The following is a 72089-nucleotide window of genomic DNA, read 5'->3' as shown; positions in this document are numbered from 1 at the left end:
AGGGGATTTAAGATAAAAGAGTGGCCAGCAGAATACACCGAAATGGGCCAGATGCAAAGGATGCTTACCTTCAGTCTCTCTCGTAGCTTCTATTTGGGAAGGAGTTTCTCTCAGGATCTGGGTCAATAGGTTGGTAGGTGTGATGAAATGAATGTATTTAATTAAGGAAAGACTGTAGGAATGGTAGAAAGGGTTTTCTTTCCAAAGTGTACTTAACCAATTATGTATTTGGCAGGTTTTCTTAATTTCCATAATTTCAAAGAAAGTAGATCAAAGATCAGGTATGATTACTGGGTAAAAGTAAAAACCATTCCCTTCCTCTGAGGGTGTCAAAATGAAGCCCCTTACAAATTCTTCACACAGGTTACAGACTTCAGCACATTGCTTAGGCATATAATTAAACTACAGCAACAAATTAGGTGCAATTAAATATTTTCAACTCTCCCACATACCTGAAACCAAAGCTGTGAAAAAAGGATGTATCTCAGGTAATTAATTGCCAAGAACTATTTAATAACCTCTCCTCTGCTACATTTAACATGAGGCATGAGTGCTTCGTTTCAACTTAATCGTAAAGTTCCCCGGAGCCATGGGCATGTCACTGCGGCACTCAAAAGGAAAAGCCCCAAAAGAAGAGCTTGTTTAATTTGCAACTCTTGCCACACCACTTCACACCTGAATTCTTTATCCTTTGGGCACACATAATATAACCACAATGCACTGTAGTAACATCCACTTTGTAGGCAGAACTTTCATCTACCCACAGTTTCTTCTGTTTTGTAAAACTGTTTGGCTGACTGTCTCAAAATGACAGCAACCAAGCTTCTCTCTTTGTAGCCTGACAGGTCAAGGACCCTGCTGAATTCAAGAAAGAGGTGCTTTTATGCTTCATTTTGCTCTAATAACAGAGTGGAAACTCCTTTAATGTTAAGACTCTCTAAAGAAGGACGTTGTATTAAAAGTATTGACTCTTGAGAAGCGTAGGTGCTTGCAACTTTCCAAGTGTGTAATGAAGTTGTGCCAGCTCTCCTCTCAGGCCCATTCCAGCTTTTGAGCATATTTAGAACAGGAGGCATTGAGAGAAAGTCTATCTTAAAAAAAAAATAGGGGCTCCAAATATGTAACAGACGGGATGGTGGATAAATGTCAACTACTGTTTGCAAAAATCTGCAAAGGCAGATCTCATTGGCTTTGGACTTAGCATGCTAGATGACAGTGGAAATGGGTGTGTTATTTACATTTAAGGAAGTATTTGCTGAACCAGTTGGGTTAGTTCTTAAGGTTCTGCTGGTGAGGAGTTTCCATGTCCAATTTCTGACAGAAAGGAGGTTAACACCAGCTTCAAAGGTGGGAAATCTTTTAAAAAATTGAACTTTTCCAAACCTAAACTAAAAAAATTGCCTTAAAACTGAAAAAAAAGAGATGAATTTTATTTTGTGCCTTAAGATAAATTGGATTTCCCCATCTCAATGCATTTGTGTATAACTCTGAGAGCTATTTGTTATCTATTTGACTTGAAAAACATAACAAATAAGAGTCAGATTATAAATACTTGACCCCAGCACAGCTAGCCAGAAAGTGAAAAATTCATGTACTTTGTGGGTGTTTTGTTTCATAATCCATTTATCAGTTTTTCTGGCTTTTCATTTTGCGCCCCCTGCTATTGCCCTATCCTATATGCACTGCCCCAGAGTCCCTCCACTCTGTTACAACACATATTCACGACAGATACAGAGATTTATCCTTCGGTTTGGTTTTACACGATTGCCCTCAGGGCCACCCTGGTTTGTTCTGGTCTTGGCCAGGGACTGATTTTTGTGTTTGGAAATACTCCAGCCATGAAAAATCTTCTGAGTTCTCTAGAGAAAAGATCTTCTCTCTCTCATTCCTCCAGAAGCATATCTGGGTAAGTTCAGGGGAAATGATCATTACTCTTGGAGCGGACTGTTTCAGAAGATTGAATTTGTGATCAGTGTCCATTTCCCAGTGCAGGAGGGGGTTTCTCCCCTGTGCCTTATGTCATGTGAGGGAAGGTGAATTATGTCAGTCAGCCTTTAAAAGCTCAGCAAGTTGTACATGAAAAGAGAGATGGAGAAGACCCATTTTTAAGATGCCAGGCCTGCTCTTTGTCGTTAAGACTTGAAATCTTCTTGTATTCCTGGCTTCTCCAGAGGAACTCAATAACGCGAGGGCAGAAGGACAAGCTCCCTGGAGATTTTGAGGATTCCCAATTGATACAGTTTTAGAATTTGCAGTTTTGAGTTGCAAAGACCACCAAGCATTCACACTGAGTTACTTCTTGCTTGAGCTGGCTCTTCTGGGGTTATTGATTCCAAAATCCTGACTGGCGTAAGAATTACCTGGGGATTTCTTTAAAAGCATAGTTTCCTTGCCCCACTCCCAGAAATTTTGATTTGTTTGGTCTGGAATAAGGCCTTAAATTCATAATACAAACAAAAGTTTAAAAAAATCTCTAGGTGACTAATGCTTGGTACAGTCAGGTTGGGCAGGCCATGGCTATTGTCACGCTAGCCAGCTTGTTTTGGAGCTGAACCCTGACCTCAGCCTCATTAGCACCACAAGCTGGATACCGCGGCTAACCGGTTCCGTTAGGGAATATCTAACCTTGTCTCTGATCTTGCTAGAGGGCATCGATGTGAGAAAATATCCCTTACCACTACTTGCTAGCACAGCTCAATGTGTGATTTCAACACTGCCTTTTAGTTCCCCACTATATGATTTCAAAAACTGTTTTAATCTTCAAGGGAATATCTACATTTGAGTGGAGAAAAAAAGGAAAGCTGGATTTTAGAAAAATGCTTTTATCAGTAATAATGGTTTTATACATTTTAATGACCCTCTCAAAAAATCTGAATTGAAGTCTTTGTTTTCCAAGCAAGAATTACATACCTTTTAATGATTTACTACAACTGTAAGAAAGAAATGGCCTTATTAGCTTTTTAAGTTTTTCCCCTAGGTTACTATGAGGGATAATAGGTCCTGGACAAAGGCTGTGTACAATGTGTGTGTGTGTGTGTGTGTGTGTGTGTGTGTGTGTGTAAATAAAGTCATCAAACACTGATTGCTCATTTTTTCTTTGAAGACAGGCAGACCTGATCCAACTGCGAGGTCATCTCATTGTTTGTGATAATGCCTATTTCTATATACCGGCTTGTTTTTGCACCCCTTATGACCATTATTAATGGAGAAAGTCGAACAATAAAGGAGTCCCTTTGTACCAAGATGAGACTTAAGAGAAAGGATAACAGCTCAAGAAAAAACCCTCAAGACTCTATCCTTTAAAGAGGACAAACGATTTTAATGGGCCAGTTGATTTATTTAAGTCTACCTGGAACACATGAATCAAAATGGTTTACTGAGTAATGTCTATCAGGCAGGAACACAGTAGAAATTGTGAAAAGAATTAGGGAGCTCAGGAAAGCCCTGTGCTCAGTGAAGCTGAGAAAACCCCAAGCTCCAGATGGAAGCAATGCACACTGATTAGCATCAGTGCCAAAAGAGATAAGGAAACGTTCCTAGGTGCCCTGCTGCTGTGCTCTGGGTCACCGATTCTCAAACTTCAGTGTGCATAAGAATCCTCTGGGAAGCTTGTTAAAATGCAGATTTTTTGGGACCGGCCAGGTGGCACAGCGGTTAAGTTTGTGCGCTCCACTTTGGCAGCCCAGGTTTGTTGGTTTGGATCCCCCGTGGACCTACACACCACTTATCAAGCCATGCTGTGGCAGGCGTCCCACATATAAAATAGAGGAAGATGGGTATGAATGTTAGCTCAGGGCCAATCTTCCTCAAAACAAATGCAGATTCCTGGGCACCATCTGCTGAGATCCTGATTCTTTAGTCCTGGAACCAAACAAATAATAATTTTCATTAGCTAGCCCTGTGATTTAGACCACATTTTGAGGTATACTGCTCTAGATAATGTATTTGGTGAAAATAAAATCAGATTTAAAATTAAATATTTCCCTTATGTATAAAAAGAAAGACATGATTGTTGTAGAAAATATGGAAACTTCAGAAAAATAGAAAGAAGAAAAGAACTCATTTCTTCAAATGCCCCTGATTTGAGCACTCCATGATGTCTTCTAAGATCTCTCCTCGTTTTTTGCAAACTCCAGTGGACTTCCCTCCTTGGGCTTTCCTAGTTACCACCTCTGGGCGTAAGTTCCTGTCCATTTTAATATGTCCAAATGCTGGTTCCTCCCTTGAGTCATATATCTCCAACTTTCCTTTGACTAAAGTCATGTGTCGCTTAATGACCGGGATACATTCTGAGAAATGCATCGTTAGACGATTTTGTCGTCATAGAGTATAGTGAAGGGGAACAAAATTTCCCACAGCAAAATGTGTCTCTTTAACATGAGAATTATTTTAGGCTGATTGTTTTTAAGAAATGAAAGACTCAGAAAGTTTTTCTTGTTACCTCTCCCTTAACTGCCTAAAAGAAATCAGATAAAACACCTGTCTCAGGAAGCAAGCTATCACCTTAGCATACCGTGAACTAAGTGGTAGACAGAGAGGAATCTAGAAAAGCCTGTTTGTTGGACTCCCCTCTGTTTTCTTCTGTGTCTGCCTGGGACACCAGATGCCTGTTTTCCAAAGGTTTGCTACTTTTGCCTGCCTGTGAATTGCTTTCCTTTCCTTTGAAGTCCCTGTCTCTCCCCACCCCCAACATCTTCTTTTGTCTTTAGCTGAGGGTGGTTTTGAAGGTGAAGGCTTTGGCCATGTTGGCAAGTTACTCAGTTTTCCTGGGTTTCTCCTATGTACAGTTATGTGCCACATAAGGATATTTCAGTCAATGATGGAATGCGTGTATGATGATGGTCCCACAAGTTTAGCACCATATAGCCTAGGTATGTAGTAGGCAATCCCATCTAGGTTTGTGTAAGTACACTCAATGATGTTCACATAACAATGAATCACTAAATGACACATGTCTAGGAACGTATCCCCATTGTGAAGCAATGCATGACCTTATACATATAACTAAACTTTTGTTTGTTTTTCTTCTGTTAATATGTCTCATTGCAATTTAATTCCTAGATCAGCCAGAAGAACCTAGAAGAGTAGAGGAAAATTTCCTCCTCCCCTAGAGTACTTACACAAACCCAGATGGTGTAACCTATTACACACCTAGGCTATCTGGTACTAATCCTGTGGGACCACCATTGTACAGGCAGACCTCGGAGATACTGCACGTTCAGTTCCAGACCACAACAATAAAGTGAATATTGCAATAAAGCAAGTCACATGAATTTTTTAGTTTCCTAGTGCATGTAAAAGTTCTGTTTACACTATACTGTAGTATAGTAAGAGTGCAATTATGTCTAAAAAACAATGTAAATGTCTTAATTAAAAAAGACTTTATTGCTTAAAAAATGTTAACCATCATCCGAGCCTCCAGTCAGTCATAATCCTTTTGCTGGTGGAGGGTCTTGCCTCAATATTGATGGCTGCTGACTGATTAGGGTGGTGGTTACTGAAGTTTGGGGTGGCTATGACAATTTCTTAAATAAGACAACAATGAAATTTGCCACCTCGATTGACTCTTCCTTTTACAAATGATTTCTCTATAGCATATGATGCTGTTTGATAACACTTTACTCTCAGTAGAACCTCTTTCAAAATTGAAGCCAATAGTCTCAAACCCTGCCACTGCTTTACCAAATAAGTTTATGTAATATTCTAAATCCTTTGCCCTCATTTCAATAATCTTCCCAGCATCTTTACCAGGAACAGTTTCCACCTCAAGAAACTACTTTCTTTGATCATCTCTAAGAAGCAACTCCTCATCCATTAAAGTTTTGTCATGAGACTGCAGAACTTCAGTCACATTTTCAGGCTCCACTTCTAATTCTTGTTCTCTTGCTGTTGCCACCACATCTGCTGTTACTTCCTCCACTGAAGTCTTGAACCCCTCAAAGTCATCCATGAGGGTTGGAATCAACCTCTTCGAAACTCCTGTTAATGTTGATATTTAGACCTCTTCCCATGAACCATGAGCGTTCTTGATGGCATCTACAATGGAGAATCCTTTCCAGTAGGTTTTCAATTTACTTTGCCCAGATGGCAGATGAGTCGCTATCTATGGGAGCCATAGCCTTACAAAATATATTTCTTAAATAATAGGACTTGAAAGTCAAGATTACTCCTTGGTTCATGTGATGAAGAATGGATGTTGTGATGGCAGGCATGAAAACAACATTAATGTCATTGTACACAAGTCTCCATCAGAGCTCTTGGGTGACCAGGTGCATTGCCAAAGAGCAGTAATATTTTGAAAGACATCTTTTTTCCTGAGCAGTAGGTCTCAACAGTGGGTTTAAAAGATTCGGTAAACCATGTTGTAAATAGATGTGCAGTCATCCAGGCCTTGTTCTTCTATTTATAGAGGCAGAGTAGATAAAATGTATTCTTAAGGGCTCTAGGACTTTTAGAATGATAAGTTAGCATTGGCTTCAACTTAGTCACTAGTTGCATTGGCCCCTAACAAGAGAGTCAGCCTGTCCTTTGAAGCTTTGAAGCCAGGTCTTGTCTTCTCCCCTCTAGCAATGAAAGTCCTAGATGGCCTCCTCTTCCAAGGTAGAGCTATTTCATCTATATTGAAAATCTGTTGTTTAGTGTGGTCACCATCATTAATTATCTTAGCTAGATCTTCTGGATGACTTCTACATTAGCACTTGCTGTTTCACCTTGCACTTTTGTGTTATGGAGATGGCTTCTTTCCTTAAACCTCATAAACCAACTTCTGCTAGCTTTAAACTTTCTTTTGCAGCTTCCTCACCTCTGTTAGCCTCCATAAAGTTGAAGAGAGTAAGGGCCTGCTCTGGATTTGGCTTAAGGGAATGCTGTGGCTGGTTTGATTTTGTATCCAGACCACTAAAACTTTCTGCATATCAGCAATAAGGCTGTTTTGCTTTCTTATCATTCATCTGTTCACCAAGTGGCATTTTTAATTACTTTCAAGAACTTCTCCTTCATATTTACAACTTGGTTAATTGGTGCAAGAGGCCTAGCTTTTGGCCTATCTAGGATTTTGACATGCCTTCACTAACTAAGCTTAATCATTTCTAGCTTTTGACTTAAAGTGAGAGATGTACAACTGTTCCTTTCACTTGAACACTTAGAGGCCATTGTAGGGTTATTAACTGACCTAATTTCAATATTGCTGTGTTTCAGGGAATAGGGAGGTCTGAGGAGAGGAAGAGAGATGGGAATGCCTGGTTGGTGGAGCAGTCAGAACACACTGAACATTTATCGATTAAGTTTGCAGTCTTATATGGGTGCAGTTTGTGGTGACCCAAAACAATTACAATTGTAGCATCAAAAATCACTGATCACAGATCACCATGGCAAATAATAATGATGAGGAAATTTGAAATATTGGAAGAATTACCAAAATGTGACACAGAGACATGAAGTGAGTAAATGCTGTTGGAAAAATTACGCTAATAGACTTGCTCGATGCAGGGTTGTCACAAACCTTCAATTTGTAAAAAACCAATATCTGCAAAGTGCGATGAAGGTGAAGTGCAATAAAACAAAGTATGCCTGTATATGTGATCTGTCATTGACTGAAACATCATTGACCTAAACATCGTTGCGCGATGCGTGGCTATAGTCCCACTTAGTTGTCCTACTATCATCTCAAAGTTATGTCTAAAACCAATCCCATTTTTTACCATCAATACTGGTTCCATTACTCATTTTGTTAAGAGGAACAAAATTGCCCCCAAAACATGCTAGAAGCTTCCTTAAAACTTCTGTTTTCACTTCATCATTTTCTAACCAGTTGCTAAGTCCTCATTCTTCCCAAATACTTTTTGCAATCACCCCTTCTATCCAAGAAAGACATCAAGTGATGTGCATTTGTATGCCTGTACTGACTTTGAAGTGTTGAACATTTTCCTCTATCTGCGTCCTGAGCCCCCTAAGGACTCACTACCACCTTACCACCCTGTCATTCTCCTGGACATCCCCAACAAATTTGCAGCATTCATACTTGACCGTGCTTCAAGGGCCCTCCAGAATCCCTGCTCAGCTCGCTTCTCTTCTGGCTGGTCAGCGTCCGTGCTGCACAGGTTGTTGAATATGTTGGTTATTACTCTTGCTTTAGTTCATTCATGTAGCCCACCCTAAAAGAATCCTTTGTATCTAAACTACTACAGCTGTGAATCATCTACACATCCTAAATCCAGCCTCTCTGAATTTGAGTTATTTCATGCATCACTACCACATCCACTTCCTGAAAATCTGCTTTCATCATCAGTCTCCTCTGCTTTGAGCCTTATTGGAGAGCTTATCTAATTCAATTCCATCAACTCTCAAGAGCTTACTACGGGATAAACACGGATCATTTTGGGCACTGGGAAGTTACAAAGATCACATTACATGGTCACTGTATAGAAAATTTAGGAGGTTTAATATAAACACCAGCAAGGATTGGAGAAGGCAGAATGTGATAAGAAAAGAGTCGAAGGACACTATATAATTCAGGTGGAAAACTTTGTTCCAATTATCATCTGATATCACTTGCCTTACACTATAGCTTGAAAGCTTCTTTCCTATCTGTTTTTTCAATGGCTTCATGACTCCTTGTGTCCCAGTAACACCCCAACTTTCCTTGCTAACTCTTTAATTTGACCCTTCTTTCCCCAATGGAAACGATCATGATTTCAATGAGCAATCAAATTTCTTAGAGAATGGGGAGATTAACTTTTTTTTTTTATCTTCAAACCTTCTCATCAGTTGCTGTGGATATGCTGCTGTGGTGTTTTGGGCTTCTTATGCATTTAAAAAGGTTGAAAGTATTATTTTTACTTTGCTTTCTCTATTATGCAAATAAATAATTTAAAATCCCTTTTGTCTTACCAACAAAAGAAAAATACTATTTGCATTTTAATTCATTTATTTGTTTATTTCTGTGGGTATTTCTATAAGTATGAGATCATGAAAACGTATTTTATATCTTGTTAAAATTAACATTATAAGGATTTTTCTGCTACTAAACTTGATTTGTAAATATAATTATTACCATCATAACATTCGCTCATACTTCAAATCACTTAGTCATTCCTCACTTTTGTATATTTAGATTGTTTCAGTATTTACTACTATTGTAAACAATGCTGTATCATCTATAATAGACCTTATTGTACATAAAGCTATGTCTCATATTATTATCAGAACATATATTACAATAAGTGGGTTTATGAGGCATTTAAATAGCTTAAGGTTCTTACAAAATACAGCTAAATTACTTTCCAAAGAATATTTTTAAGTCAATTTTTATTACTACAATAAAAAAAGAGAATACTCATTTTACCACATCCCCTCCACAACAGTATTATTTTAATGCTAATTTAATAAAGAGAAACTGTATCATTTTTTTCTTTGATTACTGTTCAAATTAAATATTATTTTTCTTGTTTGGTAACCAGTTTTCCTTTTTAGAATCATTATAACATCAGCGCAAGTGGTAGTGATTCTGTCTTGAATCAAGGTTGAAAATGAATGCCCAGTACAGTTGGAAGAGTTTGTGGCTGGGAGTCAGGAACAAAAAATTTTTTCTTTAGTGCCATTAGCTGTTGACCACAGACCAGTGACTTAACCTGTCTTTGCTTTGGTATAACATGGGAATATAATATGGGAATTATTATTATAATAGATGTTGTGAGAGTAAAATGAGAGAATTGATGTGGAAGTATGTGAAAGAAAAGTTAGAAATGACATAAAAATATAAGTTGAGATTATTTTTGCCTCTTCAGTTGATTGACTACAACAAGTATTATTGGTCATTTTGGATAAAATTTGACAGGCACATTAATTTTGTTTTCACCTCTTTTTGTTGGTACCGACTACACACCAGTGACACAGTAGTTATTGAAGTTAAGAAAAAAAAATGAGAGTCAGGGCCTAGAACTTGAGAACTGAGAATCTAGGAAGAGAGAAAGATAATAGAAGTTAGAAGCCAAGTTGGTACATAAACACACACACTTATGCATATAGATGTGTATATGAATATGATTTAACAAATGTCATCATAAGAATATGTAAAAATATTGTGAAAGAGAAGGAAAGAGCAAAAATTTGGGGAAGGCTTCCATAGAATGGACATTTATGCTTAAGGTAAGTAGGAATTCACTAGGTAAAGAAAGGAGGGGAGTGACACTACAGGAATTGAGGGGCACTGAGGTGTGAAAGACCAAAGAATGCTGAGATTGGCATTATTGGAATATAAGGAGTCTAGAATGTAGGGACCAAGAAAGCAGGAATCTGATTATAAAGGTCCTGATTGCCCTTTTACAGAGTTTGTACCCAGCCATATTCTAATTTAGTCTTAATAATTAACTGTTTCAGTTCCTATTTCAAAATGGTGAATGTTGGCCAAGACATAGGTATGCCTTTTAAATCATAATTAGTATGACTTCTTTTCAGGTGGGAGTATCAAGATGAATGCTTTATTAGTGATGGTCTCTGCTCAAGCTCAGGAAGCATTGATTCAATTATTCATTCAACAAATATATATTAAGTGCCTATTAAGTACAAGGTACTGGAGCTACAGTGAGATCATTATACCTTTATGAAGATTACATTCTAGTGGAGAACATACTCCAGGTGAAAAAGTAAGCAAGAAAGGAACTGTAATAAATTCCGTGAAGAAAGCAAATGGGGTTCTTTGTTCATTCAAATAGATTTTGGATGCCTAAGCATGGTCCTAGGTTCTGGTAATTTAGTGACACAAAAATAGGGAAGGTCCATATACTCATGGAGATTACATTCTTTCCAGTGAGTGATGAATTGTGAGAGTTAAGGAGGAAGAAAATTTAGACACAGTGGTAAAGGAAGATCCCTCTAAAGAGAGGCTATTTAAGCTAAGAACTAAAAAATTCAAAGAGCTAAGCAAAAAGCATTCTAAGCAGGGGGAAGGGCAAATACAAATGTTTTGAGGCAGGAAATGGCTTAGCCTACAGAGGAACAGAAAGGAGGACAGCAATGGCTCTAGTATAGTTAAGGAGATAGAAAGTTTAATGAGATGAGGTAAGAGATGCTAAAAAGATCACTCCAACTGCTGAGTAGAAAATGGAATTAGAGCAGGAAAAACTGAAGCAAGAAGACAATCTAATTTAGTAGACTGTGGCTATTGTCTAAGTGAGAAACTAGAGTCGCTTAGACAGAGATGGATAATTTGACTGTACTTTGGGGATACAAACTGTGTGATCTGCTGATGAATTAGATATGGTAATTGAAGGAAAGACAGGCAACAAGGCCGTTTTCTACATTTTTTGATTGAACAATTGGCTGATGCCACTTAATTAGATGTTAAAGAGTAAGGAAAATAATTAGTTTTTGGGGAAAAATCAAGAGCATAGTTTTGAATTTATATAATATCCATATGGAAATTTCAAATAAGTGGTTAGAAGCCTGTATTTATTACTCAGAGGAGAGATTGCTTTTGGAGATGTAACTTTGAGGAGTTATCAGTTTCATGAGTAAACTTAAACTGTGGCTCTAAAGGAATTTTAGTCAAAAGCTAGGAAGAGAGGATGAATAGAGAAGAAAAGACGACCCATAACAAATCTCAGAGTTGGACACTCTGAGGAGGTAAAGCCAACAAAGAAGATTGAGAAAGAATGGGCAGGAACATAAGAAGAAAAATCAGAGATAGAGAGGGTTGTTACAGAAACCATAAAATATATGTTTTTTTTTAGGTTGAATTTTTTTCCCTGCAAATCAATTCATGCGGTTCAGGTGGGGCTGATTCTCTTCCAACACACATGACCCTCCTCAACAATTCTAGAGTAGAGGTGGCACCAGCCTTGCTCAATTGAAACTTCCCTATGGTTTCTGCTAATATCTACAGGAAAGAGGCATTTTTTCCCCCTTACTAGGACCAATAAAGAGAAGGATGATTGATACAAGTCTAGAACTGCCAATAACCTTCTTTGTTGCCACATGACATAAACCTGCCTAACAAGATAATAGCGGAAATTTATACACGGAGGGATAGAGAAAAAGAACTAGATTTCTAAGAATATTCTTCGAACCTCTAGATCCAATGGTGTCTTAAGCTAGCATCATTCCTTGAACTTCCTGGATAAAAGAACCAATAAATTCCTTTCGTATTTAAACAAGTTGGTTTGAGTTGTGTTCCTATTATTGCAACCAGAAGAAACATGACTATTATAGAAGCCTATAAGATGAGGTGTTTCAAGAGGGTGGCATGGTCAACTGTGTGAAAAGTCATTGAGAGTTGAAAAAGATAAGAAGTAGTCATTCATTTGGCAATATGGAGTAACTGATGACCTTGATGAGAGGTCTTAGTGCAGTGGTGAGACTAGAAGTCTATCTGGAGAGTGAAAAAGACTCAATTGGAAGTAGTTTAGGTGGAGACAGTGAAGGTGGCAACTTACTTAAGAAGACCTTCCGTAAAGAGAGGCAAAGAAATAGAGTGCTTGCTGGAGGGATTATGGTACCAAAGGAGAAGCAAGGAATATCTGATATTTATCTCCAATTATTCATTCATCAAATCTTTATCAAGGATGACTATCTGTTAAGCTATCTCAGCCCTTGAAAGATTTTTAAAAATTCACCGTTATCATTTCTTGCTTCCCAACTAGGAATGGTGATAGTAGATTTTTAAATGACAATAAAAATGATATAAAGAATGTCCATGCAAGTGGCAAAAATGTGAAGATAAGGTTATTGTTATCTATCTGACCTATAGCATTTTGTATTTCTACAAAAATTGTCCCCCAAATTGCTCAAAAACATTTGGTACACGTTGAGGCCAACGTGTTCCTTCCAAGGAAAGAGGTGAATTTTGCTCATTCTGGGATGAAATATTTAATGAAGAACTATTTCAAGTCAGATTATCTTTTATTGCCAGGATTTTTTTTCGTAAGAAATGGTAACAAACAGCTATGAAATCTCAATTTAAGAAAAACAAAAAATATTTAGTACTTATAATGTGTCAGATACTATGCAAGGTAGTGAGAATAAAGAAATGAAAACATTGTCTTTGATATTCAAGAAATCAGTATCCAGTGTGGAGACAAATATAAGTGATTCAAAATTTGTTACGAATCAGGATAGAAATAAACACAAGACTCCATAGAAAATCTTCGAAGTGTTATCCACACCAGAGTAGAGTCAGAATCTTTCCAAAAGGAAGTAGACTTCGAGTCTGGAGTGGTTAGCAGGACTTGGAATGACAGTTGACCTCCCTTACTTAGCAATTTATTTGCTTCTCATAGTATGATCCAGCCTGTTTGCATGCAAAGCTTTTCACACAATAACACATAATAAGTGTTTGATAGGCTGATTTAGCTATTATTATCAGTAGACTCCTATCTCTGTATAGATATACACAGTAATAAATTAATGTTGGTTAAGAAAGAGGCAGGAAACTACTAGTGTGGAAAGAGCAGAGCTTTGGAATTTTGTGGATCAAATTTGTAATGTACCTCAGTTACTTATTAACTCTGTGACTGTATTAGTTTACTAGAGTTGCCATAACAAAATATTACAGACTAAGTAGCTAAAACAACAGAAATTAATTTTTTCATAGTTCTGGAGGCTGGAAGTCCAATATCAAGGTGTCGGCAGGTTTGGTCTCTTCTGAGGCCTCTCTGGTTTGCAAATGGTGGCCTTCTTGCTGTGTCCTTACCTGGTCTTTCCATGGTGTCTCTTTGTGTGTCCAAATTTCCTCTTCTTATAAGGATACCAGTCAGATTGGATTACGATCCATCCGTTAGCCTCACTAACATAATCACCTCTTTAAAGGCCCTATCTCCAATATAGTCACAACCCGAGGTAGTGGGGATTAGGGCCACAATTTGGGGGGATACAATTCACAATACCACAAACTTATAATGGTAATTACTGTAAGATTCAGTTTCTTCAGCTATTAAGAAAAGGATAGAGCAAGGTGCTCTAGGTTATATCTGGATGGGTTTCAGGATTTGGCTGTTGGCAAGACTAGTGGGCTGGTGGCCACTCCTGTTTTCTTTCTTCTTTTTTCTTTTAAAGGTTGGCACCTGGGCTAACAACTGTTGCCAATCTTTTTTTTTTTTTTTTGCTTTATTTCCCCAACGACCCCCCCCACCCCCCCACACACAGTTGTATATCTTAGTTGCAGGTCCTTCTAGTTGTAGGATATGGGACGCTGCCTCAACGTGGCCTGATGAGCAGTGCCATGTCCTCTCCCAGGATCCAAACCCTGGGCCGCCACAGCGGAGTGCGTGAACTTAACCACTTGGCCATGGAGCTGGCCCCTGTTTTCTACTTGTATAAATTGATATGCGTTGGTATTTTCTGGCAAGTGGTAAAGGAGGAGGTTTGTTGTTGTTTGTTTTGGTTTTGATTTTTGAGCTTTATCATTTGAGAATTAGGAAGGAGTTAAAAGCCAGTGTCCCCTTGAACTGGCATAAAGTTCTAATAAAGAGAAGGGCTTAAGTGACTTCTTTGAGACTCTGGGTACAGGCAGGGATCCTTCGGGACCCAAGGGCAAAAGTCCATGCAGCATTGGGGAGAGGGCCCTCCTTCCCACTTTTGTAGGCAACATAACACTGCTTCTCATTTTCATTAAATTCCTATTTGTCAGCTTTGCTGCAGTAATAAACAGTCCCCAAGTCTCAGTGGTTCACAAAAACAAGCATTTATTTCTTGCTCAAGTTACATGTCCGCATTTGTGGGTCAGCTGCAGCTGCTGTGGCTCTGTTTGGCTCTGCTTGGCTGAACTCAATGTGTCTTCTTATTCCAGACCATTTATGGAACACGTCATTTTTGTAGCAATGAGGGAAGAGCGAAAGAGCTGGTGGAGACAAGCAGTATCTCCTACAGCTTCTGCTCAGATGTGGCAAATGGCATGTCTTCTCAAAGGCCATTGACCAAACGAAGTCTAATGGCCAAGCTTGATGTCAAAAAAGCACAGAAATATGTAACAACTACAAGGAGGACAACAACGAGCTTAGATATATAATCTTACAGGGTGAGAGAAGGTGAATATCAGAAACAATAATGCCATCTACCACACACTGCTGTTGGTTGCTCATTTGAAAATGCCTAGCCTTTATCCAAATGGATAAAGTGAAGAATTATGCTAGTTCATCTTGATAAATCATGTTGCTATATTTTCCTAAATTGCTGATTCATTACCCCAATGATTGACTTCACTTTCACTGTCATTTGGAGCTATGTAAGCAATTGGGATTTTCATAGAAATATAAATATCAAGTCAATATGCCAAACAATCATCTTCAGAACCATTGACACATTTACGGTAAAGTTCAAACAGGCACAGATGTGGCAGGAGAAATTTCTGCCAAGGTCTAAGTCAAAATAAGTCAGACAGGCAGCAGCATATAATTATATGAAATTGGTTTACATTGTCTTGGATTTTGATATTGAACACATTTATATGTCCCACTTTTAAATTAGTTTTTGAAAAAAGTTAATCACTGAACTAGAGTTTTAGAGCTCAATGCTCTTATATATTTAAATGCATAACTGACATCCCTTCTTTGTTCTTGTGCTCAACATGGAAACTTCTCAGTTATTCATTCACTTATCATTCATTCATTCATTCTTTCATTCATATTATATCAAACCTTTATTAAACACTGAGTAGGCACTGTATTTGATGTTGGAAAGGCAAAGATGAATAGCTGTGTCCAACCTGGAAGAACTCACAGTCTAGTAAGGGATATAAACATGTAAAAAAATAATTACAGGGGCCAGCCCGGTGGCTTAGTGGTGAAGTTTGTGTGCTCTGCTTTGACGACCTGAGATTTGTAGGTTCAGATCTCAGGAGCAGACCTATGCACCACTCATTAACCCATGCTGTGGCGGCCCCCAAATGCAAAATAGAGGAAGATTGGCATGAGTGTTAGCTCAGCCACAATCTTCCTCAAGTAAAATAATAATAATAATAATAATAATAATAATAATAATTACAATATGTAAGACTAGTGCAAAAGGTAGCCTAGCAAAATGGAAAAGAATGTGTTCTCCAGAGTCAGAAAGATTTGGGCTCAAATCTCAACTATTAGCGGATGTGTGGCCTCAGGCACTTTACAGAATTTCCATGTGCCCCAGATTGCTTATCTTTAAAGATTATTGTACCTACTTTATTATTTTTTATGAAGATTAGGAATGACATGTATAAAACAACAAGTAGAGTTTCAGAACATAATACATGATCAACAGAGGCAGGGTAGTTTATTATATTATGATATTTATTGGAAGCGTTACAGCAACTCAAAATGACTCAGTTTGGAGTGAGGATACATCTGGAAAAATTTTTTCAAAGGTGACAGTTGAGAGGGAAACATATTCAAGGCAAAGGGAAAAGTGACATATGGGAAGGGACAAAAAAACGTGAATTTGAGTGTCTTTGGCCACAGAATGCACAGTGATGGTGAGAAACTAAGACGTGACAGTGTGAACACTGGGTGGGGCAGAGCATGACGTTTATGTACCATAGTAAAAAATTTGAACTTATGGACTCTTTCTTTATAACTATGGCTGCGTGGCTGTCTCCCATGCCCCCTTCCACCTCCACCTGCCATCTATAATTTGTGACAAATAGTTCCAAAGTCTTTTACTCTGGTCATTAGGCAATTAAATGTTATTGTCCCCCCAACCCCCGCATTCCTTCCCTACAGCTCTACCCATCCCTTCTCCTGGTTTTTTTCTCACCTCTGCCTTGAAAGTTTATATTACCTCTCAACAGCTGCCTGGTTTGTGAGACATTACTCGTGACTTCTCTGCTTTGACTTGAGGTTTCTATTTCCAGAAGCTAGTTAAGGATCTTTAATGAGTTCATCCTCATGACCAATTATTTTATTTTGGAAATATAGACCTCCTTTGAAATTGCTTTACAAAATATTTTCCTGTTTTCCTTTTAGAGTCTTTGATGTTTTCCATTCTACCATTTCCTTCACCACGTTCTGTTTTGAAATTGCTTATTTCCATTTTTGAATATCTTTTCTCTTCAGCAAAGCATTCCATTCCTCAAATCCTTCAACATGGGCAGGTGGAATTTAAAGCTTGCCCTTCAATGAGTGTTTCTTGTGTTTAATTCTGAAACATTCTCCAAAACTCATTGAACTCTAAGAAAATTAAGCATTTTTGAAGCTTCATCCTCTTCTGACACTGGCAGAGAGAAGAGGCGCCCTCTGAAGTTTGCCCTGTTGTTTCAGGAAAACACAAGAACTATCCACATCAAGGAGTCAATATCCTGCCTCTGGAAACTATACGAAATTAACATGCAAGAAAATGTCTATAGAAGCAGCTATGCAAACCTCACCATGTGACAATGTTGAGATCCCTCATATTCATGTTCTCTTCCTTTCCCTGCTTTTCCCCACTTCTATTTCTCAGTCTGACTCTTCCTCCTCTCTCCTTCATTAATTTTTAATTGTCCTACTGCTGAAATTCCCACTGGTTTAATTTTCCACTTGTAACTTTTCAATTCTGTGCAATTTCCATTTGTCTCATATTTTTATGGTCTGCCTTTATGATTTCTCCAAGTTTTTTGGAGACCTCTAATATTTTTTTTTTATTATCATCAGCCTAACATTTCATCTTAGACTTCAGAGACCTTTAGGTAGTATTTTTATTCTTCTTAAAGTCAGCTTTATTGAGGAAAAAGTTACATTAAATAAAAACAATTTAAAGAGTATAATTTGATGAGTTTTGACAAATGTATACACCTGTGTAATCGCTAGTCAAGATATAGAACATTTCCATCAATCCAGAAGCTCACCTGCTGCCTTTTTACAATCCATCCTCTCCGTCCAAACCAGTTCCTGAAATCATGGACCTGTTTCTTGTCACTATAATTTCGCCTTATGAAAATTTCATATAAATGGAATCACGCAGTTACAATGTTTTGTGTCTATCTTCTTCCTCTTAACATAGTACTTTTGAGATTAATCTGTTTTGTTGCATGCATCAGTAATTTGTTCTTTTTTATGGCTGAGCGGTATTACATTGCATAGATATACCACAATCTGCTTATCCATTTACCAGTTAACGAACATTTGAGTTGTCGTGACTTTGGGGGTAACATGAATAAAGCTGTCATGAACATTTGATACAAGTGTTTGTGTGAACATGTGTTTTCATTTCTCTTAAACAAATACCTAGGAGTAAGATTGCTGGGTCATATGGCATGTGTAAGTACCAGTCTGCATTCCCAAAAGAAATGTATGAGTATTCTCTATCCTCATTGACTCTTGGCATTGTCATTTTTAAAGAATTTAGCCACTAGTTTGTACTTGTATTTAATTTTGGTTTTACTTTACATTTTCATAATGACTCATGATATGGAACATACACCATGTGCTTACTTGCCATTCATATGTATCCTTGGTGATGTGAATATTCAAATATTTTGCCTATTTTTATAGAGTGGTTTTTCTTATTATTGGTTTATAAGATTTATTTGTGTATTTTGGATGCATCTTTTATCAGCTATATGTTTGGCTAATATTTTCTCCCAATCTCTGGCTTGCTTTTTCCTTTTTCTTAAAAATGTCCTTAGAAGAGAAAATACTATAACTTGGGGGAAGTTTATCAATTTTTTTCTCTTTTAGTTTGTGCTTCTTATGTCTTACCTAAGAAATTTTTGCATAACCCAAGGTCAAAGATTTTCTCTTACATTTTCTACTAGAAGTTTTATAGTCTATTCTTGCATTTAGGCACTATGCTTCATATAAATAGTGGATTTCATTTGCTAAAAATGTTTAAGAATCTTTTTTGCATCTATGTTCATGAAAGATATTTTAAATATCATCAGCCTAACACAATTGATGTAGTGTTCTTTGTAATGTCTTCACCTGGTTTTGTTATCAGGATAATTCAGTCTTCATATAGTGAATTGGGAAGCTGTGCCTTCTCTTCAACTTTGTGGAAGAGCTTTTGTAGTCTTGGTATTATTTGCACCATTATAATTCACCAGGGAAAACATTTAAGCCTGGAGTTTTTTTGTCAAAAGATTTTAGAATGTGAATTCTTTTTCTTTGATAAGTATAAGACTTTTTCTTGAGTTAGCTCGGATAGTTTGTATCTTTCAAGGAACTTGTCCATTTCTTTTAAGTTGTGAAGTATATTAGCATAAAGTTGTTCATGATGTCCTTTTATTATCTTTTTAATATTTGTAAGACCTGTATTGATGTCTCTTCTTTCATTTTTGATATTGGTAATCTATGACTTTTTTTTTTGATAATTCTGTCTAGAGTTTATCAATTTTATTGACCTTAACAGAAATCCAGCCTTTGGTTGAATTGATTTTTTTTTCTATTTTTGTTGATTTTCTATTTCATTGACTCTCATCTGTCAATATAAAATATGAAAAATTTAGATTAATGTGATACCTTATCTTCCTTTTGTTTTACTTGCTGCTTTGATTATGAGGAGGGTTTGGATTTAGCATGTTACTTTTTAGACCTCTAACCAACCTAAAAATTTTGTTGTTTTTCCTCCTTACTTAAATAATTTGTAATAAAACTTGGAACTTACAGTAATTTTTAAGATGCTAACAATTGTGTTAAATCAAAACGATCTAACAGATTTGGCATAAAAGCAAATATCAGCTCTGAGTATGAAGAAAACTTTACCAGCAAACATTGCTACTTTTATCAATTCTGACTAGAATTTTACACGTTGCAGGCCCCTCCATTGAGGCTCATAAGAAGTATGTGTGAACACCCTAAACACACTCTTGTGTTGAAAATTTATGTACATTTTTTATTTATTCTTATCTGAAGGACTCAATTTATTTCCCAGGCACCTGTTAACTTATTCGTGGTAACTTATTTGTGGGAGTGGGTCTGATTGACAGCAGCCATATTATAAGGTAGAAACTGGGACACGGATATTTTTCTTAGCTTTACTTTGGTGGAGAGAGTCTAGCGAGTATGAGATTGACAGATATTTGGATCTTTAGGGAATAATGGAAAGGCTGAAAGATATTATTATCACAGAATAGATTTTGTGTCATTTTTGGTTCTCACTACAAAGGAAGATATGAAAATGTGGTTTGCCAACTTTAGTACTTCATAGCCTAAGACAGCCTATGCTTTAAACCCCAGAGAGTTTTTTGGCATTTTTTCACAGACTCTGAAGCCTAAGTGATTATCGGATGAAAACTATCCTTTGATTTCATTGCTCTATTATACCGAATTCTCAGGAAAAAGCCACTGACATATACTACGATAGGTTGCTGAATCGAAAATGTTGTTTAAATTGTTGCTAAGTGGGTTAATTATATGAAATCAATTTTAAATTGTATCTGGAGATAAATCTTGGCAATGTCTGATTGATGTCTTTTTTAAAAACGCACTTTGCTCCAAAATTAATCTGCTTTAAAATTGATAGCTGTATCTCAATCACTTTTAAATGACATGCATGAATTTTTATGCAAGATGTTATATTTTTTTATCATCATAGGAATGTCTTTCCTAGGAGCAGTCATGGGACCATAATATGCCTTTTACTTCAGCAATAAAGCAATCCTTCTGATACTCATATATTCAAATTGCATGCTATTCAGAACATATTTGAAGTAACCCTTGACTGGGCTTGTTTTCTTTTGAAGAGTAGATCCTAGCCAAAATAATAAAGTTTACATTCTGGTTTTGGAGACTGGAGTCCAGATCAGTGATGAGCAACCCAAGACTCACCTAGCAAATTTTAATTGAAAACTTTTATCTCATGCAAGGCATTGTGATTAAGAATGCATAATAAAAATCCCAGAAACTGATCATAGGATTTTTTCTCAGAAGATTTGGGTCACAGGGGATCACCATGTGAGTAAGTAAGTACCATGCTGAGTCCCATAGCAGATTGGGGATTCACTGAGCCCAGCACAGAGTGAAATAATTGTGGACTCCCAGCTATCTAAGAATATAGTGGTCCTTTGGGTTCTTTGTGTTGCTCTGGCTTTAGCACTTCCCTGCTCATTGTGGGTAAAGCAGAGAGAAAATTCTTTATACATGGGAGGAAACTCAAGGTGAGGGAGGGCAGAGGTTCACACCTTACTTATCTTTGCATCTTCGGCACCTTATACAGCATCTGGCACAGAGTAAGCAAGCATTTTGTTGTGGTGAGTAGAATGAACTAATTCTACCTCACTTCTGCCATTGGTTGTATTACCCCAAGACAACCTGAACAACTCACTTTGGCTTGTTGAAACCCAGTTTCACCAGATGCGAAATGGAAATAATAATAATTCCTACCTTAAGGAGATATTTTAAGGTGCTGATGATACAATGTGTTTATAAGACTATATCTTTCTGATAGGACTCAAAATACACATAGGAGCCATCTCAGAACTAACCCTTGGAGGGACTTAAGTACCTACCTGCTTTGTGGTATATCTCACATCTCTCCACAATGCAACATCCTCTCTATAGCTAGAAAGTGATTTTTCTAAAACTCATACCTGATAGTGCTGCTCCCCTCTCTCTCCATCCTCCTTCTCTTCCCAGGGGTTAAAACATTTCACTTTCCTTCTTAAAAACATCCAAATTTCTTGGGATGGAATAAAAAAAAACTTTATTACTCAAGTCCTGACTTGGCCTTGTTATTTCTAGCTCCCACTCTATCAACAAAAACACACACACTACCCCAAGCCAGTTTATGCTCCAGGACATTGAATTATTTTCAGTTTTAGGAAGACTTCCTTCTATACATACACTCACACATTCGTGCACACACTCACCCAGTCCCTTGTTTATTGGCTAATTCCTGTTCATCCTAAAGTTCTAGCTTACGCATCATTTCCCACAGGAATCCTTTCCTGATTGACTAGGACTGAGTTAGAACTCCCTCTATGTATTCCCATAGTTCATTGTACTTAGCTCCATCATATGGTCTTTGTCCTACTGTAAGGAATGTGTCATTTTACATGTTATTTTGTTCTAGAAATGTAATCTCTCTGAAGGCAAGGACAAGGTCGTATTCACCATTGTATCCTAGAAGCCTAGCACTATTCTTGGCTGGTTATAAATGCTTAATTTGTGTTGACTAGTGGGTGGCTGGCTGAATGCCTCATTAGTTGTAAGTGGTATCCTTGGAAAACTGTCAGTCTGTGCTTATGTCAATAAAATGAGGGGTCAATTTTAAATAAGTTCCTAATACCTTGTATGTTGTATAGGAACTAAATTATCCCTTATTTTTTAAATGATTTCAGGTTTTGGCAATAAAAACAATTCTGAGGACCAGCCCCAGTGGCCTAGTGGTTAAGTTTGACATGCCCTACTTCAGTAGCCTGGGTTTGGTTCCCAGGTATAGACCTACACCACTCATCTATCAGTGGTCATGCTGTGATAGTGGCTCACATACAAAAAGAGGAAGATTGGCAACAGATGTTAGCTCAGGGCAAATCTTCCTCAGCAAAAAATAAATAAATAATTCTGAATCTTTATATCTGAGCAGTCCAAGATATATCTTGCTGAATTGGGAATTAGCAAGGAGTGTGGCAATATTGGATTAATTATAAATGTGTGTAATGAGAGCTTCCCCACTCTCCCCATAATCCCATTCACAGAACTAAAAAGCTTTATCAGAAATACTGACTATAACTCTAGAATTTTAGAGCTACATCATTTGGAACTGCTTTAGATTAAAATCCTTTGTTAAAATTAGGTCTTTCTCATCACTTATGGAGTAATCAAACTCTGACAAATACTGTTTCTCAGAAAAAAATTATGACGAACACTTCAAGATGTTTTTGAATCAGGACAAGTGTGTAAGAAATAATTCATGAAATGGTATGTTTGAGTGGATATTGACAAAAAAAGAAGAGAACACAGCTTGCTTAGTGAAACTGATTCAACTGCAATGACCTGTATTGTGTCAGGGTCATATATTCTCAGGAAAATGATAGATTATATTTGTCAATATTAGTACACATGAAGATTTATTGTAAGCCAAGAAGTTGTCATCAAACAGGGGAATATTCCCTGTGGGTACCAAGATGAGGCCAAGAATATATTTACTAAATTGATTCAGTGGCAAAATCAGAGATAACCTGATTTTGCCTTTAATTAAAAAATAATCATGGGAGTTTGACTCAATCTTCAATTTACCAATGGATGTCTTGAAGTCATGCACACAGAGGCTCAGTGCTACCACTACTATGGATATCTCCAGAGGCCTTTCCTTTGGGCAGATTCTATACATTCAACTAAGTGCATATATAGTTAGAGGCACACCAGCAAATTGTTTAATGGGAAGAATCAGAGTACGTTGGTTGAGGGACAAGCTGTCTCCTCTAATTGCATGCTATTACGTTCATTTTAATGTTTCCTAACTACCTGTTTGCTTTTCATGATCTACTTATGAATATAATTGGCCCCGAGGACAGCCAAGGAATATGAAATCTTCCAGATATTCTGCTTTAATGATGACCACCAACTCAGAAGATGAGTTTGAGGTTATTTTTTCAAAAGAACTCTCTGTAGGCTGATGAATAAAGGACATGAACAACTCCATAAATGTCAAACATTGATGGTTACACCCCACTGAGGTACATAGAAGTTGACTTGCCAGGCATTTTAAGAGTCAAGAATGAGACCATTCTAATCTCTGAAAAGTCCGCATGATTACAGCAGAAAATGTTGAAATAAATCAGGAAAGGTTTTTTTCTCCCTCAATCTTCAAACTTTAAAATATTATGTCTTCACGTCAAACCAGATGGGCTATTTAAGAAACATCACAACAAAATTCTTAGCAGTTACTTAGGCCATATACTGGTGGCACTGATCTTTTTTCGTGACTGACTGATCATTTTTTTTTCTTTATTCATTTTCATGCCATCTGGTAAAGATTAAGCTCTGAGAGTATGATGAAAAGAGAATTGGTCTGGCTCTAAAGCTAGAGTATGCTCCCAATTTTGACATACACTGGGTGGCTTTAAGCACCATGCTCTTCCTTTCTTTGTCTCTTATCCTCATAGATCAAGTGGAGTGAATGGGCCCATCCAGCTCTAAAAGTTTTATCTTGTCAGTGGTTCTTTGAGTCAGGTAAAAGTTTTCAAAAATTTGAGTTGATGCCTTTCCATTTCCCAGTAAAGGTGTGTCTGATCTCATATAGGAGGACAGATGTTGATGCTGTATCTGAATTGCATGGCACAGGCATGGTTAAAACACTGTGGTTAGTTAATATACTGACCTCGCGCTTTCTGGATGACAGAGAATAAGATGCCCTTGTTCATGCAAATCTGATAAACCCGGGCTTAGGATAGAACAAAGGGCCTGGAGTGGATCATGAAAGTTGAACAATGAGAATATTAACAAAGCTCTTTTCATGTTTCTGCTCTTCTTAGTACAAGAACAGAAAACAGGATTCAACATCAATTTGATGATTTATAAGGAACTGACAATGGTAGTAATGGCAATCATTTATTTAGCTACAGTGTGTCAAAAGCTGTGCTAAAATATTCAAATATTGTCTCATTTAATTCCCACAACAACCTTATGAGATAAAACATGAGACCCAGAAAAGGTGAGTAACTTGTCCAAGATCACAGAGCTGATAAAACAGTATTTCCAAAATATTACAAATACTGTGTTATTCTTATGCAACACTTTGCTTGCATGTGAGAGAAATTAGGGAAAAGATAACAAATAAATATGGCTACTAGACCTTATATTTGAACTGGAGGTATAGTGATAGTAAACGAAGGCCACAACAACTATCATTGAGGATACCCTTTTAGAGTTTTAATTAAAAAGAAAAGGTGTTGTAAAAATAATACAGCAAATATATGTAATACACTTTTAAGTAATCAGAATCTCATTTACTTAAGATCATTATTTCATTTTTGTATATTCCTTACTAAAAATTTTTCTTAAGTGCAAGCATTTCTCATTCTTTTTTAAAAAACATTTATTGGGGCCAGCCCGGTGGCACAGTGGTTACACGCATGCACGCCACTTCAGTGGCCAAGGGTTCGCGGGTTCGGATCCCAGGTGCAGACCTACATTAAGCCACACTGTAGTGGCATCCCACATACAAAATAGAGGAAGATTGGCACAGATGTTAGCTCAGTGACAACTTTCCTCAAGCAAAAAGAGAAAGATTGGCAACAGATGTTAGCTCAGGGCCAATCTTCTTCAACAACAACAAAAAATATAGATATAGATATAGATGGACCACTTACTGTGTGTGCCAGATAGTATTTTAGCATCTAACGTACAGTGGTGATCATTCAGCGAATGCCTTTTCTCATGGAGTTATATCCCAGTGGAGAGAGACAGACAATAAAGAGTAACAAATAAATTCACAAGATCATCTTACATTATGAAAGATAATGTAAAAAAAATTAAAGGGTGACATCATAGAATGATGAGGTATCAGGTTGAGTGATCAGGAGCACCTTCTGAGGAGATATCATTTGATCTGAATCCTGATAATCAAGAAGCTGATTACGCAAAGAGCCAGTGGAAGAATGTTTCAGACTGTGTCCTGGGAATGCACTTGTCGTGTTTGAAGAAAAGGAAAGAAGCCAAGTGTAGGGTGTTTTTACTAAACTGCTCCTCTTTTTTGGCCTCTTGGGGTAACTTTCAATTTGGAAATGTTATAAATAATACTGCAATGAACATCTTCATGTACAACATTTTGCCACTGTTGAATGATTTCTTTAGGATCAAATAATTGAACAGGTTTACGACTTTTTATGCTATTTTTTTAAAAGAATTTCATCATTATTCCTGAAAATACTAGTGGTTATTCAGATTACTCTGAATTCCTAATAACTACAGGTTTAGCCATACTTCAACACAGAAATATAGAGACAAAGTTATGGAGATTTTATTCTTTTTACAGTACAAATAATACATGTTATTTCTTAAGGAGTTAGAAAACAAAGATAGCAGCAAAAAAGTTATAATCTCATCACCAGATATAACCAACCACCTACAGGGAGAAGTACTTCCATTCTCTGTCTGTGTATATGTCTTTTTATTTATTGGTGATTTTAGACAAATTTGTCCACAAACTATATATTTAAATAAATAGAACATTCATCATGCTTGATTTTTTTTTTTAAAGATTTTATTATTTCCTTTTTCTCCCCAAAGCCCCCGGGTACATAGTTGTATATTCTTCGTTGTGGGTTCTTCTAGTTGTGGCATGTGGGACGCTGCCTCAGCGTGGTCTGATGAGCAGTGCCATGTCCGCGCCCAGGATTCGAACCAACGAAACACTGGGATGCCTGCAGCGGAGCGCACGAACTTAACCACTCGACCACGGGGCCAGCCCCCATCATGCTTGATTTTTACACTGAAACGTAACTGTTTGGGAACGGAAAATGTCTCATAATAACTTTTTGATTCCCAAAGAAGCTAGCTCAGTGTCGAACAGAGAGTGTTAAAGAATCATATAATTTTGAAGTTTAAAATTAGAAATTATCTGATTTACTCAATTTAGTTTATGGATAAAGAAATGGGCCCAGAAACATTGTGATTTTTCCCAAAGTCAGATAACTATTTTGTGGCTGAGTTGAGATTTGAGCACAGGTTGTTCATCGCTTGATCCAGTATTCTAGAAGCACTTCCTACAATTGACTTAGATATTTCTTTTCATTCTCACATAATCTATTGTTGAACTGATTATATTACTGTTAAAGAATAGAAATGTCATGTTGAGATTTCTTCAGAGTTTTTTCTTAAGGTGAAATTCATATAACATACAATTGACTATTTTAAAGCGTACAATTCAGTGGCACTTATTACATTCACAATATTGTATAACTATCATCTCTCTCTAGTTTCAAAATTTTCATCACCCCAGAAGAACACCTCATATGTATTAATTAATCACTCACCATTTACCATTCCCCTCATCCTCTGGTGACCACTAATCTGTTTTCTCTCTCTATGGATTTGCCTATTCTGGGTAGTTCATATAAAAAGAATTATACAATATATGACTTTTGTGTCTGGCTTATTTCTCCTAGAATAATATTTTTGAGGTTCATCCATGTTGTAGCATGTATAGGCACTTCATTGCTTTTTATGACTGAGTAATATTCCATTGTATGGATATACCACAATTTGCTTATCCATTCATGCATTGATGAACATTTTTTTCTTTAGAACTTTAACAAACTAAAAATGTTTTTATCCACTCAAAGTTTGACATTGCAAGTTCTGTGATTTCCAACACAATCCCAGATCAGATTAAACATATTTAACATTCCTTTACCATTTTACCTTTCTTAAAGTTAATGGGTTGATGTTTTACTCTTGCACTAAGTTTTCCTATCATATATTTTAACTGTTTCCCGGTATTATCATTTTTGAGAATGTTGTTCCCATTTACAACCTTTGACTTCTATTTGTAAACATATTTCAATTGACTTGTGGCTTTCGTTTTCCATTAAGACCAGAGGATTTATGAAGCATATTACTAAGTAAATGAATCTTACTATGCTAAACTGAAAATGGCCCTCCAAAGATGTCTGTGTCTTCATCCCCCTAACCTGTGAATCTTACCTTATACAGTGAAAAGGACTTTTCAGATAGGTTAAGAGTTTTGAGATGGGGAGATTATCTTGAATTATCCAAGTGTGTCCGATGTAATCATAAGGGTCCTTATAAGAGAGAGGCAGGAGTCTAGTGGGAGTAGTAGTAGATATGACAACAGATGTAAAGGGTCACCAACCGAGGAATGAAGATGATCTTTAGAAACTGAAAAAGACAAAAGAATGAATTCTTCCCTGAAGTCTCCAGAAGGAAAGCAGCTCTGCCAACACTTGGATTCTAGACTTCTGACCCAGAACTGTAAGAGAATAAATTTGTGTTATTTTAAGCTGTTAAGTTGGTGGTAATTTGTGACCACAATAGGGAACCAATACACTCCATTTGAGAGATGTAATTGTTCAAATTAACACTAAAGTTTTATAGCCATCGCATTCATATACATGTACACATTACCTACAATATTCATGAGTTTGACAATATATATATGTGGTTCTTAACATACCTTCTAAATAAAAATGAAGGGATAGATGAAGTTGTCATAACAAATGAGGTTGATACTAGGAAAATTTTGTCTGTTTTACCATTGAATAAAGCTCTTAATAATTATGAAAAGTGATAATTTTCCAAATATGTTGAAATATTAGGTTCTTTGGTGTTCCTTAAGTGTTATGTGTGTATTCTTTAATAATAATAAATTTTATTTTACACTATTGCATTTCAAAATGTTCATGCCCAATGTCTAGATAATTTAAAAACAGTTCTCTTCTTTTCTGTTCAAATCTTCATGTGACTTGAGACAAACACTGTTCATGTGAATGAAGCGTCTAAATTTTGACACTGGACCTTGGGGAGAACCTCTAGACCTCTCAATCGACCTCATAGATGAGAAGAAAATGGTAATACTTTTCCTTACACATTGAAAAAACAATAAATTTTATTAGGAAGCATTTTATAAAAGTTAAGAGTTCACCGATTCTCAAAATAAATCTCAAAGCTCTTTTCTCTTGAGTTTTTCTGCATTTGCCCCTAAATCCTAGTATTTATGTTATATTTTAGCTAACTGGATGGTCACGATTCACGTACCTTTAGACACAGGAGCTTCTTGAATTTCCTTTACACTACCTCCGGGGCAGCTGCTCCTCAGTGATGTCATGTTTCCTTCCTGACCTTGGGAATACCATTTAAAAGCAACCATTTCCAGGGAGTAAAAAGCACAGCTTCTGAGTTTCAAGTCATGCTACCAAAATAGTCCATTAAGCTATGCTTTTCAGCTTAGTTACATCATAATGAATCAGCCTCTTCTCCTCTGGACTGTGTTGATGACTTTTCCCCACCTTCATCAATTTCAGTATAAACGGGTACCCGCCAAAGGCATTAGGAAGGGACTAAGGAAATCCTATAGGAGAACAATGACAGGAAATTGACATAGCCATTAAGAAGCCTGGAAAATTAAGTTAGAAGAAAGTGGGGCTTGGCTTATTGCCATTTTTGGAATAAGGAAAGAACTTCAGGCAAGAATGGCTTTAGAAAAGTAAACATAAATCTTAAAAAATAAGCATGGCTGTGTGTAAGCTATATTGAAATAGATGATAATAAATTGAGAAAATAGGGATAGAGGTAGAAAGTCACTTTTTTTTATTGAACTAGGTCATAACCATTGTAAATTGAGGCTCTGAATTTTTTTTAATTTTTTTAAGACAAAGACTTCCCTGCGCTTGGGACCAAGGGACGGCCAGGATTCTCAGCACAGACCTGATTCACTGAATTGAGGAGTTTGTGAAAGGAAAGGTTTGTTTTCCTTAAACATCTGTAAGGAAATATGTCGTTAAATATTTATAGGTTTAGACAGCAGTCTATAATTACAAATCTTAGATAAATAAATGCAATATGTTAGGATCTGGTAACTTGGAAAAGGTGACCTCGTTCGTGGGGGTGATACAATGGGAAAGAAGTTTTACATTTATTTTAAAGGAAATTCATCAATGATTAGTTTGACCTCATCTCTGTGTATCAGATGCCCATACCTAATGTCAACTAGGGAAATGAGTAATAATAAAAGAAATCCTCATGAATGACTGGATGAGGCATGTGAGAACAGATCATGCCTAAATTTATCCTTGTCTTGTAAAAAACTCTTTCTTGCTTTTGCCTGTTGATTTTGAACTATATTCTGCCAAACTGAAGAAGATTATATAAAGCAAAGCTTTATCTCAGTAAGGAGTCACTTGATATAGTAAATCAGAGAGATAGGTAACTTCATAGAGTTGGTAGAGACTTCAAGACAATCCAACACAACTCTCTCTTTATACCATTAAGAAGCTGAGGCCGAGAGCACTTAAATAATTTATCTAGAATCACACATCACTAGAATAAACCAGGCTAAATACTATGTTTTCTAATTCTCAGTCCAGTGCTGCCAGAGAAGTCTTATTGGACCAATAAATTCTTACTTTGATTAATTAATTTTGAGTCATATAGTCAAAGAATGTGAGTCAAATGGTTTATTACTTATCATCTCAGGGCTATAATAAAATATATGCCTCATAGTAGGTAGGTAATGGCTAATTCTTCATGTGTAGAATAAGAAAAAGTGCTATGAAAAACCCATTTTGGGGACTGAAAACCATGGCTCAGTCACATGGTCTACCAAGTGGAGACTAGCCATGATCCCTTGTCACTTGGATTCTGTGGAACTAGGGATAGTCAACTGTACCTGCCTGATCCTTTGCTGATCTGGGTCTACCATTGCCCAACCCTTTATTTAGATTTCAAACATAAATAACACAGGTAAAGAAAAAAGTCTAAGCCCAGGTTAAAGAAAGAGAATCCTGTCATATGTTATGTTAGTTTCAACTGCCCCATGCAACAGGGGAAGAGCAAGGCCATTCTTCTAAGCAGCAGTGAGATCAAGAAAGCCCCAGAAGAGCTCCTAGAAGCAGCAATACTTTATTTCTGCATCTAAAGCAGGAGCATTTCTTCACCTTGTTTCTTCCAGTCTCAGCCAGAACTAAATCTGATAACTCGATATCTGGTGTCATAAATTCATCCATTAATTTTAAAAAATGTATTGAGCACAAGATATTTAAATTTTGGGTTCCTCATATGAAATAGGGACATTATTAGGATCAGCTTCAACCTTGTTTGAGGATCAGATGTTTCCATGCAAAGTGTCAGGTACAGTGCCTGGCTCATAGGCAGTGCTTAAATACCACTAATGATGATGCTGAAGAACAAGAGTGGAAGAATGAGAGGAGGATTACAAAGTTCTATTCCAGGTGCTAAAAGGAGCATTCATGACCCTTGACTTAAATGTAGTCTTCTCTAGAGAAAGTCTCTTGTCATGGCAGGGCATGTCTTACAAAGAAAACAAAACAGAAGATCTTTGGATTATTTAACTTAGACAATCTTCAAACTAGACTTGGTGGAGATGGTCTCTCAATGACAAAAATAAATAGATATTGATTTTATGAAAGAGTTGCATGCAGGATAGATTTTATTATTAATTATTCACTGACTTCCAAAAGAATATTTGAAGTAACTTACGATAAAAGGCATAAGTACCATGGCACCGTTAAAATGAGGATTAAAGAATGAAGACCAAGTGATGTGCAAAGATGCTTGAGCCAGAAAGCCTGGCTTAGGGATGATTACTACAGTGGCACATGAAACTTAGTGCAGTAGTTCCTGGCAGGTAAGATCAAAGTACTTAAATAATTCTCTTTATAAATAAAATGAAGCATATCAATTTATATTAGATACATTTTTCTTGGCTTTCCACTCTGAAGGAAAATTTATCATGTAGATAGTGTCCACAACAGAAGATCTGGCCAGACAAAGCTATCTTTTTTTATAAAACTTCATAAAACTTGAGGATTCAGTATTGAAAATTTTCATTCTGTGAAGGCATTTCCACAGAGCACAAAAGTAATCAAAAGTGATACAGTCCAGGAATTTGGCTTTCTGATAATTCCAGAAAAGGGGTTTAGGCTGATCAGTGAGAATATCACTGATAAAGTAGAGTCTCAGTTGGATATTTATTGACTAACTCAGATTTTGCCTGAATTAGGAGAGCAATCAACTTGAGATAGAAGTCATCCTATGTGCCTAAAATATAGTTATCCTTAACTGTTAGTTAAAAGAGACCCATCTGCTTTAGATAAAATGCTTGGCATGTGTGTGACAAAGTTATCTATTTTTTAAAGAAAATTAAAGAACCTGACAATTCTTAAGTAAATTAAAAGGTGACTTTCACAGGTGGGTTGCAGACTGGTAGGTGAGCCCAGAGAGGGTCAAGAACTTTCCTAGGAATCTGTCTGGATCTCAAATGCATGAAGCCCACAGACCCTTCCCATCAAGCAGTAGTTCCTAGCTAGAGGTCCACAGCAAAATCATTTGGGGAATTTTTTTGGAATTAGAGTATTCACACACCTACCAAATTTGAATCTCTAAAAAGTGAGGCCTGGATATGAGTATTTAAAAACAAAGTCCCTAAGGCATTTTGATGCAAATCCTGAATAAGAGTTCTAGACCTAGAATATCAAGAGATATGCAGTCTGAGAGGACATGAGAACAGAAGTTAGCTTCTACTGTCTGAAGACTCCTAATACGGTTCTTCTAGAATATTTTGTTTTGACGAGAATAGAATATCAGTAGTTCTAATAACTTGGATTAACTGCAAAATATTCTGCAAGACAATTAAATGGATTTTCTGTGGAATGAGACTTATTTAGAATTATCCCTCTGAATGTCAAAATATGCCAAAACCTTTGGTTTTGGTAAAAATTATATTGAGCTTAGTTATAAGTTCAGGCAGACATGCTATTTAAGGCCACTCCTAGAATGTCACAGTAACGTTACATGGTCGGTATAGAGAAGAGCACTTAACTTCCCATTTGGCATGGCAGGAAGGCACAAATCCTGTAAAAATGGTTTACATTATTTATTTAAGGCCCACTTCATTCTAAAAAGGACTTACAGAGGTATACAAATTCTTCATGAGTAAGTCGAAGAGGAAAAGATTGGGATAGAGTCCTGTTTTATGCCATTTTCTTTTGGCATTTGTTCCACCAAGGGTCGTTTCTATTCATTTTAATTTCTGTGCTGGTCTGAATATGAAATCCTTCCAGACTCTTTATCTGCACTCTTACGCTTGGGATCTAAGCTAGTTTTATGGCTATATAAAGATGACTTCCAAATTTACATCTTCTTCCCCAAATTCACCACTTGGAGAATCTGAAGATCTCCACTTGGGTGTCTAATAGGCAAATTAAACTTAATATGTCCAAGACAAATCTCTCGATTCTTTACTCTCCCGCCCCAATCTATTCTTTTTCTAGTCTTACATGTTGCAGTTGCTCATTTTTTTTCTCTTGCTTTTTTGAGGTATGATTGACATACAAAAGCTGTATATATTTAATGTATACAACTTGATGAGTTTGGAGGTACGTATATATCCGTGAAATCATCACCACAATCTATGCCATCACCTCCAAAAGTTTCTTCTCATTCTTTTTATTATTAATATTTTTGTTATAACAGTACTCGACATATGATCTACCTTCTTAGCAAATTTGAAGTATGCATTTCAGTATTATTAACTATAGGCACTATGCTGTATAACAGATCTCTAGGACTTATCCATCTTACATAACTGAAACTTTGTACCTTTGTCTAATATCTTTCTATTTCTCCCTTCTCACAGACCCTGGCAACTACCACTCTACTCTCTGCTTTTATGAGTTTGAGTATTATAGAATCCTCATATAAATGGTATAATGTAGTATTTGTCTTTCTGTCTCTGGCTTACTCTACTTATCACAATGTTCTCCAGGTTCTTGCATGTGGTCACAAGTGGCAGGAATTCTCATTCTAAAATCTTCATATTTATCCTACTTTCCTCCATCTCCTTGCTACTGCCCTAGGTAGGCTACTAGCATCTCTCACTTGTATTATTCTAATAGTCTCTGCATTAATCTCTCTGTTTGCATTCTTGTGTCCCAGCATCCATTCTTTACAAGGCAGCCAGAGAGATACTCTCATTAAAGCTAAGCTGATTAATAGCATTTCACACAAGAAGATGCTTTAAGAAAATCTTTAGCTACTGCTTCCATTCAAATGCATTGAAGACTAAAGCATCTCAATATTGGTAAAATTTAAAACACACACACACAGATTGGAGCTAAAGAGAGTTTTGTAATCAGCAAAACACAGGATGAATGACATAGGTCTACAAAATCGACATTTATGAGTTGCCCACTTAAATTTGAAACTCATAAAGGTGGATTTGCAAACTTTAAAGGGAGATCATCATTGTCACAAAACCTGTAAAATATTCTGCCTCATTAGATCACAATAGCACCATGACTTGTCAGGAAGTGTTCAAGAAGATGGTTCAAGAGAATAGTTATTTGTTGATTCAGTCTGTTTTAGAAGAAGGTGCTTTCCAAAATTCCTCGTTGCTGTGGCATACATGTTGAATATCATTTTATTGTTTTCCCTGAATCCTCTATCATATGTGAGACATTACTTAATCACTCCAGCTTTAGTTTTGCCAACTTTAAGGAATGCAGCTCCTGAGCTGGTGCAAGGTTTATGTAATTCTGTATGGCTTGAAGGTCAAGTGTGAGATGGAGATTGGTGTCAGATGGAGCAGAGTTTAGGTCACATACCTTTCAAACTATGTTAAGGAGTTCGGTGTTTATCCTGCAAGGAAGGAGAATACAATTGCCTCACTTAACTTTCATTTGTTCTTGAAAACCCTGCTGCTAAGTGAAAGCCATTAAAAGAAAAGCGGAATTCCAGGGGCTGGCAGCAGTTCGCGCCTTCCTCTTTGGCGGCCCAGGGTTCCCTGGTTCGGATCCTGGGTGCAGACCTACGTAACTGCTTGGCAAGCCAGGCTGTTGCAGGTGTACCACATATAAAGTAGAGGAAGATGGGTACAGATGTTAGCTCAGGGACAGGCTTCAACATCAAAAAGAGGAGGATTGGCAGCAGATGTTAGCTCAGGGCTAATCTTCCTCAAAAAAAAAAAAAAAAAGAAGAAGAAGAAGAAGAAGAATTCCATTACTTTCAATGGGACGTATGTGTTCCATGCCAAGTCAAGATACTTAAATAATTTTCACATATAGATAATTATATATCAATTGAACACTGAAAAATTTCTGTATGTATGTAAATGGATATTCTGAACCCCAATTTCCAATGTAGGGGGCTTTCCCCACACCAAGCAATGCTCTGACACCAGCTGGGTGTTCTGTCCTACAATTCAACTCGTCTGACACTATCTACCCAGATACAGCATCAGATCCCGCAGGTTAAGGATTCAGACACACAAGACTGTCTCCTACCCTCTTTGGACTTCAATTGTAAGCCCAGGTTGTCATCTAGGTGCTATGACCAACCACCTGTAGATTGTGGGGGTTCCAATGACTCCTCCTTGGATTTCAGATGCCAGTTGCAAGGCCAAGTTATTAACTATACTTCTGATCAACTGGCTATAATTCAAAGGTTTCAGTGACCCCCTCTTTAGTTGTTGGCTCACAGAACTCAGAGAAACATTTTACTTACTAGATCACTGGTTTATTGTAAAAAGAACTCAGGATCAGCCAGATGGAAGAGATGCATAGGGGAAGGTATGGAGAAAGGCGGAGGAACTCCCACCCCCTCTCAGAGCACACCATTCTCCCCAAATTTCCACATGTTCACCAACCTGAGAGTTCTCTGAACCTTGTCCTTTTGGGTTTTTATGGAGGCTTCATTACATAGGCATGATTGATTAGGTCATTGGCCATTGGCAATTGAACTCAATCTCTAGCCTCTCTAACTTCTCCCAGGGCGGGTTGGGGAAGGGGAGTGGGAACTGAAAGTTCCAACCCTTTGATTACTTGATTGGTTCTCCTGGCAACCAGCCATCCCTAGGTTACCTAAGGGCTTTCCAAAAGCCATCTCATTAACATAACAAAAGACATCTTTCTCTCTCTCTCTCCCCTCAGGAAATTCCAAGGGTTTTAGGACCTGTAAGCCAGGAACCCTGGACAGAGACCAAATATATATGAGAAATATATTTTGGTCATCTGAATGACCCAATACATATTTCTTATAAATCTCAATTTTGCAGTATGATAGTAAATACAATCTGTATATATGATGTAAAATAAAATATCCTGAAGATTTATTGTATTTGCTAAAGAAAGGACTTGGGTGGTGAAGAAGAATGTAAAGGAGAAAGTTTTGGGAAGAGGCATATGGTTATCTTGTACTGAAACTGAACTAAAAATGAAGTTTTAACACATATACGTAGATAAAACAGCTATAAGCTAAAGTCAAGGCTAACATGAAAATAGTGCATGCTCACAACAGACTAAAGAACCATACCTCCTCATCACTCTCATTCAACTTATGTAAGCAAACAGCATGTTTTAGATTCATCCAAAAATTGCATTCACATCAGATTTGTCCTTCTGCCTTAAGTAAATTGATAAATGTCTTTGCCTGAAACTGTAATATCTGAATATTACTCCATATAGTGTGTTTATTCAGTGTGTTTACAGGAAAAAAAGTTTTTATACTGAAAAACAGATTTTCTGAAAAATAATCTAACTCTTCAAGAGCTATTATGTCAAATAGTTGTTAATAGTCATTATGGGATGCACATCTTTAGCAACATTGAGGATAATAAGCAAGGAAAGTACATAATCATATTCGTCTGTTATGAGTAGAACCGATTATAGACAAGCACTTAGATAACTGAAGGAAATGAGATAGTGAGTGAACGGTTTGTAGTGCTAGTTAGCAGATAAATTTGGCAGCATTTGCTAATTGTGTGAAGGTGGAAATGTCCAGAGAAAGAAGTTGATGAGTGATTGTGTGCTTACTGAGACAGCATCACAGGAAGAGAAGGAGCATCAGGGGAAAGAGGGAGGTGACAAAGTCTACTTAAGACCTGTTGGTTTTGAAGTCTCAATAGGAAATGTAAGTGGAGATGGACCGGTAGGTGGTCACATGAGTTTAGAGTCCAGGAATGAGATCTTGGCTGAAGCTAGAGGTTTGATAGTCATCATATCAAACTGTATTTGAAGCTAGATGATTAGATGGGTTTGTTTAGGGAGAAAGAATGAAAGGGACACAGGAGAGAACCTAAGGACCACTAAATTTTAAAGGATGTTCAAAAGTGGAGTTCACAGAGGACCCTGAGAAGGAGCTGCTAGAGATAGAAAGAAAACCAAGAAAGCGTGGGGTCACAGAAGTTAACGAAAGAGTTTTTTTAATGTTGAGAGGTCAAATGAGATAAAACTAAAAAATGTATATTAGATCTAGCAACAAGAGGATCACAGGTTGTCTTGATGAGAATGATCTCAATGGGATATTGGGAGCAGAAGCTATTTGGAATGTGTTGAGGCATGTGTTAAGTTGGAAAGAAAATCACCTGGTAGAGCTGACATCCTTAAACATAAAAGTCAGAATATTTGTATTCAGAAATTCCTTTGGGAAGTTTTCGTAGCACCTATTATTTCTCCACAAAGTGCTTAACTGAGCAATGAGAGACGAAAACAGCTATTACATTCCTCTTACTCCCTCTTTTATTTTCTCCGCTAAAGAGTGGCTAAAATGAATTTTATTTTACTAGATTTACTTTAAAAATTTCACTTGACTTTTGGCATGTTGTAGACTTTTGTCCTGATTCATTAACCATTTTGCATGATTGAAATAATTTTTATATAGGCAAATTGATCCTCCCCTCTGATAGCTTCACACAGTTGATCCTGGGAGCACCAGGAATTTCCCAATTATCCAAACGTATACTGGTAGTCACTGGACAGAATTTAAACAAGGATGCCAAGTATTTTTTAAAGCAATTCTAAACAATCTCAGGAAAGACAGAAATTATAGACAAATTGTTTCTTTGTAAGGCTCACTCTTTTTTTGGTGGTGGTGGTTTGCTGGTTTTCTGGTTTACTGTCAGAGGTCATGTTCCTAGATTAATTTTGGCTGCTTTTAAATGCAATTTATGTATCCTTCTAAAATTTGAAAAATGATTTTTGTTATGCTATTTTAGTTAATTTTTTCAACAACTATGTGAAGTAGATATTATCTGAATTACTACTTTCCACTAGTTGCGCTCTTAGTAAGTGGAGTCAGAGTGAAAATCTGAGTCTTCTGATTCTTCTGAGCTAAATTTAGGAACACCTGGACTTTTTTAAACATATTTATGTATTTACTTACAAGTTTCGTCCTAGATAGAATTTCAGATAGCTCAGAAAAATGCAAATAAAAGCAAGATAAAATAATTCAAAATAAGTAAGGAAGAAGATGAAAGGAAAAATAGGACAAAAGTGTCCAATAGAGCTACAGTTTTAGGTCATTATACCAAACACATGCCACACAGTTATGAAAACTTCTCAAGAGAAGGGCCATAAATTGTTTCTTTTCTTACAAAGAAGCCTAACTCATATAAGAGCACAAATCTTAAATGTGCAGTTCACTGAATTTCCTCAAACGTATGTGTGTATAAATACTCTGATAAAATTATAGAACATTTCCATCATTCTCCATGGGTCCCTCATTCTTCCCCAAAGAGTAACCACTATTCTGACTTTATTATATATTAGTTTTGCTTGTTTTTTGACTTCATATAAACGGCATTGTACAATGTGTGTCTGATTGCTTTTACTCAACAGTATATCTGTGAAATTCATCTATATTTTTCCAGCAGATCTTTGAATTTTTCTTTCATCATTGTGTAGTATTTTGTTATTTGAATATATTATAATTTACTTACACATTCTACCATTGTTGAACATTTGATTAACGTTTGAGGCTATTACAAATAAAGCTGTGATAAATATCTTTGCACATGGCTGTTGGTGGATGAAAGCATTTGTTTTTGTTGAGTATTTTCCTAGGAGCAGAATTACTGCATCATATTTTAGCCTTAGTAGGTCCAGCCAAGTATTTTTCCAAAGTTGTTATACCAAATTATACTCTAACCAGCAACAGAAAAAGTTCCCATTACTCCATATTCTAATCAAAATTTTGTGTTTTCGGTTTTCTTCATGTTTGCCATTTTGATGGGTGGATCATGGTATCTTATTATTTTTTTAATTTGCATTTCTCTCTTAACTAATAATATTCGTCGTGTTTTCATATGTTTAGTAGCCATTTTGATATATTCTTTTGTGAAGTGTCTTTTTTGAGTCTCTTGTCCATGTTTAAATTTGATTACTTGTTAGATGTATCTATTAGAAAAATTTTCTCCCAGTTTATAGCTTGTCTTTCCATTCTTTTAATGGTAACTTTTGATAAACAGAAAGTTTAATTTTAATGAGGTCCAATTTATTGATCTTTCCTTTTAACTCACTGTGCTTTTTCTGTCCTGTTTGAGAAATTTTTCCAGTGTTAATGTCATGCAGATAATTTTCTAATTTTTTTAGGACATAAATTTGACTCTAAGATTTTTTTGGCAGTCAAACAAGAAAAGACTGTACAACCAAATACAGAATTCATAGTGTTCGTAGGGTAAAAGCAAAACACTGTTTAAGAAAGACCCTGATAATGTCAGAATAAAACTTCTCCTCTAGGACTATATGAGGATTATAACGATCAACACCTTCACAAATCCCTTGCAATATTAACAGTGATGAGTTGCTTTTTATAATAACCCTTGATACAGGCAATTGCTTCATGCTAAGGGGAAATGAGTAAAAATACTTCTCCTTGAGTCAATATAAGACAGGTTTAATTCTAGGGTAGATTACTGAGCATCTAGGCAACTTCCATAGATAGTATTTTCTTCAATAAATCTTTTGAAAGGTTTTGAGCAACTACGAGTATAAGATTTTACCCCCAAAGGAATATTGGAATCCAGTTACTTCATGTTGCCAGTTTATGATGGACTGTGTGCTTTAATAGTTGGGAAGCCCAATGAGGACACACTCCTGCTTCAAAGTGATCCTGTTCTGCTGAACGTGAATGGAAGAAGTGGCTTTGGCACCGTATTACCCTGTAGGCAGATAAAACACTTGTGAAGCCTATCAGTAAAGCACGAACACTGTGCAAAAATTTTTTGAAACAATGGAAGTTTTCAAAACAGGTACTAAAATCATTCACTGTGTGAATAGTCACAACTTAGATGGACTAATTTATTTTTACTTTTTAAAAAAATGATTAAGTAGGGATGAGTGGCAGGAAATACCCTGTATTTTGTTTATGTTCTCTAAATTCTGCCCTTAATTATGTCCCCTAAATTCTGTCCATAAGTCAGAAATATCACTTTTTGACATTATGGTATTTGCTTCTGATTTTTAAGAATTAAACTAGGATTTTCCTTAACCCTTACCTGATTCTCATTTCTACCACTCTATCTCCAGAGACATCCACTGCTATGAGTTTGGTGTATATAATTATTTATTGCTCATCACAAGGAATCTATATTTGTTGTAGAACATTTGTAAGATGAAGAAAAGGATAATAAAATAATAAAAATCATTCGTGATCCCATAGCTCAGAGACAACCCCTGCTGTTTGGTGTTTCCTTCTAGTTTTTCTCTATGCATACTATACAAACGTTTACTACAAAAAATTCCATAATGTTTCCACAAGCAGCGCAGCTTAATGGTTAAGAGCAGAGACTCTTATACTAGACAGCTTGGGTACAAATCTCAGCTAGTTCAGTAGCTCCCTAGATCTCCTCTATGTACCTCCACTCCCTGCAACTCCACTGCCACAAATACACAGAGTATAATACCTCCATCTGGGTCTTCTCTTAATTGTGGTTTATGTTCATTCCCAACATTTTACAGAGGAAACTAAAGCACAGGATAGTTAAGCAATGTACCCAAGGTCAGTGTGCTAGGAAAGGAGGGGAAGAGAAGCTGCAAAGAAGGTGTTAAAGGCAAGGAAGTCTTCAAGAAACGTTAGGGCTTGATTTTTTTAATAAGCTTTTTACTTTGGAATACCTTTAGTTTTACTGAAAAGCTACAAAGATAATTCAGAGAGTCCCAGTATATCCTCCATTGAGTTTCCCCTGATGTTAACATCTTACATTACTATGATGCATTAGTCAAAACTGAAACTAATGTTGGTATATTACTTTATTGAGATTTTTCCAGGTTTTTCGTTAATGTCCTTTTTCTGCTCCAGGATCCAATTCAAGGCACCACATTGCAATGAGTTGAACTACAGTTTGAAGACGAATAATGATTGGATGTGCAGAGAGAAGGAGGGAAAGCTCGGGACAATGAGGTAGCTGCAGAGCAATGCAAGGAACAGTGTCGAGCAGGACCGGGCAATGAGATGTGGGGTACAACAAGGGGACTGAACTGACCAGAACTCGTTGAGTAGGAAGTAGTAAGGAGTGGAAAAGTTTGGAAAATGACTTTGGATAGGACAATGGAATTGTCAAGCAAAGCAGTTGTATTCTATGGGTGTTATGGGGAGGGCAGACAAAGGACCAAGGGTGTTGAAGAAGTTGGGGAAAGAATATAGTTTTCTAGGTCTTCCTGCTCAAATGTGCTCCCAGAGAGTCAGAGAAGAGGAATGTCTGGAAGAGACTCAGGGACATGAGGTCGACTAATTCTTAGTCACGTTTTAGGTAAGGGTTATTGTAGTGCCTGTTTCAGGAAAGGAAATTGAGGTTTGCAAAGGTCATGTAATTTGCAGAATGTAAAACTACCAATAAGCGGTGGTGCTGAAAATTGAACCAACATCTGACTGACTCCAAAGCCTGTGCTTTATTGTCTAGCTCGATCTAAAATTTTCTGAATTATACTTATCAGAGTTCATAGTGTAATTCTCTTCCTCTTTCAAGCAGTTTGCTAAGTATTAGATATTTTTATTTCATGGGCTTTTTCTGGAAGAAATCCACTTGGGACTTTGATGCCCTGAAGTACTCCTTCAAGGCTCAGACCATGTCTCCATTCTTTCATGGATAGTGGTTACACAATAAGGAAACAATGTGAGGGGATCAGTTATTTGAGTAATGGGGTCAGTTTAACCTTGGTGGTGTAATTACATATTTTCAAAGTTCAACTGATTTAGGGGGTTAGATCATGACCCATATTGCTGTCTAGATCTTACGCTCCCACATTTTAGCTTGGGACCTGAGCCAGAATGAAGAGAAGCAACCTGACAAGTGGGAGAAAGCAGCTTCGGGTGGTGGCATCAGGGGTTTTCAATATGCAACTGAGGGGAAAAGAAAGCTGCATGATCTTTTTCCCTGCTTTGATTCTGCTTTGAAAATTAGTGTCTCTGAGAGGGGGAATACCTGTGGCAAGATCTTCAGAGTACCTCTCTCTGACCACTCCCTTCCTTTACTCCTCCCTCTTTCCCTCCATCATTTCTTTTCAGAATTCCAGGTTTTCTTCTAAGCTTTTGAAATAAAATAATATTCATCACAATTTATTATTGAAATGAAATAATATTCATCACTCAATCTGGCAAACTCATTAAAAAGTTAGCATTGGTCCTCTTACAATATTGACCTTCAAGACCGATGAGCTGACATTTTCTTGGCACTCTGTTAAGATTGTATTCAGCGTTTTTTATCAGTTGATTTCTCTCTGAATTATAACTGGTTGTCTTTTAGTTTTGCCTGGTTTTCCTTCTACCTCAATAGATAATCCTTCTCAAGCTCCCTTGTTGACTCCTCCTCTTGCAACTGAGAAATGTTAGAATGCCTGGTGTTCAGTCTCTGAACTTTATCCCTCCTCCAGCTGTACTCCTTTCTTAGATGAACTTGTCCGGGCCCATAGAACTAAAAACCATCTACATACTGACAACCAATGAATTTATACCCCCATATAAACTGAATATTCCTGACTATTCCCTGAAACTGAGTCATGGATCTGATTGACTATTTGACAACACCTCTTCTTGAGTGTCTAATAGCCATCTTCAACTTGCCAAGTCTAAAACCAAATTCTTAAGACCCCTCAAATTTTTCTTTTCCCAAAATCTTTCCCATCCCAGTAAATGGCAACAACTTCCAACCATTTGCTTAAGCTCCAATTTTAGGAGTCACAGTTGGCTTCTTGTGTTCCCTGAGTGTTCACTCCAATCCATAATCACATCCCATTGCTTCTACCTAAATCTGACCACTTTTTATCTCCACTGCTTCCACTTTAATTTAAACCACTATCCTGTTCATGCTTTAATACAGCAACAGCTTTCTAACTGGCTTCCTTGCCTCCATTCTTGCCCACTGACTATCTGCTTTCCACAGAGCTGCCAGAATTACCTTTCAAACTTATAAATGAGACCTGTCACTTTCCTGCTCAAAATTCTCCAGTGGCTTCCCATCACACATAAAATAAAACTCATAATACTTACCATGGTGTACAAGACCTTACACAATCTTTTCCTGCTTTCCTATCTGACTTTATATCTTACCATTTGCTCCTTTTCTGTTCCTGACTGACTTTCTTGGCGTTCTTCAAACAGGTCAAGATTGTTCCTTCCTAATATCTTTGTACTTTCTATTTCTTGTCTATGATTCTCCTTCCTGCCCTTCATATAGCTGACTCCTTCCCACGGTTAAGTGTCTGCTAATGAAACCTCCTTGCATAGGTCATTTGCCAACACTCAATCTGTACCTGCCCTTTCTTGTATACAATAGCCAAGTAAAATCAAATATTGTGTACCTTCCCCACTAGAATATAAACTTCACAATTCAGGAAGCTCTTGACTTGGCACATAGTAAGCACTCACAATTTTTTGATTGTTTGAATAAATGCTCATTTCTTCCTTCTTGAACGTCCCAATTCTAAAATTCTATAACTTTTGAGCTGTACAAATGTTGATTTTTTGTCTTATATATGAACCTTAGTAATTTTTCTAAAGATAGAGACCCACAGAAAGTCAGGAAAGGCCAATTTAGCTCTTTCAAGGCATCTATTGAAACTAACACTTTTTTTAAAAGACTCTGAAAGATGTTATATGATTATACATAGCTTAAACCTAAAAGTTCATGGGTATTTTTGTTCTCATTGACACAGTTGATCTATAGATGAAAGAAGAGGAGGACATGGAGACGGGAATCAGCAGGAAGGGGAAAGGAGATCAAGAGTTATTGAACACCTACAATGTGAAAGGCCATTTTGTTGGAAATGTTACATATCTCTTTTAGTCTTCCCTAAAAAAATTTCAAAGTATGTTTTCATTCACTCCATTTTTCTAATGAAGAAAATGAGGTTGACTGTTTAATAATTTGCCTGAGGTCAGATAGATGATTGGTGGTGGAATCAAAGATACCAGTTCTGTTCACTTCAAAAGCTAAAATGTTTTATACTATATTACCTTGCACATCCAGAGTTATATCAAATATTCAAATGTCTTATCGCTCTGGAATGATACGGTTTTATTGGACCATAAGTTTGAGAAATAGCGACTCCATTTGTATTTGTTTCCTGTCTTATTTACGGACTTATTAAATCCAAGTGTTGTTTGATCCAGATTCACTGAAGCTGTGGCTGATGGTCTTTTCAGAGGCAGGGGTACTCTAACAGTTGAAATAATAAGTCACATAAAACAAGGCACATAGAGATTTAAAAAGCTATTATAATAAGTGAAGATGAGAAAGAGAAATTATTCCCAGGTATATGCTTAAGTGTGGTCTTCCAAGTAACACCATCTAAATTTGCCCTACAATTAATCTCATAAATGTACTTCTACAAAGAATCTAATAAATACTTAGGAAGGAAGAAAGGAAGTGATGACAATTATGCCTAAAATATTTTAGAAGTCATTGCTCCTTTGTTTCTTATGCTTTTCCTTGTTTTTCACTTCAATGGACAGATAATTCCAGGGTAAGTAGCTTACACGGTTTGGAAATCTGTGCCTATATCTTTAAAACCCTTTGTTAACTTTCCCACTCTTTCTTAAACAATAGCTTTCATTGGTATTATAAATTATGATTTGAAAAATCCCTTAGATCTAATATCATACCTGTTCTCATAAGAGCCTCGGGTTTACAAATAGCAGAGAAGTTAGGAATGAGGCTTCTGGTACGAGAATATCTAGGTTTGACTCTATCACTTAGCTGTGTGTGGCTTTAAGATTTAACGTCTTTTTATGTCAATTTTTACAACTGGGAAAAACAGATATAGACACACAATTTCTATTTCATAAGGTTTTTAAATGAAGTATAAGTGAATTAACATTTATTATTAATGATTATCATCTACTACTTCTAATCAACATTTTAGAATATTCTAAATAGAAGATATGGTTTTTCCTCATGCTGTGTATGCATTTCAATTAGGTACAACCAAATTTCTTTCAAAGTATTTAATTGGCTCCTCACTTCCTAATAGAAATTCAAACAAACCTGCTCAGCACAAGAATCAGTTACTCTGTGCAATGTGACCTTCTTCATCAATATGGACTTGGGGCTACGGGAGAGGGAGAGGTTAGATGAGCAGCTTCCCCGAGTCCCCCAGTATGAGATTTCATTGTGTGCTTCACTAATAGATATTAATTTTTATCATTTCCCAGTGTGTTTTATACACCCAACTAGAAGCATAGAGTTTTATTCCAAAGCACACCAAGAATAATTTTGACTAATGCTTTCTTTGGAAAAATCTAATGATGAAAGCTGTATGGATAGCATATTACAGGTTAGGATTTTCTCTCACATAAATCTCATGCAGTATGCATAACTTGATGTGTTCTTTTACATATAAGGAAAAAAGAGCCAGAGATTCACTGACTTCCATAAGTTCACACAAGAGATTGTCATGCTCATCACAGGATACTAGCTAAATTAGGTTCAACCATTAGCATTTCTAAGTCTGAATTTCCTCATCTTTAAATTGGGGATAACAAATACCTACCTACTTAGTGGATTATGGAAAAGATTAAACAGATAACAAGTAATGAGAACAATTCCAGCCACATAGTAGATGTTAAATCAATGTTAAATGTGCTAATTTTGGATAGATGAAAGAAACAGTCCTTCCCATTTCAATGGAACACTAAGTATATATCACCTCAAAATCAAGCTAGGGCAATGCTTTTTAAATAAGTAATACAAGATTTTTAAATTTTTTTTTAATATTGCATTTCTGGCCCAATAAGTTTTATTTAAGATTTTGTTCTTAATATGTATTTCCCAAATTTTGTCTTTCTGATAATTTCTGGCCTCATAGTTTATGTGACCACTTTATCAGAATCCATAAAAAGCCCCCCAAAGCCCATTTTGAACTACAGTAACCTGAGATAGTAATATAATTTAAATGAGGTAAATTTCTTCTTTTGGAGGAAAACCAGTCTGTAAAGGATACAATAAAGCAGTACCTTCTGTGAAGGGAGCAACAATATACCCCTGATAGAAATATATTGTGTTTTGAACCTAAAACAAAAAGTGTGAAGTATAATTTTGAATTCCTTTGGCAAGATGTGACTGGATGATTCAAAGGTAAAAGGTATAAATGGCTTATCAAATGGTTCAAAGGGATTATAGAACATCAAAGAATTATTGCTAAATAAAAATTTGATTGAAAATGAATCTTCAGAACAAAATTTTACTCAGAATCAAGGATTCAGTAAATGCAAATCTAGATTTAATCCAATCTTGCCAATATTAGAAATGGCATTATTGCATTGAGGCAGAGGGGGCGTGAGACAGCATTACACTGAGTACTAAAGAGTGCCGGGTTATGATCCTGGCCTTGAGCTCTGCTACAGAGTGCCCTTGGATGGATTAGGTGCTCTCTCTGAGTTTAATTTCCTCATCCAGATAATGAGGATGATTATAACACCTGCTCTGCCTCCTTCCTACAGAGTGGATGTCAGGATCAAAGGAATAGACTAAAAAATATATTCTGAACTTTGAGATGTTCCATAAATATTAGATATGAGTGAGAAACAGCAATTAAGCAACACTATAGGTTCAAAAAGAATACTACATTTTCAGACTTGATTTAAACCAAACAACAATGTAGGTTGTGTCTCTTTAGAAAACCATATGTATTATACATTAGTGATTGCTATCTATTATCCATTGATATGTAACAAATCACCCCAAAATTTACTGGCTTAATTTATTTCATCATGATTCTATGGGTTAGTGAGCTGAGTTCACTTGGGCAGCTCTCCTGCTGTTCTCACCTGGAGTTATTCATGCAACTGTAATCATCTGGAGACTTAAAGGGGATTGAATGCTATGAGATGGCTATGTTTCTGGTGGCTACTGTTAGCTGTCAGCTAGTTGGTCTAGGGAGCTTCAGAGGGGAGAGTTCTTCTTGCTCCACGAAGCCTTTCATCCTCCAATGGTCTTAATCAGGCTTCTTCACATAGTAGTCTCAGCATGGTGCTTCAAGGGGATGAGAACAGACACTGTAAGGTAACTTGGAACCTAAGCTCCAAAGTCCTCTATCATCACTACTGCTGCACTCTTTTGGTCAAATCAAGTTATGGGCAAGCTGAAATTTAAGGGCTCAGACAATATACTGAGCTTCTTAATGGGGGATGCTCAAGTCACATTGCAAAAGCCCACAGGAGTGGAAGGAAACATTGTGTCTATCTTTACAAACAATTTACCACATCATCAATCTGGTATTTGATTCCCAATCTTTTAAACTGTTTTATAGAAGGACACTCCTTGAGGAAGGCCCAATGGCACAAATCCCAAAGACAAAGTCACATTTTTAACAGAAACACTTCATTAAAAATGGTGAGTCAATGGCAAGAGTGAATCTACTAAACTCCTGTGAAGGAGTTTGTGTAACAAGTATAAGAATAAGTTAGCAAACGACGAGACAGAAGTCATGGTCAAGACAACCATGCCTGAGATCTATATGGATTTTACCACAGGAAAGGGGAGTTAGAGTCATGTGATAGATAAAGTCATCTCAGGGCCAAAGTTTAGTAAAGGGCATCACTGTTAAGAGTTTTAGAGGAGCAGATAATAAAGTTAATAGCTCTCTCGAGTGGTCCTGAGTAGGTTTGAGCAGGATGGAAACTGGTGTGTTGGTAGCATCATTTCTAGAGGCGTCATGAACAGGTATTGGATTTGGTCTATGATCCAGTATGTGAAGTTGTGTGAGGACAGATAGGGCCAAATAGTTTGAGTTAATTGCCAAACTAGGAAGATGCTGACCAAGAGAAAAAGTTAGATTCAGAGATTTGAAAAGCTACACAGGAATGGAAGAGAATCTCATGAGAAGCAGTTCTTTCTGTGATCTGAATAATCCTCTCAGTTGGTATATTTTCAGCTTGATAATATTTTCTGTACTAATTATTTGCCATCAATTCAAAAATACATATTCAGTACTCATAATGTTTTAAGCACCATTCTGGGTTGTGCGGAATACAAGGTCACACAAGATATAGTCAAGGACCTACCGACCTTATTAGTACAAGTGAGAATAGTTACAGTAACATGAAATCTAGGAGTCATAGAAGGCACTTCTGCCTCAGTCTCAGATACAGAGCAGGCTTCCTGGAAGATTAATGTCTAAGCTGGAACCAAAAGTGTTTGAGAAATTACCATATCATAATGGGGAAAGGAATGGTGGGCAGAAGATACATTATGCTCAAAGGAACCTCAGGCCAAAGAATGGTGGGCAGATTTATAGAACTCTATTGAGTTTTTCTCTCAGAATTATAATAACCATAATTACGATTGTTACCAACTACTAAATTCCTGTTTCATGCTATGCATTGTACTAGGCACTCTCTATATATCATCAAAAAACCAAAAAGCACATAAGAATTTATTCCATTGTACACACACACACACACACACACACACACAGGCTTAGTTAGGTTAGTAAGATATAGAGGTTGGTTTAGTTCCAAACCATAGCTCTTTACTCTAGAGTAAATGGCTCTTTGACAGGACCATGGCAGACAAACCAGAAGTTGTGTTTACCATCCTTGCTACTCTCAGAAAGGCCATCAATCAATCTCAGTTAAGGGACTGCTTGTTTCTGAAAACTGGCTTATGTCTTATATTGTCTGCATTTCAAATTCTCTGATTTCTTCAACAAGGAAATAATGGTCATATTCCTTTACCGTCAGTTGACAAATAGGTAGATGTGGCTATTTAATAATGTTTTTCTTTTTTTTTTTCATTTTCAGTGTTTCTCAACAGAAATGTGCACAGTTCAGTGTATCTGAAGGGATCGTCTATGTGGTCTGCAAAGCTTACCCAACATTATACTTTTAAATTTGAAAAGGGAAAATCATACTTATTGTTCTCATAATGTTAACAATAGAAATGAGCATCACAGAATCTTCTGTGCTGATAGTGGATAGGCAGATGACATTGATTCTGCAAGGGCCAGTGGTGGAGAGAGGACATTTGCCCCTATATCAGAGTTTCAGCATGGTAGAAAGGATGAATGTTTAAAATACATACACACAAACACACACACAAAGGGTTCATGTTCTTAATAAAAAGATGAGAAATATTCATCTTGTAGAAAGAACAGGTATATCTTCTTTTTGGATATTTTCTGATCTGCTGATTGTATTAGAATAGGAATTAGATATTTGGGGGAGGGGGAGGGTGTATTTAAGTCAAAATGTGAATATTTTCATTCCTAAGGTTTGCAGGAAATCTTTCAAACCGTAATTCTGAGAATATATAAGATTGCCTTTGACTTACAGTGGCCCATTTGGTGAACAAGGAACCTTAAACTAAATTTTTAGAGAGGCAAGTTTATACATTCTTAGTCTTTTATAAGCTGGATATAAAAATCTTTTAGATTTTAGCCTTCATTTGTAAGGTTATACTTGAAAACATTTTAATGAAGACTTTATCTCTGAGACCTTGGGTATATTTAACGAGAGATGAAATCTGTATAGTTCACTCAGGCAAGGAAAGAACCCAAGTTAGATTTCTGAATTGTACAAGCGAATAACATCAGAGAAACTTCCCTTATCCTTGGTGGTTTGTGAAAGAAGCAAATCTCCCACTGAGAGGCTCTCTCCTGATGTTTTTTGTGATAAGCGTCAAGTTCACCTGTGCCACCAAATATAGATGGTTAGATCTCCACAACGGGTTCGAAAACTCCAACAGTCACACTAGTCTCCGGTTCAAAGGTCTATTGTAAGCAGGGCAGTTGGTGGCAAGCTGAAGAAATCAAATATTATGGAGCAAATTGGGTCAGCTCATATTTTGTGTCTTGTTGAAATACAGCAAAAAAACATTTGTTGACTATCTGCTTTGCTTTTTATCGAGGAAAAATTATGGGTAAGATGTGACTTGTGAATATAAAAAGCTCATGGTTGTAGAACTAACATATGCATGCATTGTTATACTATAACCGGTATTTAAGATAACACATGTGAAGTATGTAACAAATGACTGCACTCATAAGAAAGCTTCTATAACTGTTCCTATTAATCTCATTTTTGTCAGGGATACAATATGCACATAAATATTTTTGTGAGATTATTTTTAAAAAGCTTTTTCTCCACAGAGATAGGTTCTTAAGAGAAATGAGGAATAATTCTCTATATTTGATGTTAGCAACTTTTTCATTTGTGTAATATGACATAGCCAAATATAAAAATCTCCAAGGGATTGACTGAATTGTTTTGTTCCTATAATGTCTTGTAATAAATATTGTTCAAAAGAAAGAAATCCTAGTCTGTGAATTCCTTTCTCCCATTGCTTAGCTGTGATGTATTTCCCTGGGGAAATGAATGAAGAGGAGGGTTTGGACACTGGGCACAATAAAAGACCCTAAGAATTCAGCAGACTTTGAAAATTACCCATTAAAGAAGAAAATACAATCTTGGAGATGAAACAAATAACAATAGTCCTTTCAATTTAAAATGACACAAAATAAAAATATGATAAGTAGAGAATAATTTATTCAAATCTCTGTCACATGACAGCTGTAGCAGATACTGTCAGTGGTAACTCCCATCTCACGAACTCTTACCCACCACCTCCCTGTAGGTCCCATTTACCTGGCTGTGTAGATATTAGCTGCCAAGTGTTCACACCTGTATCTTTTTCTGAAGGCCTGCCCTTGGTTGATGAGAGCCTCTTCACCATGAGATGCCTGGAAGGTCATAACCACAGATGGATGAGGCAGGGGTGTAACGGCCCAGCCCTCTGGCCTCTAGGCAAGACAGCCTCTCTGATGTAATACAACTCTGGAACTCCCCAAACTCTTGAAAAAGATCAGGAGGCTTGACTTGTAAAAGCTCATCTTTGTCTAACTTTTCTCCTTCCTTATCTTGCTCCTCTCACACCCTTAGAGTTTTCCTATAAGAGCAATTCCTCAAAAGAAAAAACCACTCACACTATATAAGAATCCTCATCTTATACTTTGCTTCTAAGGAACCTGACCAAAGACGTTATCAATATCACATAGTTGTCCTGTTGCATAGACAACAATTTGAAATGTTTAGTAACAAGACTGTTTTCTAGAACTATTAACCTACCTTGACATTGCTAAGTAGGCATCATGGTAATCTTCTATCACTTGGTTGCTTTATTCTTTGAATTTATTAACTTCTCTTATAGATATTTTCATCAAATAGAAACAGCATAGTTTGGGATAATATATTTGCATAAGATGAAAATCTAGGTGATGAAGCTGCTAATTTTTGCCCAGCAAAGGATATAAGTACAGTAGATAGAGCACAAGATTTGGAGCCCAGAGTCTGATGCACTAATCTTTCCTCAATCATTTATTAGCCATGTGACCTTGGTCAAATCACATAAATTTTCTGAGCCTCTAATTTCTTTTAAAATTGGAATAGTGATGCCAATGCCACTTCATTGTTCTATGACTAACAGCGTGATCGTATAGATAACATGCTTAAACTAGAGTCTGGCATATAGTAGGTGCCTAGTGAATGATGTCTTTAAGAAGAAAAGTGATTTAAATGCAGATGTGGGGCTGGCCCGGTGGCGCAGCAGTTAAGTTTTCACGTTCCGATTCTCAGTGGCCCGGGGTTCACCAGTTCGGATCCCAGGTGCGGACATGGCACCACTTGGAACGCCATGCTGTGGTAGGCGTCCCACATATAAAATAGAGGAAGATGGGCAAAGATGTTAGCTCAGGGCCAGGCTTCCTCAGCAAAAAAGAGGAGGACTGGCAGTAGTTAGCTCAGGGCTAATCTTCCTCAAAAATAAATAAATAAATGCAGATGTGAGCAAATCAGTTAATTAAACATGAGATTGCACTCACTCTGCTTCCAATCTCTCGGTCAATTTCATTAACTGGTGATGGATGCCCTCTTTAGAAGCTTTTAAACACGACCTCTTTAACCCGAACTGTAGTGTACACGTGAATATCCTAGGTGGAGCCAGACATTCCAACTGATGGAGAAGATAGGGAAATAGTGGTATTGAAGCCCCCAAATTACAGAAGTTTTAGGCCAAAAGAAGTCCTAAATTGGTGATCCATAGGGAAATCTGTCATTCAACAAGTTTTCTCTTATAAAGTAAATAAAGAGAAAAAGAAGACAGTTGAGCTAACATTAAATATTGAGGGATTGTACCTAAAATCCAAACCTGGCTTCACTTCTACATGACAGTAATTGGTTCAAGTCAAGTAGAAGCTCCCTTTTTTAGGTGAAACATGTGCCCTCTAGCTTTATAGAGTTGGGATAACCATGTCAGAACAATTGCGCTTTGGGAATGATAGGGGTAGAATCAATAATTATGCCAGAACAACAGGCATAAATCAGAACTGGCCTTGGGTAAGCTGGGATCAATCCTACCATAGCCAGAGACCCTCACTCCCTATTGCCTCTCACACTGGACTACTCCGTTCTACTGTACCACTCGCCTTTTCCCTGTGGGATCACAAGACTCTTCAAGAGCATCTGGTCCTTCGGGTGAGTGAAAGAATCAGTTAATTAACTTATTGGGTTTAACAGTCTCATAAGTGAATTCCTATTAAATAAACAATATCTATAATAAAATCTGACTAATATACCCAAGATGATATATAGTATTCAAATAATTATATTTTTCTCTATAATTTTCTTTGAATTCAAAATATACAGACCTGTACATAATGAAAGCAGAAAGAAAAAATGGCACAGTTTTCATGTTGTTGGGATGTCAATAATTTCTCCAAGTCAAGCAGGTTTGTGGATTTCATTTGAAGAACGCATTTGCTGTACATGGCAAAATATATTTTGAGAGGAGTGATTGGTGATGGGTGACCAAAGAAAAATGACACATATGGCATACAAAGTTGGAGACATGAACATGACCAGCTTGTGAGAGAAACAGGCAAGCACACTTAGAATGGACAGCAGGCTTTGCAATCTGTTGCACTGAAGTTTTAGAGACTTACCACAGACAGTGTTTGTTATTGCAGAACGTTTGCTTCCCAGGAGGAAGGAAGATTAACCAAAAGAAATACAACATTAAAAAATACACAGATGATACAGCAAAGTAAAGTCCTAGACTATAAACCACAAAAGGCCCAATATATTTGCTGAGGAATTACTGGAGTGGCCCACAATCTAATGCTTCCATCCTAAGGATGTTTATAGAAAGGGAAGATTGAGTAATGCTTGCACTGGCTTTTCAGCAAAGCCCTCATTCCCACTCCCCACAATCCCCAGTCTCCCGTGGCTTCTTGGACTTCTGAAACTTCCTTTTGGAACATTTGACTTTTTGTCTCCTAAAATCTAGCTTGCCTGTGGAATGTGTGTCAAGAAGCAGGCCTTATTTACTCATTGGGAAACTGACCACTAGTGTGGAGTTGAGTATATTTGATGGGAAGGGAGAAAGAAGGGCACGTGCTCACCCACCCACCACATAGGATAACCACTGCTGGGCAATGGGCCATTTTACTCCTAGCGTCCCAATGAAAATGCATGTTCTGCCAATTGGTGTCTCAGGCCTAAAATGTGCTGGTTAATTGAGCTTCTAGCCAAAAGTTTTCCCTAAGTTCCAGAAATCCCTTCTTTGTATTCTGAGATGTCTGAAATTCTTCTCTCTCCCTTAAGAGGACAGTCCCTAGGGTTATTTGAAAACATTTTTGCTCTTTATTTCAACCACAGTTGAGATGGTTAAGTTAGGGTATAAATAATGTTTCCTATGACATTTAACCCAGTTTCTTAACTCAGTAATTGCTTTCCATTTTTTTAAAATTCTTCCTGGTATGGCAATTCCTTGAAGGAAGGATAAAATATAAAACATTTAAAATATTTCTATTTGATTATGACAGAAGGAGTTAGTATTATTTTTCCTTCAGATTCATATTTTATAGCTTTGAATGCTATCATGGTAAAAGCTGGAGGAACTCACCAGTTGAGACTCCCACATGTATACTGGCCATTCCCATGTTGTACTTCCTATTGGCTCTCCACAAAAATAATAACAATAATAGCAAAAATGACAAAAACAAATATATCAAACGAAAATAGTGACATTGAAAATTCTAACTAGAAAATTTGTAATTCCACATGGAGTAGCTAATTATTGACCTCTATTATATTATGTTATTGTACAGTCATCACAACCATAGTTGATATTTCTTGTGAGTTTACCTTGTACCGGGTGACTTAGTAAGCATCTTACATGTATTTTCATGTTGAATCAATATGATAGCCCTTTGAAGTAGTACTAATAATATCTCACTTGATAGATTTTAAATTGAGGTTTAAAGAAATAAGCAATTTATCTGAGGTCATGTAGCTTACTAGTGACAAAGCAGGAATTGCAATGTGTATATCTGTCTAACTCTAAAGTCCCCACATTCTTCAGCCACTGCTATACTGCCTCTACTGTTCTTAGGCCCTTGGACAAGACAGGGTCTCTCTCTTTTTTTTTTTTAAAGATTGGCACCTGAGCTAACAACTGTTGCCAACCTCCCCTTTTTTTTTCTTTCTGCTTTTTTGTCTCCCTGAATACCCCCAGTACATAGTTGTATATTTTAGTTGTGGGTCCTTCTAGTTGTGGCATGTGGGACGCCACATCAACGTGGCCTGATGAGCAGTGCCATGTCCGCACCCAGGATCCGAACCAGCAAAACACTGGGCTGCCGAAGCAGAGTGCGTGGACTTAACCACTCGGTCAAGGGGCCGACCCCAAGACAGGGTCTCTTAAGTGCTTGTCTGCTCTTTGATTTTAAGTTCAACTAAATTCAACCAACACTTCTTGGACCCTTACACAGTTCTAGACATTCAACCAAAATATTTCTCTGACAGAGGTATTTTTGCTTCTCTACTTTTCAGTTTCCTAAATGTAAAAAAAGATAACAATGCCTACCTCATAGGATTGTTGAGAATATTGTCAGTAAAAGATAGCTATTATTATCATTATGATTATTTTTTAAAAATAAATAAGCTCCTGGCATAAGGTGACTAATCAATAAATGCTGGATAGATGAATGAATGAATGAATGAATGAAGGTATAAATGAGACATGGTCTTATCTATAAAAAGTTAATTGTTTGATAGCAGGAGCAACAGAAATACCTAGGTATCTGTGCTTCAATGGTATGAGTTTTATGCTAATGGAACACACTTGTTCTACTGGTGCAGAAATGAGCAAATAACCTTGGGTAGGTATGACAAGGCAACAAATTCAAGGAGGCTTCATAGAAGGAGAAAAGGAAGGAAAGAAAAACAGAAGGAAGATGGGAAATGTCAAGGTGGCTCAGGGATTAGAGTGGGAGAGACAAGAAGTAGGAAAACCAATTAGGAGATTATTTGATTACTATAATCCTTGGGACAAAAAAATGATGAAAATTTAAGCTTGGTAGTGACAGAGAATGAAAAGATGAGGATAAATTCCAGAAGCATTTGATGACTAGTAAGGTTTAGTGACTGATTAAATGCAGGAAGTGAAGGATAAAAAGGGAGAACTAGATTTATGGGTTGTGCAACTAAATGGATGATGATGATGTCACAGATTGGAAACACAGGTTCCACAATGTAATTCCAGGTGAGTTACTATCTTCTTAATCTTTACTTTCCTTGTGTGTAAACTTAAGATAGTAATAGCCTTTATCACATATAGTTGGGGTGAAGATAAAGTGATACAGTGTATGAAGAATTTAGCACAATGTCTGGCAATTAGTGCTCAGTACATAGCTCTCGTACTTTATGTGAGGTTGGCAGCAGAGGTGGAACAGCAAAGAACAAATATGTTTAGTGTTGGAGTATTTGCGTTTGAGTTACTTAGAAGTCATCTAAGTCAGAATGAGGAGTAAGTGAAAGAACTCTGTGATTTGAGAATTTAAGGAAAAGAAGATACATTCTTTTGTTTGAAATGTGCTATTTTTAGTGATGTTTTAAATTTAAGTAAAAGAGATCATAAAATCTACCATAGCCTTTTCTGAGGCACCATTATGAGGTCAGCCAGTGAGGAATGATTAGGGAGGAGTCTTTCACGCTCTCGGAGGAGGACCAATTTAGGACTCTCCCACCCATCTGTTGCTCTCCATCTTTGAAAGCAGACTGTGACTGCTTGCTTTTGAATGCAGTAGTCACCACTTAAACCCAGAAAACTATCTTCCTTCCTCCAAATTGCATGTAAGGGATCATAATCATTCTTGATTACTTAGTAGGGGGGAAAAAAGTTAAATCCACTTTTTAATCCGGATTTCACTTGGTATGCTAGCCATGCTCAATCTATTGCTATTTTGTAGATGAGCACAGTTATTTAGTTTGTAATCACTTCTCCTATTTTCTGTGTATTTTTTTGAAATATTTGGAATTGGCTTTTTAGTTTAATATGCCATTTAAAATTTCTTCCTGGTATCGATTTTTAAAATAGCCTGTGGTTTTTGACTATTGATAAAATAAAATTATATCTAGCTAAATCCTTAGTGAAATTCATCCCCTACTCCAATCAGGAACTGGAGTGGAAGGTGGATGGATACCCCTTGAATTTTGTGGGATTTTGGGTGACTGAATGCATTTTAAGAGTAAGTGAATGGAGAAGATGAACTCTTTTGTTCATACTAAATACAACCATTTAGCATTCATCTTTCTATGAAAACAAACTCCATGATATCCAATAGGTAACTATTTGCCAAATCAGTGAAATATTTGAATCTAGGATTATGTCATTTTCGATGACAACTAACTTGTATATTAACTCCAATTCCTAATGTATCATGTTGACATGTAAACATATTCTTTTTTATTATTATGCAGACTAACTCAAGCCATAAAAAGTACAATTCAGTTTCTTCCTGAGCAAAGTGAAGCACAATTTTAAAGAAATATATGGACTTTCTGAAGAAAGTGAAGCAGAAATATTTCCTTGTTAATGGAACATTTAACAAACCCCAAAAAATAATTTGAAGAATATTTTCTGCTAAGGAATTTTGGGCAGCAGATTAATAGTACAGCTTGTGGAATCTTTCCCTGACTCATATTGTTTATGCGAAAAGCTGCCAGTAGACTCATATCTTAATTCACCCAACACCAAATGCAGCACAGACTGTCAATGTAACCTAAGAATGCACTCTATAAGTGGCTGTTTTTCTTAAATTAGCATTTACGAAGCCAACCACTTAACTATTCACAGTAAACAAGTAAACAGACATTTTAAACCTTCCTTTGATATGACAGTTATTTAATTTAGAGAATCAAATGTGCTTGAAATCTGTTTATGAGAAAAAGAACATCACTGACTGTCCTCTGCAGGCTGTACTGACGCACAAGAGCAGACTTCTGATTGGACTTCACACACTTCGGATATTGTAGAGTACCCGTTCATTTCTACTTGTCAAAATCTCAATCCATTTGTTATGTTGCAGCGTACCTCACCGAAGATTTATTTTGTAGATTTTTTTCCCTTTTTCTTTCTATAGCCAGAAAGTCACTCTGTTGTCTTTAGCACAGTAAGCCACCTTTGAAGAAATAAATCATCCCCTTTCTGACTCTGCATGTGTGCATGTGTGTATATTTCTGAAAAGACTCTTATTAATGAGCGCTGTGTTACCCTATTTGAAATATTTTGTTCCCAAATGTGATTTCCACATGTCTAGAAAGAAATTCACAATGAACAACTTGATTTTGTCCTAGCTTACCAAATAAGGAAGAAACTGAGACTTGAACCAGTGTAAATCAAAAGAAATTTTTAAGCTTGCTATAAGCCTGAACTCATCCAATCATAATTTACTCATTCAATAAATATTTATTGGAAACCAGCAATAAGATATGTCTTGAGTGTACATTGATGAATGAAGAAAAAGTCACACAGATGGGAGGGGGGAATTATGGGGCTCCCTGAGGCAATCAGATTTACCACCCCAGGTAGTTAGGCAGGTTACCCCACAGCAACGTTAAAAAAAGTGTGTCATGACCAGCTTTATATTTCAAGAGTAGGAAAAGAATAGTTACCTGAAACTTTGTGGTGAGACACCACAGTGAAAGACAGGGCACAATGGTTTTAAGTTTGCAGATGGACATGTGAATTAATTCTAACACTCGAGGCAGCTGGCATTTTAAAGGATTGGTCTGAAAGAGTTGTCATTAGAAGACCCAGCCTGAGGAGCTGTAAACACTAGGTCGCGGTTGACTTGGGAGAAAATTCATGCTCCTGTGCAGGGATCTGGGACAAGTACACATCGGCAACATCTCTGCAACCGTAAAGCAGTTAGAACCAAAGGGAGAGACCAGTCCTCTCCCTGGGGTGTGGAGGTCAGACTTCCCACCCTTCAGCCTCCTTGGACCATGGGCTTCCTACTAATTTGGCAGGTGAGGATTTGACTGGTTTATATTTTTTTAATATGCAAAACAATCATAATTTAAAATTGGTATAACAGTTCATAGTAACTTTATTTTGGGTGACTCAACATTTTTTGCAACATATACCAGCATTAAGCACTATGCCCTAGAGTTGAAGCCAGTTGTATTTTCAGATAGTGGCTGTGAACTGCTAGTTCACTTCAGAGTGTGAACTTGATCAGGGCCGATTTGGGGGATTATAGTGGATTGTCAAGAGAATAAGCTTATCAAGATGTTGCAGAAGGCTTTGACATCTCGATAGCAGAGTAGTCAGATGGGAAGAGGTGACAAATGCAGACTAATCAGAGATTTCTAAAAATCTTAATTTCTCTTCTATCTCCAAGAAACTACCTAAAAGAGGCACATAGAAAGTAATTTTCAGACTTTATATTTACTTTTAAAACAAAAAAAATTGAACTTTATGGAGAAAGAAGGGGTCATATCCTGTCAATCATGACCAAAGTTTTCGGCCCTAGGGTATAAGAACACCCTTATTGGCCCAAGACAAGGAAAGCCATCAGTGATATGGGCACCATCTTGGGCAAGTGGTTGGGACTACAAAATAAGAAGCAGAAACTGAGGACATTTTCTTGAATACAAATTTCCATCTCACTTGAAGATACTATTTTTTTTTTAAAGATTTTATTTTTTTCCTTTTTCTCCCCAAAGCCCCCTGGTACATAGCTGTATATTCTTCGTTGTGGGTCCTTCTAGTTGTGGCATGTGGGATGCTGTCTCAGCGTGGTTTGATGAGCAGTGCCATGTCCGCACCCTGGGGTGTGGAGGTGAGGATTCCAACCAACGAAACACTGGGCCGCCTGCAGCGGAGCGTGCAAACTTAACCACTCGGCCACGGGGCCAGCCCCCACTTGAAGATACCTTTATCCCTTGGGTGATTCAGACTACTAAAGTGTCTCTAGAGGGGCAAATAAGAGAATGAAATAGAGACTGCTAAGGGATAGCTTATGTGGTTGTGTCCTGGAGGTAACTGAAGTGCTCTGAGACACAAGGCCACAAATACTACGGCAGGAAGTTTCAAAGAGCTCAGACTGTGTTGAGAAATATAGGCCATGCTGGTTAAACTTCTTAACTCGCACCAAAATGCACTAAAATTACAATATATCTACACTCTTTAATCTAACAATTCTATTATTGAACATATATCTAAAGAAGTCAAAGTATTCTTATGTGAGAAGAGATGTAAATGTAGGAAGAGATGGGGATAGAGATTTTTATATTAATTTATTGACATAAATATAAGATGTTTATGACAGCATTGTTTGCAGTGGACAAAAAAAAAACCTCTGGAAAATTGAGAACATTAATCAGTAGGGAAATGGTTGAATATGTTTTGGCACATCCATGCTATGCAATATTATCCAAAATTAAAAGAATGAGTTACAACTATATGCATTGTTCCAGATTTATTATTAGGTTAAAAAAGCAAATTTAGGGTAACGTGCATAATATGATACTACTAAATCAAAATCAAAACTGTGTGTGTGTGCACATGCATGCTTGTATGAGCATGGAGAAAGATGTGGAAGGATACACCAAGTTGTTCTTATTGTTTACTTCGGTGGAGTAGGATTGGAAGAGATGGTGGGGTGGGATGTAGGAAATAAAGTACTTTTAACGACTAGATTCATTTAGAGATTCTTGGTTATCAGAGTTTTGAAATTCAGTCTCTTTAAAAAGAAAAACAAAACAAACAACCCCCTCCCCCCCAAATACAAGAGGGATTGGCCTACAGCTGCTAATTTTTTACTTTGTCAAAAAAAAACCATTTTGGTGCCGGCCCCATGACCTAGTGGTTAAGTTCTCATGCTTTGCTTCTGTGGCCCAGGGTTTTGCCGGTTCAGATCCTGGGTGCAGACATGACACTGCTCATCAGGTCATGTTGAGGCAGCGTCCCATATAGCACAACCAGAGGCACTCACAACTAGAATATACAACTATGTACCAGGGAGGGGGTGTTGGGGAGAAGAAAAAAAAATTGGCAACAGATGTTAGTGCAGGTGCCAGTCTTTAAAACAAAACAAACAAACAAAAAAACACTTTAAAAAATTTATCTATGCAAACATAAGAGACATTCAATATGAAAAAGAAGGAAGGGCCCGAGGTAGAGGTGTTCTTTCCATGAAAGGACAATGGAGATATATAACCACATACAATATTGCTCTTATCTTCATTATTTCAACACGAGCCAGTGAAAACCTGACCATGGACCAAGTTCATACCCATTTGTTTAGTGGAAAGCACTGCACTCAATGTTAGGACACCCAAATTCCAGCCACTCCGCATGTTTAGACAACTTAACCCTTCTGGGCTCTTTCATCAGGAAGGTATATCAGATAAGTCTCTAAAGCCCCTTTGTCTTGTAGCATCCTATTATTCGTAATGATTTCACTTCTTATGTTCCACAATTCTTCTGTTCTTTGTTTTCATTCACTCATTTAGCAAATGCTTATAGGGCACCTATGTATATATCAGGCATTGTGATCGCCACTGGGAATGTAGCCATGGGGAGGGTCAGTGAGATCCTTCCTCTCACAAAGCTCCCATTCTCTTAGAGAGACAACAAGGTAATGAGTAAATGGAGAGAATTACAGATTGTGGCAAGTGGTATAGAGGAAATAAATAGGCTGATGAGATGGAATGTGAATGTGGAGGGTTTAAGGAACGATAACCTGAACTGAGTTTCCATGGAGGGCCTTTCCGAGTATTTGAGCTGAGACCTGAAGTATGAATAAGCATCAGCCACATGGGGAGCTGGGTAAAGAGCATGCCAGGCAGAGGTAACAGTAAGCGAAAGATTCATGAATTGGTAAGGATTTGGTTACTCCAGGGATAGAAAGGAAGCCAGTGAGGCAGGAGTGTAATGAACAAATAGGGGAGTGGAATGAAAGAGTAGGTAGGACAAAAAGAGGATGGAGAATTAGGTAGCCAAATCATGTAGGCATGGGAAGCATTTGAATCCTCATATAAATGCAACGAGAAACAGTTAAAAGGTTCTAAGCAACGGAACAATATGATCTAATTTATGTTTTAAAATGACCACTGGCTGTTAGATGAACAATGAAGGTAGAGATGCAGGAAGTAGGGAGAACAATTTGGAAGCATTGCAGTGGTCCAGGTAAGAAGTGATGCTGCTTTGGACTAGGACTGTTATGGGGAGAATGGTGTGAAGTAGAAGAACCAGAGAAACACTTTGGAGGTCAAATTGACTAGAATTTCTGGATTGGATGCAAGGGGTAAGTGGAAGGAAGGAACCAAGGCTCACTCCGTTGTTTTGTTTCTTTTTAAAGATTGGCACCTGAGCTAACCTCTGTTGCCAATCTTTTTTTTCCTTCTTCTCCCCAAAGCCCCCCAGTACGTAGTTGTATATTCTAGTTGCAGGTCCTTCTGGTTGTGCTATGTGGGATGCCGCCTCAGCATGGCCTGATGAGCAGTGCCATGTCCATGCCCAGGATCCGAACCAGCGAGACCCCGGGCCACTGAAGCAGAGTGCGCGAACTTAACTACTCAGCCATGGGGTCAGCCCCCTCACCCCGTTTTTGTTTTTTTAGGAAGATTAGCTCTGTGCTAACATCTGCTGCCAATCCTGCTCTTTTTGCTGAGGAAAACTGGCCCTGAGCTAACATCCGTGCCCATCATCCTCTACTTTATATGTGGGACACCTACCACAGCATGGCTTGCCAAGCCGTGCCGTGTCTGCACCCGGGATCCAAACTGGCGAACCCCAGGCCATGGAAGCAGAATGTGCAAACTTAACCACTGTGCCACCGGGTTGGCCCCCTCACCCCATTGTTTTTGAATTGGGAAACTAGATAGAAGGTGATAGCATTTACTGAGATGGAGAGGACCCAGAATGTAACATTTTTTCCTTATTGGGAGTTGGATGTGGGAATCAAGAAATTAGTTTCATCTGTGAAGAGCTGGAATTGCTTTTCCAGGAGCCAGGAGATGCCAACTAAATGGTTAAGGGGCTCATGGGATAGGTCAGGGCCAAAGTTAGACATTTTGAGATTCATCAGCATATGGGCAGGTTTAAAGTTATTTAAAGAGAAAAGAAGGTGTTAAGCTTCAGCCCTAGGCAGCTCAATATCTACAGTTGATTCCAGACCTATCAGCAAAGTTAAGAAACAGTGACTAGCGGGGTAAAAAGAAAAATCAGTAGTGTGCTATGAGGTCTGTAGTTTATTTAAAAATACCTCAGCATAGAGACCCAGATGTGACGCATGTGTCACCAGTTGCATTACTCAGGAGTTCACAGGGAACAGAAAGGTCACGCTCCAGGACATCTTTATCTTATGCTGACATGAGAAACTTTGCTAATATTGGTGTTTCATTGGTGAAATTAGTAGCTTTTCAATTAGCATACTGGATGTTTATAAATAGGTTATCATTATTAAAATTAGTTTCATTGAAAATATGAGAGATGCTTCTCAAACAAGGAAATGTAAGGAATATGTAGTTTTGTACCTGGTGCATAGAAGGTACTTGATAATTGTGTGTGTGTTTTTTTCTTTCCTTTGAATCCAAGATTTCTCTAAAAGTCCTAATTTGCATGTAGTGTTTGAAACTATTAACTATTCTCTTACTCTGGTATCCCTACTGTTGTTTGCTCTCTAAGGCACTTAAAAAATTTTCTTTTGCTTGGAACCTGGCACAAGAATACTTAATGGCAGACCTATCTTTATAAATCATCAGAATTTAAAAAAGGTTTTAATATTTATAATGTTATTTTTCCCCAGGGGCCTGTTATCGAACATCTAAAATATTGAAGGAATGTTCAGTGTGGATTATGGGAGGAAAAACTTAGAAAAAAATTTAACGAAGTGTAAGACTGAAAGAAAAACAATGGTTTGAAGAAGAGAGTAGAATAGAAGGCAGAACTCACGTACGTGAAAAATATGAAATATTTCTGTCAATGGTCATTTTTGCTGCTGGGCCACAGACATGGATCACATAGTTCCCTGGTGATCTTTAGCTGGGGTAAGGAAGATGGTTTGCTGGTATTTAACCACACTAAAATATATTACCCAAGGAGAGCTTTTTTCGAAATTTGTTAGAGATCCAATCACGCTGTGGTTTGTGATTTGAACCAGCTGCCCCAGAGTGAGCCCAAAGGTTGCAGCCTGATTCAAGTTATGACCCATAACTTGCTAACAGTAAAGACAAGCAAAGTACCCCCAATGCTATAGAGTGGGTCCTTCAGATAACACTATTTTACTGGTGGAAAATATAAACACGTTTTTGCCCAAATTTCCATTGTGAGCAAGGAAAATTTGCTGAGGAAATAGAACTAATCTACAGAGAATTGTGAAACTGATGAGAGATTCAGAGTACCCATATTTTGCCTTTGAGCCAAAACAAATGCAATATTTTGACGCTCTTTCCCATAGGTATCTAAAGGAAAAGGGGAATTTTCTCTGTGATACAAATACTTCCTTTAGGAAAAGCAGATTATGATCTTGATAAGAGAAATCATGTTCTTAATCTGTGTCTCTAGAGTACACACACGAGGTGAGCATCCTACTAATGAGTTGTTGTTTTTTAACCTAAGATAACTCCTCACCACATACCAACTATCTGCAGGTTTTGTAAGTAAGTGAGCTAAAGCAGTAACTTAGCCAGACTCTGTGCCCATGTGTTTTCATTGGAGCTATTAATAAGAATTTCTGTGCAACAGCTTGTTTAAAGAATCGTGTTAAAAGTAAAGCTATTAAAAGTATACAGACATTTTATGTACCAATATAAACATGTCTACTTCTCTCTGAAATAATCTGCTGCTGCCATATAGGAATGGGCTAAGGGTATATGTGTGCAAATTCTGATTCTTTCACAAAAGAAAAGGCACAGTTTTGTTTGTTGACATTGTTGACATTGGACAAGCTTTATAGGTTCAGATTAGTACTCGTTAACAAAGCCAAAGACAAGTAAAAAGCAAATGCTTTTTTGGAATATAGACTTATTCAGGAAGAAGACTTAGTATAAATACCTAAGAACAATTTTATGGAATATAGACTTATTCAGGAAGAAGACTTAGTATAAATACCTAAGAACAATTTTAAGATTTACAAGATATTATAGTTGACACACATATATGTTTTATAATGCAGTAAATATTATGCTTAGTTCTTATAATACTCTTACTGGAAGTAGTTAGTGAGATGATCATCTTCCTAAAGAGAAATGCAGCCTGTGTGCAATTTTAAGTCCATGGGGAATCTTCTTCAAAATTCTCTTTCTCTGGTCCCTTTAGGAAGCAGCAAAAAGTAGTAGTTAGAAGCACAGACCCTGAAGTCACACTGTCTTCCTATCTTAGGTCTATCACCTGCTCACTGTGTGATATTCATCAAGTTACTCAACCTCTCTGTGCCTCAATCTTCTCATCTATACAATAAGAGTAAAATAATAAGAGCCCTAGCTCTCAGGGCTGTTTTAGAATTAAATGAGATTCATCCTCTTAGGAACTTTTTAGTAGACTTTATTTTTTAGAGCAGATTTATGTTCACAGCAAAATGGAGAAGAGGAAGGTACAGAGATTCCCCATATAGCCCCTGGCCCCACACATACACAGACTCCTCCATTGTCAATATCCCACACCAGAGTGGTACATTTGTTACTATTGATGAACCTACGTTGACACGTCGTAATCATCTAAACTCCATAGTTTAAATTGGGATTCACTCTTGGTGTTGCACATTCTATTCTCCTGGTTTTGACCCATGTAACATTTATAATGACAAGTATCCACCATTACACTATCATACAGAGTAGTTTCACCGCCTAAAAACCCTCTGTGTTCCATCTAGTCGACCCTTCCTGCCCTCTACCCCTTAGTAACCACTGAATTTCTTACAGTCTCCATAGTTTTGCCTTTCCCAGAATGTCATATAGTTGAAACCATTTAGCCAAAGAGACTGGCTTCTATGACTTATTAATATGCATTTAAGATTCCTTCATGTCTTTCCATGACTTAATAGCTTATTTCTTTTTTCTCAGCTCTATTGAGGTATAATTGACAAAATTATATGTTTAAACGTACACCATGATGATTTGATATATGAACACATTATGAAAGGCTTCCCACAATCAAGTTAATTAACACATCCATCACTTCACAAAGTTACTTTTTCTCTTTTTTTTTTGGTGAGAATTCTTAAGTTCTACTCCTTTGGCAAATTTTAATTATATAATATAGTGTTAACAACTATAGTCACCATGTTATACGTAGATCTTCAGACTTTAGTCATCTTATAACTGAATGTACCATTCTATTCTCTGTTTTCTTTTTTTAGGAAGATTAGCCCTGAGCTAACTGCTGTCAATCCTCCTCTTTTTGCTGAGAAGACTGGCCCTGAGCTAACATCTGTGCCCATCTTCCTCTACTTTATATGTGGGACTCCTACCACAGCATGGTGTGCCAAGCAGTGCCATGTCTGCACACGGGATCCGAACCAGTGAACCCCGGGCCACCGAAGTGTAATGTGTGCACTTAACCGCTGCGCCACCGGGCTGGCCCCTACTCTGTTTTCTTTGTTATGAGTTTGGTTTTGTTTTTAGATTCCACATATAAATGATACCATGAGGTATTTTTTTCTCTCTGTCTGGTTTATTTCACTGAGCATAACGTCTTCCAGTTTCATCCATGTGGTCACAAAGGACAGAATTTCCTTCTTTCTTATGGCTTAATAATATTCCATTTTATACATGTATACCATATTTTCTTGATTCATTCATCTATCAACAGACACTTAGGTTGTTTACGTAAGTTGGCGCCTGTGAATAATGCTGCAATGAACATGAGAGTACAGATACCTCTTCAAGATAGGGATTTCACATTCCTTGGATATGTTCCTAGAAATGGGATTAATGGATTATACAGTAGTTCTATGTATAATTTTTTGAGGAATCTCCATACTGTTTTCCATGGCGGCTGCACCAATTTATGTTCCCACTAACACTGCACAAGGGTTCTGTTTTCTTCACCTCTTCGCCAGCATTCGTTATCTCTTGTCTTTTTTATAATATACATCTTAACAGATATGAGGTGATATCTCATTGTGGTTTTGATTTTCATTTCTCTGACGATTAGTGATGTTGAACACCTTTTCATGTACCTGTTGGCCATTTGAGTCTCTTCTTTGGAAAAAATGTCTATTTAGTTCCTCTGTGCATCTTTTAATTGAGTTATTTATTTTTTTGCTATTGAGTGGTATAAGTTACTTGTATATTTTGGATATTAATCCTTTATCAGATATGTGGTTTGTAAATATTTTCTCCCATTCCATAGGGTGCCTTTTCATTTTGTTGATGGTTTCCTTTGCTGAGCAGATCTTTTAGTTTGATTTAGTATCACTTGTTTATTTTTTATTTTATTGCCTTTGCTTTTTGTGTCAAATAAAAAAAACATTGCCAAAAAACCACGTTAAGGAGCTTACCGCATTTGTTTTCTTCTAGGAATTTTCCTGTTTTACATCTTATTTTCAAGCCTTTAATTCATTTTGCATTGATTTTTGTGTGTGAGTATAAGATAGGGACGTAGTTTCATTCTTTTGCATGTGGCTGTCCAGTTTCCCAACATCATTTAGTTAAGAGAGTACCTTTTCCTTATTGTATATTCTCAGCACCTTTATTGAAAATTGATTGACCATATAAGCAGGGGTTTGTTTTTGGGCTCTCTATTCTGTTCCATTGATCTGTGTGTCTGTGTTTATGCCAATACCATGCTGTTTTGATTACTATAGCTTTGTAATATATTTTGAAATCAGGAAGTATGATGCCTCCAGCTTTGATCATCTTTCTCAAGATGGCTTTGGCTATTTGGGGTTTTTTGTGTTTCCATACAAATTTTAGGATTGGTTTTTCTAGTTTTGTGAAAAAATGCCATAGGGATTTTGATAACAATTGCATTCGATATATAGATCACTTTGAGTAATAGGGATATTTTAATAATATTAATTCTTCCAAACCATGAATGTGGAATACCTTTCCACTTATTTGTGTCTTGCTCAGTTCTTTTCATTAATGTCTTATAATTTTCAGTGTACTGATCTTGGTTAAATTTATTCCTATGTATTTTATTCTTTTTGATGTTATTGTAAATGGAATTGTTTTCTTAATTTCTCTTTGTGATACTTCTTTGTTAGTATATAGAAACACAGCTGATTTTCTTGTGCTGATTTTGTATCCTGCAACTTTACTGGATTTGTTTATTAGTTTTAACAGTTTCTTAGTGGCGTGTTAGGGTTTTCTATATATCAAATCATGTCATTTGCAGTAGAGACAATTTTACTTTTTCCTTTCCAATTTAGATGCCTTTGATTTTCTTGCCTAATTGCTCTGGCTAGGACTTTCAGTACTATGTTTAATAAAAATGGAGGGAGTGGACATCCTTGTCTTGCTCCTGATCTTAGAGGAATAGCTTTCAGCTTTTAAACATTGAGTATGATGTCACCTGTGGGCTTGTTATACATGGGCTTTATCATGTTGAAGTACATTCCCACTATACTCATTTTTTGAGTTTCTGCCTGTTCCCTCTGTGCTGAGCCCACATATATAGTTGGGGGGAGTGCTTCCACGCCCACTTAAAAAACTGCTTCTTTGTTTGCTATAGTATTGTGGGATTCGTGAATGCAAGACCCTTTGGCTCTCAGAGCTAGGCAATTTGGGGATTTGTCCTTAGGTGGCAGCTGTAAAAGTTGGGACACCAGATGTGTGGACAGGTTTCTTGTAGGCTGAAGGTATCAACTTGGTTTTATTGTTGGAACAAGCCAGAGGAAGAAGGTGGGGGAGGTGTCCATCATCTCAAGCCCTGAGGAGGATTCCAGTCCGTAAATAGAAGCAGATTATTTAGGAGCCTGACCTTCAGTAGCACCTGGGAAAGTTTGCCATCAAACCCTTCCAGGGTTGAGTATGTGAAATAAAGAACCTGTTAAACTGCAGCTGGCTAAACAGTGTTATGAGGCTATGACAGCGATAAGAGTAGCCAAAAAATAATTGAGGTCAGCATTTCTCACTGATTTTACTAAAAGTTTTATACACACCTCTTATTAATGCAAAATCAACATTAATCGAATGTCACAGTCTTTCTGCCCACGTAATAACTATTAAATCACAACATCTGTAGCCTAACATTTCACGGTATCAATACATTCATTGAACAAAATTATAGGAAACCAGAAATTCCAGTTTCTGACAGTTTCTTGTCAATCAAAGGAACCTGAGAACATTGGTATTTATTTATCTCCTTTAGCTCAACATCTGGCTATTCGGAAAAGAGAATTGGGGTTGAATTCTTTGTCTACGTATGCATCCAGATAAGTTTTGGAGGAAGATGATTGCTTACTTTTCTTTTGAATAATAAAATAAAAAATGTTTGTGGCATTATATTCATAGATTAACCCATAAACAATATAGGTATTCATATAAACGTATCAACAGTATATGCATTCATATAGCATCCTTATTCTAAAATAGTTTCCAATTGATTAGATATCATATTTTTTTCAAATGTTAATATCACAGTTAACAGATATTTTAAAACACACTCACTGTCTTCCAAAAGTTATGGGGCAGCTATAATAGTTTTAAAATCTTCCTTCAACTGGGCTGACAAAAACTTGTTTGAGAAGTTCGTGTGGAAGTGTATATAAGTGAGAATACTCAAAACATCTTTAAAAAGATGTTTGCCATCTGGATATCTAAATGCATTATAGAGTTATAGTAGTTAATAGAGGGTAGCATTGGCATAGAAATAGATAGATGATTGATAAAACAGAATAGAGAAACTGTGAAACAGGTCCATGAGTATACAGGAATTTGATCATAATAAAAGTTGCATTTCAAATCAGTGAGATGCAGATGTCTTATCAACTAAATGGCATTGGAAAAATTACATATTCAATAAAAAGAATGACACGTTAGGCCTCTACCTCATACCTTACATAAATACATTCCAGGTGGATTAAAGAGCTAAACAATTTTTAATTGAATAAATGTATTAGAGGATACATGGAAAAATAATGTTATAATCTTTGGGGACGAAAAAGATTTCCTAGGCAGGCAGGACACAAAACCCAGAAACCAACCCCCCACAAAAATATTGGCATTTTTGCCTAAATATAAATATCTCTTTAATTAAACAAAGTTACCATATATAAAGACACTGTAAATAAAGTTACACAATTAGCAAAAGTCTAGAAAAAATATTTGCTAAAATATAACTGTAAATATTTAATATGTAGTATATGTAAAAACTTCCCACAAATTAATAAGCAAAAGATCAACCATTTACAGAAAGCTTGGCAAAGGATAGAAGAAAAAATGACAAAGAAAAAAGGATTCTCAAGCTCTCTTGTAATCAAAGATATGTGTTTCTAAATATCTCTTTGATTAGAATAAATTTAAAAATCAGTGAAAACCTGTACTTATGAGGATACAGGCAAATAATTCCTGTCACACACTCTTTGTGAAACTATAAATTGATAGAGCCTTTTGCAGGGCAATTAAGAAGTACCTTTCAAAATCATAGCCAATCTTTGGCACAGGAGCCAACAACACACGATGGAGAAATAAAAGTCTCTTCAGTAAATGGTGTTGGGGAACTGGACAGCCACAAGCAAAAGAATGAAAGTAGACAATTATCTTACACCATACACAAAAATTAACTCAGAGCCAGCCCCATGGCCAAGTGGTTAAGTTCGTGTGCTCTGTTTTGGCAGCCCAGGGTTTTGCTGGTTCGGATCCTGGGTGCAGACATGGCACTGCTCATCAGGCCATGCTGAGGCGGCATCCCACGTAGCACAATCAGAGGCACTCACAACTAGAATATGCAACTATGTACTGGGGGAATTTGGGGAGAAGAAGAAGGAAAAAAAAACATTGGCAACAGTTGTTAGCTCAGGTGCCAATCTTTAAAAAAAATTAACTCAAAATGGGTTGAAGACTATTATGTAAGACCTGAAACCATAAAATTCCTAGGACAAAATATAAGCAGTACACTCCTTGACATCAGTCTTAGCAGCATCCTCTTGTATACCATGTCTACTCAGGCAAGGGAAACAAAAGAAAAGATTAACAAATGGGACTACATCAGACTAAAATGCTTCTGCAAGGTAAAGGAAACCATGAACAAAACGAGAAAACAACCCACCAACTAGGAGAAAATATTTTCACATCATGTATCCAACAAGGGGTTAATCTCCAAAATATATAAAGAACTCATACAACTCAACAACAGCAAAACAACCCAATCAAAAAATGGGTGGAGAAAATGAACAAACATTTCTCCAAAGAAGATATACAGATGGCCAACAGACACATGAAAAGATGTTCAACATCATTAATTATTAGGGAAATACAAATCAAAAGTACAATGAGATATCACCTTACACCTGTCAGAATGGTTGTAATCACCAAGATAAAACATATCATGTTGGAGAGGATATGGAGAAAAGGGAACCCTCATACACTGCTGGTGGGAATGTAAATTGGTGCAGCCACTATGGAAAACAGTATGGAGCTTTCTTAAAAAACTGAAAATAGAAATACCATATTATCCAGCTATTCCACTTCTGGATATTTATCCAAAGAACATGAAAACACTAATGTGAAAAGATATATACACCCCTATGTCGATTGCAGCATTATTCACAATAGCCAAATCTTTGAAGCAACCTAAGTGCCCATCAATGGATGAATGGATAAAGAAGATGCATATACATATATACATACATATATACACACACATGCACACATATATATATATACACACACTTATATACATGCACAATGGAATACTGCTTAACCATAAAAAAGGTGAAATTGTGCCATTCGTGGCAATATACGTAGACTTTGAGGGCATTATGCTAAGCAAAATAAGTCAGACGAAGAAAGACAATTACAATATAACTTCACTCATATGTGGAAGATAAACAAACACATAGATATGGAGAACAGATTGGTGGTTACTGGGGGGAAGGGGATGGAGAGAGGGCAAAAGGAGCAAAGGGGGACATATGTATGGTGAAAGACGGAAACTATACTTTTGGTGGTGAACACAATACAGTCTATATAGAAGTCAAAATATAATGACGTACACCTGAAATTTGTATAATGTTATAAACAATTGTGACCTCAATAAAATAAAAAAAAAACAACACACATCACTTGCCCAAGAATTCCACTTACGGAATCTAGTCTAAAAAATAATGATTATAACATGTACATAAATATATTTTTATAAGGATATCATTATTTATTGAAACATTTTTTGTAATTACAAATTTAGAAGACACCTCTATTAAGAAATGATTAGTTTCATCTGTGATTGACAGAAAAACTCAAAATAACAGTGGTTTAAACATGATAGCTTATTTCTCCTTTATGTAAATGTATGATGTGAAAATTCCATGATTGTCATAGATCTTTCTATCTTGTTTCACTGCCGTTTTCAATATGTGGCTTTTTCCTATGGTCCAATGTAACTGATCCACTTCAGTCATCCGATGCATATTTGAGTTAGGAGGTAGGAAGAAAAGGAAAGAGAAGAGCATACCCCTTCCCTTTAAGAACAATGTATTGAGGGACCAGCCAGCCCCGTGGAGAGTGGTTAAGTTTGGGCACTCTGCTTTGGCGGCCCACAGGTTTCCATGGTTCAGATCCCAGCCTTGGACATCTCATCAAGCCATGCTGAGGCGGTGTCCCACATAGCACAACCAGAAGGACATACAACTAGAATATACAACTATGTACTGGGAGGCTTTGGTCAGAAGAAGAAAAAACAAGAAGAAGAAGAAGATTGGCAACAGATATTAGTTCAGGTACCATTCTTGAAAGAAAAAAAAAGAATATTTATTGGATGTTGTTCAAATCACTTTCACTTACTTGTCATTG

This window comes from Equus caballus, chromosome 28 (assembly GCF_041296265.1).
Source record: "Equus caballus isolate H_3958 breed thoroughbred chromosome 28, TB-T2T, whole genome shotgun sequence".
NCBI classification, from domain to species: domain Eukaryota; kingdom Metazoa; phylum Chordata; class Mammalia; order Perissodactyla; family Equidae; genus Equus; species Equus caballus.
The sequence above is the reverse complement of the archived record's forward strand: the minus strand, read 5'-3'. Positions refer to the sequence as shown.